Raw genomic sequence first — 72,089 nt, forward strand, 5'->3', positions numbered from 1 at the left:
GGGTTCTCCACAAAATCTTTATTTCAAATCTGTATCCGTGTTCTGGTAATAAAAAAAAGCTAACATCCTTTATGGTTCTGGTTTTCCACTTTATCATCTCTAGTACTAAAGTTTGTCTTCCTTCTTTGATATGTCATTCCATCATTCAATTTTGTCTACATCCAGGTCATAATGATATTTTGTTTTCCTATCTTATAACTGTTTTAACTACTAATATACAAGTTGCTATGCCTGTTGGAGAAGCTCCTATCCATCATCTTATTTTTAATAACTCAAATATTAACAAGATGAAATTGGAATTGGCTCCTGGCCAAGTGGATGTGGGTGGTGGTGGAGCTGAAGCAGGGAATGAAGAAGAAGTTGGTGATCTTCCTCCTGATGATATAAATATGGATGATATTTTTGATGAAATTAAATCTGATTCTGCTAATGATCCTAACTATGAGCCATCTGATTTTTATGCTCATCTTCGTGCTCTAGAGGAGAAGGTAGAGAATATGAATGTGACCAATGATTTATAGTTTAAATATATGCGCAAGTATCTTAGGCGCTTAAATAAGGGCCTTCATCAACTTGATCCTACCATTCCTGCACCTTCTTCAGGATTTGATTAAGTACTTTACTCTTTGGTCTGTAATAAGTTTAATTCTACTTGTGTTGGTTTGTGAACTTTATTTGGTTTACTGACTTTTATTTAAACTAATTAATGGTATGTGGACTTTAATTTGCTTATATCTTGTCTATTTAATCTTTTATTACTCATGTTTCTTATCCTTTTCCATTTTTCTTCTTTTTTCTTTGTCACATTGTGCCAAAAAAGGGGAGAAATATTTGGATTGATTGCTTATGGCATGGATATGGATTGTGGGTAGCATATAATTTTTTTTGGATAAATGTGTGCTACTCAGGGGGAGTATGTGAGGAGATGTTTTTCCTATGTTGTGCCTAGTTTACAATGTTATGTGCTAGTTGATGATAACTGGTGCATGATTCTTTAACCAGGTTGTAACTGGTTTTCTCTTATAACTAGTGCATACATGATTCTTTGAATGTGTATTGGTGATATTATTGTTGAGTATGTTTTGTCACAAATTTGACAAAGGGGGAGATTGTAAGTGATATGGTTTTGTGCTCCTTTGGTTGTCAAATTTTGTGGTGCCAAAACATCAATCTATGTCTTGTGTAGCTCATTGGTATATATGATCAAGACATTGCATCACCTCTCTGAACACGTTGCTTCAAGTCAAGAACGAAGATTTACTTCAAACCATTTCAAGAAATGCAAGTACAAGCTACAACGAAAGAAGTGATCTTGTTCAAAGACTCAAGTTAGTGTACAACTCGAAATTAAGTATAATTCAAGCTCTAGAAGATCTCAAGTTCAATACTACATCAAGTATAGAGATCCCAAGTTTTACAATCTTCAAAGGTCAACTATAATATGAAGTCTTGATATTTATATCTCACTTTCTAGGTATGATGGACCTTAGATTGACCGTAGGGTAGGTCATTTTGTATTCATAATTCATATTGAATCTTTTTATATAAATTTGGTCTATTCTAAGACTAGTCCTGGACCCTGTTCGACTAGTCCTAGAACTAACTCAACCTGTCCAAGAAATTTCAGGACCTGTCCTAAGTTGTTACAATTTTTTAAAATTTTTTGGTTGAGCTACAACCAGTCTTGGAGTCTTCTCGACTGGTCATCTGAACAGTGTTCGACTTGTTCACGACCTGTCGTGCACCTTCGACTAAAACTCCAGCAACAAAACTTTATGTCTCACGACCAGTCGTGGAGGGCTCATGACCAGTCGTGGACGACATTCGACCATTCGTATAACGGTTTTATCCGATCGCGCTTAAAATTTCAAAAATCTGTTTCTTCTACGACCAGTCGTACAATCCTCAGGACTAGTCATAAATGAGTTTCTACAACTATAAATAGACGACGAATTTCAGAGTTTGATAATCTAGTTCAAGTAAAATCATGGCATCACTCTGAGATAAGTTTGCATTCATTATAAGGTAATTTGTGCATATTTAATATTCTCTTTTATTTGCTTTATTAATTTGATTTTGTTTCTATATTCCAATCTGAATTGAAAAGAGGAATTGTGATATTCCTTCCTCTTGGAATCAAAATCAAATATAGTTAGCCCAACTGGTTTAATTTAAAATCAATCTAGAACGTAGAACTATTTCTTAAGTGAGTATTGGACATTGAACTTCTATTTGAACTTCTACTCCGACTTGATTCTTCCGAGCTACAACAAAAGGAGAAATCCAGGTATTTTACTTTATTGTAAATTTCATTCTTTTGGTTTTATATGAGATTAAGCCAGAAAAATCTCAATCTGTTGGTTATCTGAGGAGAGCCAGAAAACTCAGAAGTGGGGTTTTTTGAATTGTGTAAGCCCACTTGAAAGACACAATTGTGAAGGTTTTAGGTGAACCTAAGAAATCTATTTTCATAGTGAACGCTAATATCCATTGAGTGAGGATATTAGGAGTGGAGTAGCAAGCTATGTGGCTGTTGTTTAACAGTTGGTGAACACACAGGCAAAACACTATAACTCTTTATGTTTTGTGGATGTGTGATTTATTTCTATCTTTTATCATTCAAAGTTTGCGGGATGTATGTGTGGATGTGAATGTTGTAATATTTACATTTCAAGCATTATGGGGAATGTTGTAATAGTTTAATATTTCTATTCCTTGCTATTTATTTATTCATCTTTAGTTTGAGTTTTTTATACAAAGAACTTTCTAGAAATAAGGTTGTCCTGCTATAAACCCTTGGTTTTTATGGTGTAAGGTTGTCCTTAGAACAACATTTTTATTTATCTCTCAATACTTGATTATTGAAGCTGCTTTTCATTTCTGCATTATGAATTAATTTTCTTTATTTGGCTATCATATTCTTTTATTCCGCTGTTAAAGCTTAAATTTGGCATAGTCCTATTCCCCCCCTCCCCTTTTAGGACATATAAGTAGATTAATTGCTGGGTTGGTCATATTGCATTTTAGGTGAACCTGAGAAACCTACTTTCATAGTGAACACTAATATCCACTGAGTGAGGATATTAGTAGTGGAGTAGCAAGCTCTGTGGCTGTTGTTTAATGGTTGGTGAACACACAGGCGAACCACTATAGCTCTTTGTGTTTTGTGGATGTGTGATTCATTTTCTATCTTTTATCATTCAAAGTTTGTGGGATGTATGTGTGGATGTGAATGTTGTAATATTTACATTTCAAGCATTGTGGGTAATGTTGTAATAGTTTAATATTTTTATTCCTTACTATTTACGATATGCACGACTGTTTAAAGAATATCCCAAAAAGATTCTTTCATCACTTTTAGTGTCAAACTATCCCAGATTTTCACGGTCATATAAAATATGGTACTTGCTGCCAAAAACTTAAAAGTATTTGACAGTAGGCTTCTTATCAAACCATATTTTATAAGCTATTTTATTATTAGATTTACTTGTATAAACCCGGTTAATTATATAACATGCAGTATTTACGGCTTCAGCCCAAAGATTTTTAGATAGCTTCATACTATCAACATCACATTAGCCATTTCTTGAAGCACTCTATTTTTCCTTTCTACAATTCCATTTTATTGTGGATTTTATTGTGGTGTTTTAGGTGTTAAAAAATCTTGAAATATTCTCTAATCGTTATAGAATTTCTCAAAACCGCTATTCTTAAATTCAGATCCATGATCACTACGAATCTATAGACTTGAGAACCTTTTTCCGTTTGAATCCATTTGAGAACTCTTTTTACTTCATCAAGGATTTCTGATTTATCCCCTAAGAACGCTACCCAAGTGAATCTGGTAAAATCATCCACAATTACCAAAATGTATTTTTTGTCATTTCGACTCTCCGTCCTGGTGGGTCTCATAAGATCCATATGGAGAAGCTCGAGTGGTCTTGATGTGGCATTGGAATTCACCTTCTTGTGAGAGCTCCTTGATTGTTTGCTAATCTGGCATTCGCCACATATTTTGCCTATTTTTTGTAATGTAGGTAGACCTCTTATTAGTTCTCTTTTGCTGAGTCTATACAAATTACGGTAATGTACATGTCCAAGACGTTTATGCCACAAATTAGTCTCATCGGTATGGACTATGTAACACGATTGACTAGATGAGCTGGATTCACTAATAATATAGCAGTTTTCAGAAGTTCTGCGACTAGTTAATATTACTGAACCCTTATTATTTAGAATTTCACAACCTTGGTTAGAAAATTTTACACTATAATTGTTATCGCATATTTAAGATATGCTTAACAGATTGTGCTTTAACCCTTCAACGTATAAGACATTTTTAAACAAAGGGAGGTTATAGAGTTGAACAATACCTTGGCCAATAATTTTGCAATTGCTACCATCACCGAATGTGACTGACCCATCTGCCATGTCTTTGAGATCGGTGAATAGACCTTTATCACCAGTCATATGCCTTGAGCATCCACTGTCTAGGTACCACTTTGAATAGCTTGTAGCTTTGAAAGCAGTATGAGCAACCAAGCAAGTAACCTTAGGAACCCATTTCATAACTATTTTGGGTTTAGGCGTATAGTGGGTCTTCTTTTGTTTGTAGTTGTTGTAAGAGTGACGTACTGGGTTAGATTTTAAAAGCTCCTTAAGTAAATCAACTATTTTTTTCAGCTAAAGGGTTTCGGTTTTGATTTTTATAGTTGATATAGTTGCTCTTGGGTTTTTTAAAATTTTTAGTATTTTTATAAAAATTTTGATTAGTACTTGTCCCTTTTGAGTTTGAAGTCTCTCCTTTCACAAACTTGGAAGGAGTATTCTTTTGTTTAGGAGGAATATTTTTATCATAGCCCAAACTGGATCGATCGCCACATTTTCTTGATTCGGATAAAAGTTTTTCTAACTTTGGATCACCTTGGGCATATCTCCATATGTCCTTTAAACTCAAAAGAGAAGAGACTTCAAGTTTAAGTTTATCATTTTTCAGATTTAAGATTTTCAATCTGGGAGGTTTTGAATTCTAAATCGCATTTGCATTTTTCAAAATAATCTGAAATATGAGATTTTTCTAAGAGAAGAGAATCAAAGTTTTCTTTAAGTTTTAAATACTTTTCTTTTTAAAGTTTTAGTTTTACAACAATTTTACAACTTTCCTTGTATAGGGCATTATAAGCATCTTGAAGATCTTCTTCATTTTCATGATCACTATTCAGATTTTCTTCACTAGTTAAATCATCGTGATCTAAAAAAATGAACTTGGCCAGAGTCAAAAGGGCTTTAGCTTCATTGCCCGACTCAGTTTCAGAGTCTACTGATTTAGAAGAGGCTTCATAGCCAAAAGATTCATCCCAAGTAGCCAACATACTCTTCTTTTTGGGTTTATCCTTTTTAGGACACTTGTTTGCTAAATGTCCATATTCTTGGCAGTTGTAACATTGACTATCTTTTAAAGATTTCCAAGTTTTAGATTTAGATTTAGATCTCTTCTTATCATTTGATTTTTGAAAATCAACCCTTTTTTTACTTTTGAAAATCTTGTAAAACTTTTTTGCTAAAAGAGCCATATCATCTTCAGAATTTTTTAAATCAGAATTGCTATTGTTTTCTTGAGAAACATTTTTAGAAGACTTAAGGGCAATAGATTTACCTTTAGGAGCTTTAAAATTTAACTCGTAGGTTTGTAAAGACCTAACTAATTCTTCTACCCTCATAGAAGAATTTTGTGTTAATTTTAGGCTAATTTGTGCATATTTAATATTCTCTTTTGTTAGCTTTATTGATTTGCTTTAGTTTCTATATTGCAATCTGAATTGAAAAGAGGAATTGAGATATTCCTTCTTCTTGGAATCAAAATCAAATATATCTAGCCCAACTGGTTTAATTTAAAATCAATCTAGAACCTAGAACCATTTCTTAAGTGAGTATCAGACATTGAACTTCTATTCGAACTTCTACTCCTACTTGGTTCTTCCGGGCTACATCAAAATGAGAAATCCAGGTATTTTTATTATAAATTTCATTCTTTTGGTTTTATTTGAGATTAAGCCAGAAAAATCTCAATCTGTTGGTTATCTAGAAAGTTCTTTGTATCAATAGATTGAGATTTTTCTAGCTTAATCTCAAATAAAACCAAAAGAATAAAATTTAGAATAAAGTAAAATACCTTGATTTCTCCTTTTGTTGTAGCCCGGAAGAACCAAGTTGGAGTAGAAGTTCGAATAGAAGTTCACTGTCCAATACTCACTTAAGAAATGGTTTTAGGTTCTAGATTGATTTTAAATTAAACCAGTTGGGCTAACTATATTTGATTTTGATTCCAAGAAGAAGGAATATCACAATTCCTCTTTTCAATTCAGATTGGAATATAGATATAAAATCAAATCAATAAAGCTAACAAAAGAGAATATTAAATATGCACAAATTAGCTTAAAAAGAACACAAACTTATCTCAGAGTGATGCCTCGATTTGTCTTGAATTGGATTATCAAACTCTGAAATTCTTCATCTATTTATAGTTATAGAAACTCGTCTACGACTGGTCCTGAGGACAGTATGACTGGCCATAGGAGAAATGGATTTTTGAAATTTTAAGCGCGATCAGATAAAACCATTCTACGACTGGTCGAAGGTCGTCCATAACCGGTCGTGAGCCCTCCACGACTCGTCATGAGGCACCAAGTTTAGTTGCTGGAGTTTGAGTCGAAGGTGCACGACAAGTCGTGAACAAGTCGAGCACTGTTCACACGACCGGTTGAGAATACTCCAGGGCTAGTCGTCGCTCAACTAAAAAATTCTAAAAAATTACAACAACCTAGGACTGGTCCTAAAATTTCTTGGTTTGGTCGAGCTGGTTCTAGGACTAGTCAGATAGGGTCCTGGACTAGTCTTAGAACAGACCAAATTCATATAAAAATATTCAATATAAATTATGTATACAAAATGACCTACCCTATGGTTAATCTAAGGTCAATCATACTTAGAAAGTGAGATATGAACATCAAGAGTTCATATGATAGTTGACCTTGGAAGATTGTAAAACTTGGGATCTCTATACTTGATGTAACATTGAACTTGAGATCTTTTAGAGCTTGAATTACACTTCATTTCGAGTTGTACACTAACTTGAGTCTTTGAACACGATCACTTCTTTCGTTGTAGCATGTCCTTGCTTTCCTAAAAATGGTTTGAAGTAAATCTTCGTTCTTGACTTGAAGCAACGTGTTTAGAGAGGTGATGCAATATCTTGATCATATATACCAATGAGCTACACAAGACATAGATTGATGTTTTGGCACCACAAAAATTGACAACCAATGGAGCATAAAATCGTAGCACTTACAATCTTCCAAGGAGTAAAGAATCATGCACCAGTTATCATCAATAGCACTTCAAATTTGTGACAAAACATACTCAACAATAATATCACCAATACACATTCAAAGAATCATGTATGCACTAGTTATAAGTGAAAATCAGCTACAACTTGGTTAAAGAATCATGCACCAGTTATCATCAACTAGCACATAACATTATGAACTAGGTACAACATAGGCAAAACATCTCCTCACATACTCCCCCTGAGTAGCACACATATATCCATATATATATATATATACATATATATATATATATATATATATATATATATATATATATATATATATATATATGCTACCCACAATCCATATCCATGCAATAAGCAATCAATCCAAATATATCCATGCCATAAGCAATCAATCCAAATATTTGTCCCCCTTTTTGGCACAATATGACAAAGGAAGAAGAAGAAAAATGGAAAATGATAAGAAACAGGAGTAATAAAGGATTAACTACTCAAGATATAATCAAATCAAAGTCTACATACTATTAACTAGTTTAAACAAAAGTCAGTAAACCAAATAAAGTTCACAAACCAACACAAGTAGACTTAAAGTTATTACAGACCAAAGACTAAAGCACTTAATCAGATCCTGAAGATGGCGCAGGAATGATAGGATCAAGTTGATGACGGCCCTTGTTTAAGCGCCCAAGATACTTGTGCATATATTTAAACTGTAAATCTTGGGCCACATTCATATTCTCTACCTTCTCCTCTAGAGCACGAAGACGAGTATCCAAATCAGATGGCTCATAGTCAGGATCATTAGTAGAATCAGATTCAATTTCATCAAAAATATCATCCATATTTATATCATCAGGAGGAAGATCACTAGCTTCCTCTTCATTCCCTACTTCAGCTCCACCACCACCCCCATCCACTTGGCCAGGAGCTAATTCCAATTTCATCTTTTTAATATTCGAATTGTTAAAAATAAGATGATGGATAGGAGCCTCTCCAACAAGTATAGCAACTAGCATGTGAGTAGCTAAAATAGTCATAAGATAGGCAAACGGAATATCACTATGACCTGGATGGAGACGAAACTGAATGATGGAATGACATATCAAAGAAGGAAGACAAACTTTAGTATCAGCAATGACAGAGTGCAAAACCCGAACCATAAAGGATGTCAGCTCTATTTTATTACTAGAACACGGATACAGATTTGAAATAAAGATTCTGTGGAGAAACCTGTATCTGGGTAATAAGTACTTTGAGGGGTGCGCATTCCCTTTATGAGTCCATTGCACATTCATATTACATAGATATCTAGTGAGCATGCGTTTTTCTGATTCTGAGGGTTTCTCAGCTAGAGTATGAATAGGAATACCCTTCTCATTAACAGGTATGTCCATTAGCCCTGAAATCAGATGGCAGTCAATTTCAAATGGACCTTCTCTAACATCAATTTTAAACGTTAAATTCTCAATTGAAAAATTAGAGATACATGCAAACATGAACTGAGCAATAGATTGGTATACAGGGCCACCCCAATGTAAGAGTTAGCCCATCCTACAGCTTGAAGAAGTGGGAGAATACCAAAAGGAGCAATGTGTTCAAGATCGACAGATCGCTCAACAATAACATTGCGCAAATGCAAATCCCACACATTTGAGGTATTATCTTTGGGTGACTGAAGGTGGCGCCGTGCTATTAGAGTAGATCTAGAAGAAGATAGACCACAAGAAGTTTTCTTTTTCCCTCTAGCATCCATTGGCAACAAGAAAATCAATGTACTAGGGAGTTGCAAAAGATAAGGAATGAGTTTTCTCAAAAATAGAAATTTGAGAAGAAAACCCCAAATAACTCACCAAAGCTTGAAATCAAGCACTCCAATGAAGAAATTGAAGAAAATAGACCATGAATCTTCAAGTAAGACTGAAAAAATGCACTAACCTTGACAAATCAAACGGTAAGGTTCGACTAGTCGTGTCACGACTTGTTGGGGAGAAAAGAAGAAATGAGGAAGATGATAGTTTTTCCCAAATTAAAGAGACCAGCGCGCTACACGACTAGTCTTGGAACGTCCTCGACCGGTCGTACCACAAACTTTGATTGATTTTATTCTGTTGTTAAAGCTTAAATTTGGCATAATCCTATTCCCCCCCCGCTCTAGGACATATAGCTTAGCCTTTTCAACATTCCCTCTAACATGAAACGGTAGTTGGGGGCAATTTTCACCCATAGATCAAGCCATCGATCCCTCATCTTTCAAGATGGACCATCACACCTCCAGATGGACCTACTTTTGGGGATTTAATCTCCTTGGTGGACAAATTTAAACCATCCATTGTCAACATATCATAAGATCCACTGTTCATCGTGTTCTTAACAACCTACGACCAAACCACACCTAAACCACTTGATCTAGTTTAAGTTTGACAACTTAAAGAATGTGAACCAATATATCCAAGCATACATCACTAGTTTCAGGACCCAAATTAATAGATCCACTGATCATCGAGTCTAGGTAATTTGATTGGGCGAGTCAGCCCATTGGAACATCTGCGTATAAATATAACCAGTGGATTTCAGTTAAACAATCTATAGGACCCTTTAAGGTCGAGTTTAGTCACATTTAATAACGATCCGACTATTAAATCATTCAAGATAACCACTTGGACATGTGAATGGGTGGATATGGTTAGCCTTCCACTTATACAGTCTTAGGTATATCTAAAATTAGTGAAAAATGAATCTAGAACATTTGTGTCGTCAGATCTCAAGAAATTGAGGATCAATGGTTAGATATAAGGTCAATCATTAGATTAGGACCTCTCATCATCTATATGGGGTTCTGATCATCCAAGTGACCATTAGATTTCACCTAGACGTTTCAATTAACTCTTAGGAACGTGGATTACCTGTTCTGGAGTGATAAAGGTGACGAGATTCACAATAGTGAGAGCAATCGACGTGTAAGACCATTTAAGTATGTAAATGGCTATCAAATCTACCCTAAATCTGATTATAAACCATTAGGTCTGCTGACAAACAGATCAACGAGAACCCACTATTAAAGTTCAAGATTTTAAAGTATGGCCCACCTGAGTTTTTGGATCAGCATGGTCTTTGGTCAGGGGTCATATTTCGACCCATGGAAATTGATGGACGGGCCAGATTTCACTTAACATTACCATAGGCCGCACAAACCAGTAATTAAACATGAACTTGGCGTGTATGGCCCACCTAAGCCATGGATCCACCTCATTCTTTGGACTAGGCCTTAATATGGGCTAACAAAATAGATGAACGGAGTAGATTAGTTGAAATCCTCATGGTGGACCCCACTTCATGTGGTGCATGTGCACAGCGAGTGCACACTCATTATGCACTGGACCGAAGGTGCTGGTCAAACCCAGTTGACCCGCCAGCTACTAAAGAGGAAGTAATTTTCCTTCTTTTTAAAAAAAAATTCTTCTCCTGCCCGCAAGTAGCTTCCAGACAACGTCCATTTTTGTCATGAGATGGCCCACCATTGGCCTTTGATTAGATGATCTAGACCATCCATCTTAGAGAATGGGAGATTTAGACCGAACCCCTAGAGTTTCACACGTGGTATCGCACGTACAGATGCACAATCCCTGGTGCAAACAGGCTGAGTGCAACCAATCTCTTTCCAAATATAAAAAGTTTCTATTTTTCTTGTCTTTACACATTGGCGATCCGTGTGAAACCTCTTCATGTGATCCCAGCCCTCCACGTCAGCAAATCCTAGCCCTTCAAAGTAGGGCTTCCTCAACCATTGCTCGAATTTTCCACCTGCCACCGCTATTGAAGCCAAACGATTAAGAGATATTAATGGCTGTCCATTTTGTGGGCCCCACAAGTTCCTAGGGACCAATCCAGTCCGTCCAAAAGGAGTGGATTGAAAGATGAACCTTCCGATCACATTCTGCCATGAATACTCGGGTCACCTTCGCCGTTCATGTGAAAAACTCACCCACTTGTAATGTGGCCCACTTGCTGATCTAAGATGACCTTATAATGTTAGGATTACATTCGTAACTAAGGATTGCACCCATGCAACCAGGTTCATGAATAAATCAGCAACAAACCAAACTCTTGATCTGGTTAGAATTGCAAAATCGAGACTAATCCTAAGATTAGTGGCCTATGTTTTCAGATTTTCTAGGGCCTATAAAGGATCCTTTATGGCAGCCTTCGTCCACACGAAAGAAAAAGAAAAGAGAATAAAGAGTAGAGAGGAGTGGAGCCCCGCCCGCCATTGTCGCACTGAGCAGGGCTGATTCGGTAACTAAGTTCAGGCTGGGTCTCACATTGAGCCCAACCTCTGCTAGAAACAGCAGGGATAAAAGGAGAAAGGAAGGAGGAGAAGAACGAGAAAGTAGGGAGAGACAGAGGTGCGGTGCTACACTTTCGTTGAGTGCAAGTGTGGTCGTGCAGGCTGTTGTTTAAGAAACAGACCTGCTAACTCTCTATGTCTAGTCCAGGTGTTCCTGGAACTTCAATAAAAAAAAAAGAGAAGAAGATGGAAGAAAGAGGAGAGATGCTAACACCTTCCTCAGGTGGCTGCCAGATCGGGTGGGAGTGACCCAAGCTGATTTGCTACCCCAACGTCCAGTAGAACTCTGTCTGAGTTCAAGCGTTATTGGACGTTCCAACAGTAGGAGGTAGAGATAGAGAGAGAGAGAGAGAGAGCAAGTTGGGAGTCAAGTCAATTCGCTACTAGATTGTGGCTGTCGAGTTCAAATCGAGTTAGGCCTGGTCTACTTGGGGTTCTAACAAGAAAGGTGAGGTGAGGAGAAAGATAGAGGGTGTAAGGAAGAGGAGAGAGTGAAAGGAAGAGAGAAGAAAGGGAAACAAAGAAAAAAAAGGAAAAGGAAGAGGGAGGTCGACTCTTAGGTTTCTACCGAGTCAACTCGGTCGAAATTGAGTCTGACTAGGTCGAGTCGGACTTGGGCCTGGTCCTGGTCTAGCTAGATATTCCAGCAAAAGGTGAGTGTGAGGGAGTAAAAGAAAGATTAAAAGAAAGAAAGGAGGAAGGAAGGAAGGAAGGAAGGAGAGTTCCAAGTTGACTCAGTTTAAAACTGAGTCAAACTCGAATCGAGCTTGCAAGATGAGATTTACTCTTGAGATTGGATTTTGGAAATTGGCTAAGACGAGTTAGAACCAAATCATTTGGGTATGTGCCTCTAAAAAATTCCATCGTTATTTTAACTGAAATTTAAGTATTGTCATTAATATCCTTATTTGAATATAGGAGTTCGTCCTCTCCAATTCCAATTCCAATCTCACTGTGACTCTACACTAGATCGAGTGTAGGTGATTCAATCAAGGTGAGGACTCACCCTTTGAGCATCCTACTTAAATTCATTAATAATAGATGATCCCTTAATCCTTCCCATTTAGTATCTCCTAAGTGACTTGATTGAGTTACTTAACTTATTATGTGAACATGTTAATATGTTGCGCACCTGATTCCTGTTTAGATAATGAACATATCTCTTTAATTATAGGAAGTATAGATGGTTGATGATAACATGCTATCTTTAGTTGTACATTGTTAATTAACTATATGCTTACCGTTTGTGATTAAGTGATGTAATGAATGAAAGCTGTCATGAACTCACCATCTTACAGCCCACATTTGACTTACGCAACTTGGATAGCACATCTACCTTACATGGCTTGGATCGCATTTTGCCTTACATGCTTGGACCGCATAATTGCCCTACATAGCTTCGATCATTTATTTGCCCTTTGTGGCCTTGATGGAACATTGGTGCCCTTTTGTGGCTAGTGATTCTACCTCCGTCTTGCGGTGTTCACGTGTGATATGGTTTTCGGGTGGAGTGGAGTTTTGCATGTTGGTTTTATACCCATCTTATGGTGTTCTGTTGTATTATGATTTTCGGGTGGAGTGGGTGTTCGCTTAGCGATTTGCTAGCCATCTTGTGGTGTTCACTTAAGATATGATTTCCGGGTGGTCTAGAGTTTGTATGTTGCTTATCTCTTCATCTTGCGATGTTCAGTCGTATTGGAAATTATTGTAATGACCGCAGTAGTAGAAGTTGGAATAGGTCAAAGTGTCCTAGAGGGGGGTGAATAGGACTTTATAGAGTTTTAAGCAAATTTAAAATCCTATTAACCTAATCTTGATTTAATGTACAATTATCAAGATATACTCATTGTAACTCTAATGGCTTCCAAGACAAGTAGAGGATCCAATCATATGACTACTCAATATTTAAACAAGATATAACAATTAGTCTATGATGGATGAACTATGTGAAAGTGTGTGGGATGTGATTCTTTTCAGTTCTAGATATTCATGTTATCATGCTTTAAATGAACATTCAAGATAAAAATAGTAAAAGAATATGCAAATAGCAATCCCAAAAATAGTCGTTTATAGTGGTTTGGCTATGTGCCTACTCCACTCCCAGCGAACACACTCAACCCTTGAGTGTACCGAATTTCACTAACGAAGGTTTCAAATCAGGTTTACCTCTAACCTTTACAACCTACATGAGGTCGACTTTAGAACCTACACAAGGTACCTATACATGCCTACACAAGACAAACGTTTATGCCCTATACAAGAGCAAAGGTCCTACACAAAGCACTTATGTTTTATGCCCTACACAAGAGCAAAGGATCCATACAAAGAACTTAAGTTTTATGCCCAACATAAGAGCAAAGGATCCATACAAGGAACCTAAGTTTTAGGCCACACAAGGCAAGGATCCACACAAGTACCCTAGTTTAGACCACACAGGTCAAGGACCTATACAAAGATCCTAATTTAGGCCACACAGGCCAACGATCTGCACAAGGACCCTAGCTTAGGCCACACAGGCCAAGGACCTACACAAAGGACCTAAGTTTATGCCCTACATAAGAGCAAAGGTCCTACACTAAGAACCTAAACATACTCTCCCATCAAAGGCCTCCTATGAGGGCTTGTAAGGGGTGAGATATACATGTGACCTAATCCTACACAAGGAATGATGAACAGGGTCTCTAGACTCTAATGACTTATAAATAAGTAGATGAAGCCCGTTCTGCATGTTGATGAAGATGATTGTCACGCCCCAGACTCGGTAACCGGATTCACAAGGAACCCGATGGCCGGTTCTGGCCGCAACAGCCTCCGTAGTACCCCATTCTCGGCTCCTGAAGCAGGTTCCGATCCTGGGATCCTACAAGGAGGATTTCCATAACAATATAACCATTTCCAATACGAGCATACCCAAGATCACAACAAGTAAATCTGAGAATAAAAAAGGCACTTATCACAAAATCCACTAAGAATTTGAACTTTTACAAGCTTACATGAGGTCCAAAAGGACATACATAAGATAATAGAAGAAAGAAAGGAAGGATGCAATACTGGGTCCTCAAGCTCAGCTCTAATCCAAACTCTGCCACTGCAACACCTGCCTAGGATCTCCTGCACTCATCAATCGTGCATAAGCTTATAGAAGCTTAGAGGGTGGTGTAAGTGTGTGATAATAGTGCACAGAAGAATAATAGGAGATACAGGAAGGAGACATGCTCAATGAGAATATCACTAGCCTTACCAAGGCTTATCATGAATATGATGCAATGAGTACTGGACGCCATACCAAGGCAATGCATGAAGGGGCTTACATAACCAATACTAATGCGATGCAGGTAATGCTAGTGCTCATAACCAAACCATATGTCAAGTATATTTCCAATCATAAGGAAGTCACCGGGGTCCGTTACACTGCTGGATGACTGCCGCTCTACAGACCCCGCACAGTCAAACGAGCGTAAAAGACCTCACTACCCGCCTGTGGACAACCAATCACCAGCAAGGCCTGACGGTAGCGGACCCATTCACGAGCTGGTCAGACTCAGCCTAGCAATGCCCTCTTACATCAGGCGAGTAAGGCCACACCCCTATCCAACCGACTACACGACAGTGGGAGTCGCGGCCTAATAGTATAAGGCCCTCGTGCGCTCATATATTCCACTCGGTCACGGCGTTGGAGCAGATCCTTGGTACCATGGAAGTTTTGGGAATTTCACCCATGGGCATCCTATGCACCCAGTATGCTCAAGTAACATTTCCGGTGTCCAAACATGGCCATCCACGATGTATCTGTGGAGGCTACAACCCTGATGAAGCAAGGGTGATAATGCTCATATATTATGCAATGCCAGATGCATGAATCACACAATCAACTATGCATCAATTCCAAGCATCTAACATGCTCAAGAGGGAATATTACGTCCCTCAGGAAGACAGCATGCAATGCCCAATGGCACAATCATAACCACACACACAGTGTCATCCAAGCATACAATGATGCACATGGGTCATGAAGATGGGTCTAGGCGCATCATGCGATGATATACAAAGTAAATTACATTCCTCCTATCCAAGAAGGAACCAAGACTAGGTACTTAGACAATATCCATAAGGAATCCCACCTCTAGTGGGGGCCCATTTACCTGGGGTAGCCCACAAGACTAAGCATACAACTACGGGTCTAAGTAATATAAAAATGAGCCTAGCAACTGTCTAAGATAAGTATCCAATCACTTTTAAATACAACCAGACCTAGAGGGGTCCATAATGGGGACATTTAACCACCATTCCCCAAAAAGGCATATCTACCATGAACTATATGGATAAAAGGCCCAAGGCCTACATTTAAGATAAAAATAAAAGTAATTACATACATATATTCCTCATAATAGGCAATAAAAAGATATAATACCACTTTTAACAACATGGCTCTAAGAGGGGAATTAAGGCCCAAGGCCCAATTCCCAATGGCCATAGAATCCATGCATTAAGTTGGACTTGGTGGGCAGCCCGCGTACACAATATACGGCCCAAAAATAGGTTTAAGTTTGGATGAAATGGGCCCCACTACATCAGCCCAATAATTAGTAATTTAAGTAGGCAACCGAGGGCCCAATACTATCCTTACCTCAGCCCACAAGTCCATCAAAATGGTGGAAGTCGGCCCAATGTATGGTTGGGCCAAGCTGGGATGTCCCTGCCCAATCTGGGCTCACTAGATGTCCCAAAATTCTGATCTTAAGATGGGGTCCTCATAAGATCACTAAAAGTGACCCAAAGAATGCACTGATTAAGCCCAAGGATTATAAGAAAGCATAAGCATGTAACACGTACACAAGTTCTCAATATGGTGAGCCCCACAGCCAAATAAAGTTGTAACCATAAAATTGTACATTGAAGGCCCTTTGATAAACTTTTTGGCCCGTTTGACTTCCTGGGCCTGCTAAGGTCCAGAAATTAGTTGAGTATGTGGAAATAATCTCATGAAGGCCAACTATACTCACTGGGGAACCGCACCAGATGGAGAGTGTGTATATATCATGAAAAGATCAAGTAGGCCTACTACTGGATTGTGAGTCCAGCAGCAACCCAAGGCAGAGAGTGCTTCCACAATCGGGCGATCCAAGGCTTGGACGGCCTGGACCAAACATGCATTAAGGTAGGTTCTACATACATGCATATTGAGCCTTAAATAAATAGCCTAAGGTCTATGGTGGGCCTTTAACCACCCATAGAGAAACCTATGAGCTTACCTTAGGATCACCCAGGAGGACATCCAACCTCAACTGGTTTCCAAGAGGTAGCTCACCACTACCCATATAATTAAAGATCTAAGGCCTAAGCAATGTGTGGACTAGTAGGCCATACACCAAGCCCAAATCATAAGCCATATAGTGGGCCCTTAAGTAAGGTTTGGGCCCAACCACAAAGGTCATAATTCCACATATTGTGGTGGGCTTCATGGGCAGCCCAGTAATTCATTTACATGGGCAAGTTTCACATTTAACACAAGTGAGTTGGGCCTCACTTTTGGCCTAAGTACAGGGTCAGTTTAATGGGCAGCCAAGGGCCCGACTTCTTGTGTATCATTGCCCCTAAGCCCCTCACAATAGATAGGAGAGTATAGGCTCAAGATCAGTGGGCCTATCCAAAAGAACTGAGTCCACGAGGCCTACTTGCTAACACAAACATGCATATACTATATCACATAATGGGCCCTAAAGAAATAGCCCAAAACAAAAGTCATCCAATTCATACATTATGGTGGGCTTGAGGGCAGCCCATAAACCCAAGAATACACATAGGCAAGGCCTATACTGACAGTGTGGGCCTTGCCACATCAGCCCAAAGACTTAGCAAGGCCCTCCACACTATACATTTATGTGGGCCCCGCAAGTTAGCCCATAATTAAGCATTTCATGAGGGCATCACGGCTAATAAATACACACGGTCAGCCTGTAGACGGCTCGTTGGGCCCGTGAAACAATAAGGTCAGGCCCTACACGATCTTGGGCTCAAGAAATAGGTTTCCAGCCCATTGGGCCTACAAACTACCAAAAATCTGGTTAAGGCTAAACCCCAACATCACCACAAAGGTGAGCCTTAAGAGCCACTAATTACGGCCAAAAATATCTAAGGAAATAAGGCAAGGAGTGTGTGCAATACTCCCTTAAATCTGGTGGGCCACAACAACTCCAAAACAATCCACTATGGAGCAAATTTGGGCCCCTTGTTGGAATTCCAGCCCACCCACTTCCTGGGCCTGCTGGAATCCAGAAATTTATTTAATTCAGATGGGTTACTGGCCCATGGTGACCCACACATATCACAGTGGGTCCCACCAGATGAGAGGGGAATACACAACACACATTAGAAGTGGGCCATGCCGCTGGAATACAGGCCCAGCAACAGCCCAAGGTAGGGGCGTCCCGTGATGGGTAGTCCTACGGGCCTGAGTATCTGGCCCAAAACTGACCCAAGTTTGCAGCCACACCACGATCAGTACAGGGGCCCGATGGCCATGAAATTTTACAAGATGGTTCTCCCATAGGTGGACCACGAATTCTCAAAATTTTGTAATTTTTGGACGATCAGAAGTATTTTAATTAATTTAAATAAATCAGACCATTAAGAAAATCTGGTGAATCGGGACACCTGGACGTGGTGAGCCATTCCAGCACTTGTCACGGTGTACACAGGGCTCCATTGGCACCAAAAATTTGTAGGTGAGTCCCACCATGGGTGGACCACCTCTCTGTAAATTTTCATGATTTTAGGATACTCAGAAGTATTTAAATTAATTTAAAGAATACAACCTATCCAGGGTGAAATATTGCTGGAATATAACTGTCCTGAATTTGGGCCATCCAATGGGTGGGTTCTGGGCCTCCAAAATTCCTGAAATTTGGACCCAAGGTCCCTCATCAAGCCTAAAACAAGTTGGCATCCAGAAATATGGCCCACCTTCTTAGAAATTATTTTTTTTAATATTATTTTTATGGGACTATGCTGCTGGACTGCACAACAGAAATTTCTGGCAGTCCAGTATGTTGGCCCACCCTTTTGGATGCCCAAATAGGATTCCTTGGCCCTGAAATTTTGTGGATAGGTCCTACTATGGGTGGGACACCTCCCTACAAAAATTTAGGATTTTTGGGATAGTAAAAATATTTTATTTAACTCATGCAATTTATGGACAGCAAGGTCCAGATTTTTATTTTCCTGCTGCAGCAATGCTGCTGTCCCTGACTTTAGCACCCCATTTGAGTGGGCCCAGGTCTATGTAAGTTTGGAAAAATACAAGGTCAACCTTCCTATACAAGTATACATTAAGGTGGGGTCCACAAAGGTGGCCCAGCATTTCAAAATCAGGCTGATATTTATGAGTTTCCAGCAAACAGTGTAGCTGGACAGTCCAGAAAAATCTGGACCGTCCACCCTCCTTGGCCCACCCTTTTGGGTGATCAAATAGGGACATTTGAAGCTGAGGTTTAGCATACTTTTAGGTGGGGTCCATACCTCAAAGAGAAGTCTAAGAAATCAGGAAAAATGAGACCACAAACAAGGCCTACAACACATACATTACAGCATAAAAAATTTCCAGCAATCTGGACAGCAACATGTTGCTGTCTAGATCAGCCCCAAAATTTAATAAATGGGAAATAAATCATAGATTCCATAAGGTGAGTTCCACCCTGATGTGTCACACAACTCCTAGGCCCAGCACCTCCCCAAGAAAATCCATAAAATCAGGCCCAATGGCTTTCCAAATCAAGCAGCAAAAACTAGGCAGCACAGTTGGGCCTGGGTGTCCAACAACTTGGGCCTGGATGTCCCAAAATTTAAAAATTCTGGTTGCATGGCACATCAGGTGGGCCACATAATCATTACATCCAAACCATAGAAAGTGGAGAAGAGAGGAATAAAGGAAATCTCATCAAGATGGGGTCCATGGAGAATGGCCCCATCAAGATCACATGCATGCAAGTGATGGCTAAAAAGACCTTATCCAAGGAGTGGTGGACCTTCACCATTGATGTGGTGAGTCCTACACTCTCCATATGAAGCAACAAAAGATCTATGACAATAAGAATCATGCAATCTATCCTACATGCTCACCCACTTGTTGGATCTTCAAGATTCTTCAACCACCATGCTCCTTAAGCTACAAGGAAGGAGGTTCAATGGTGATGATGGATCTTTGATGGTTAGATCTAGGGGAGAAGAAGAGGATAGAGGGCTGGAAAAATTCAGCAATGGAGGACATTTGCAAAGAGGAGAAGAGAGAAATGAAGAAAGAGAGAGGGAGATGAGAGAGTTTCTAAGGTTGAAATGATTGCTTTCTTAGAAAAAGATGAATTTTTGAAAAGAGAAATAATCATTGCTCATGGGATAAGGTGGCTCATCATTGCCTAGAGAAGCTAATCTCATCATGGTTTTCTTGAGAAAAGAAGCCATCATTGCTAGGCTAAAGGTGGCTTACATTGGGAATAGTGCACATGGGGAAATGTGTAATCAGGTGGGTCCCACCAAAAATGCAATCAACAGTCCAAATAATGCACGGCCCATAACTTTTGATGGACATGCCGGATTTACGCATGAGACGCGGCACTGGAATCGCGGCGACGATGCGGTCGGAATGGCATAGGTCTTGGGTCAATCCGAGTTGGGTCTACATGACCAAACTCGAGGGTGACCGCAATCACTATCCGAAGGTCGCGGGTCGTTGAAATTTGACCGGTAGGACCGCGGGACCAAAATACATGAGATGCATACTCACACACACAAATGCACACATGCGAACTCGGGTCAGGTCTCACAATGATCTCCCTTGATGATGGAGATTCTTCAGTTTCCTTGATCCGCAACACTGATGATGCTCCAATATAAGGCAATGGGTTGGGTTAAGGTTATGTGAATCTACTCTAATGAATACTACTCATTTGGGAGATGGAGACAAGTTCTTATGCATTCAAGAGATCCCAGCTCAATGATTTGGCATTAAGATAGTAGTTGGATGATCATTGAATGAGGAAGTTCATTTACCAATCCACTCTATTGAATGTCAATTATGAGGGTGGATTGAAGGATGAACTCACTTGAGAAAAAGGGCTTAGGGTAGGTGATATGCAATTACTCTCTCAAAGCTCTCTCTCTTTTTCTCAATGCAGCAACCAAGAACAAGCTCTCCTTATAAAGGCAAAAAGCTCCAATGGAAATAAAACTGTTGATTTCTGACAGAGTTTGATGTCATCGAACATATACTTTCGATGCCATCGAATATCAGTTCGATGATACGAACTCAACTATAAAACATTCATGGAACTTTTTGATAGATGATCGATGTCATCGAACTTGATTCGATGTCATCGAATCACAATTCGATTCCTCGACATTATCAATACAAGAGCTTGCTGGACAAATTAAATGCTAACTACGATGTCATCAAACCTGATTGGATGTTGAATCCTAGTTCAATTCATCGATCTTTTCAGAAGATATTCCTTGAAAGCTTGCTGGATACTTCTTTGTCCTTTTCGATGTCATCGAAACTTCCTCAATGTCATCCCATGATTGTTCGATGTCATTGAACTAAGTAGAAAACTTAGAATTTTTTCTTGTTTAAAAACTGGTTTTCTCACTTTTTACTCCTTTGTTGTTCTAAGGCTTTTAAGGGTTTATTCACCTAGGTGTTTTGGGACATGGGATGCGAGGCTTAATTTACCTTTGACCGATTCAGAACACAGATCCGGTTAAGGCAATCTCTTGAACGATCTTCATATGACGCTCACCCAACTCAATGACTCAACCCTCATGCTAATTGACAAATCAAGGCATTTTCAATCTCCCCCTTTGTCAATTACGTGACAAAACACCTAGAACAGTACCTAGAACAACATCCTAAATTATGTGTACTTGAACTTTACACAATTTTACAAATAATCTATTGAGTTCATACACACATTCTTCATGTAGCTACTCCCCCTATCTTGCAATTGCTCCCCTTATCACCTGTACCACCATGCACATAAACACATACAACAAGGTGTTCTCATGGTGGGATTTGTTCTTCCCCTTTTTGTCAGTCATTGGCAAATGCTAGTATATACTTATAGCAGATCGATTGACTGAAGTTGAAATTGAAGAAACAAAGAGACATAAGATAATAGGAGGGCTGTGATCCCTCATTTAAAAACATGTAAGCATATCAAAAAAATAGGGCAATTAACCTTTCATAGAAGATATTATAAATAGATATGCATTTAAGCTCAGAAAGATCATCATTAGTAAAGAAGAGCAATCAACCTCACTGCCCAAGCTTGGCAGTGATTACCTATTTAAATTATCCAAAAATAAATCATCGAGCCCATCCATGGGCATATTCTTCCAAAAAAAAATTTAGCCATTCTTCCCATCCGTGGGCTCCAACAAAAATGTCTCCACAGATGGACCAACCTAATGAAAACACACCAACTACGGTGCTCGAGTCTCACCATTTGTTAGCAAGTCAATAACATGCTATGTAGTTTGCTGCAATGCAGCGATATTCCCCTCGATCCCGGTTAGGTGCATCTCATAGTTTCGAAGACGTTCGTCAATGTCAGCTTGGCCATTCAGCAAATGTTGGCCAAGCTCATGCTGATGGGAACGCCGGTGATTACTGACTGACTCTGGACTGTTGAGTGACATACGATTAGAGCCCTATGGCGTCGGCGGATTTGGGCATTAACTGTCCTCTGCGCCACGAGTCGGAGCAGAGGGACTGTCCGGTTGATAGGAGGTGGTCAAGTACAAGTGTTGAAGTGTATCATCATTGAACCATTCCTCTAGTTACATTGTATCAGACGTGGGTAGCAATCCCATAAAGCGTGCTAGCTTGCATATGAGAGACGGGAATGGGAGTGTATCAAGGTTCTCCCCTTTGACTATACGAGTTAGCTGCCCTAGGATTAGGGTTAGCAAGCACACGGGGACTTCTTAGTAGATGTCGTATAAGACATTCAGCATGAAAGGAGAGAGATCCTTTCCCGTTGCATCACAGGGATACACGCTTGTACTAAAAATATCATTGATAATCTTGAATGTGGTCTCAAGACATCTAACAAGAAGTACATTCCCTTCATTCTGAGTAATAGTGGCCCCTTTGCACAGTGCGTGTGTCACTTCCCCCTGTACTCCTAGAGCATTTAGATGTTACTCAGTGACTGGTATCCGTGTAACCCCCACACCCAGGAGACGTCCAAGCAACACTAGAGTGATGAGTTTGGTTTAATGGATAACCTCCACGCTAATACACAGTGGATCTTCACGGATGGTGTGACAACAATTGAAGAACTGGTGAATCAAATCATTTGGTATGAACCACCAAGATTGAGTATATTTTTCCATCCGATTGTCTCCAACATGAGGTCCACCCTATATGGTTCAACAACACTGTTGAGGACAACACGATCAGCTATTATGACTTGCTCCCAATCTGGGTGTTTGGGAGGAAAGGCACATGCCACCGGTTTGTCACCTCTGGATTTCTTAGATTTAAAAGTTTTAACACAAGCTAGTTCCTTACCTTTACCCTTCACCATGCTTCCTTCCTTAGATGAAAAGTATCCTTAAGATAGAGGAATTGAAGGAAGACAGAATCCAGAGAAGATGGAAGAAACAGTTATTGATTTTCGCGCTCTCGCTGTCTTTTTATAACAGAGATCATCGATGACATCAAATCTGATTTGATGTCATCGAATACAGACTCATAATGGCCTTGAAGTTTGTTTCGATGACCGCTGGTAAGAACCAACAAACATTCCCTGGATACAGTGTTTCATATTCCTAAGATTCTTCGATGACATCGAGTGGTTTCGATGTCATCAAAGCGTGTGTCTGAACGTTTCGTTTTCCATAGGGACTGTTCACATTCTAGACGACTTCGATAACATCGATGTTAACTCGATGTCATCGAATATGTCAAATTTTCAAAAAAGAAAATTGAATTTTGATCTTCTTTGACATATCAAGTGGACATCGGTTAGTACATGAAAATATGCCTATTTTGCATATGTACATTTGACCAAGACCAGGGCAACTTCTATGTTCCCCTTTTTCAAAAAGGAGGACCTTAGTCCTCAGATGTGCCTATTTGCCTCACTTTAACTGTGCATTTTATCAAATTTCACATAATCCGATGGATTTTTGGAGATCACCAAATCTATTCGCATCAAGAGGTTTTGTAAGGATATCGACAAGTTGTCTTTCTGTAGACACATAATCCAGTACAATGATTTTGTCTTCAACAAGCTCTTGAATAAAATGGTGTCAGATGTCAATGTGCTTAGTCCTTAAATGTTGAACTGGATTTTTTGAAATATTGATAGCACTTGTATTATCACAAAAAAGAGCCTTCGTGGATTACTTTATCCCGTAATCTAGCAACATTTGTTTCATCCAGAGAAGTTGTGCACAACAACTACTTGTTGCGATGTATTCGGCCTTGGCAGTGGATAGGGATATCGAGTTTTGTTTCTTATTCTACTAAGATACCAAACAATTTCTGATATAAAAATAGCCGCCACTGGTTGATTTGCAATCATCTATATTTCCAGCCCAGTCGGCATCAGAGTATCCGGCAATGATGGTAGATGTTTCAAATGGGTACTTATGAGTGCTATGTTATAGATCTAGCACCCTGTATTGTCAACTTTTGTAGTACCAAACCACTTTGGAGTGATTGATTTGTTTTCATAGATGCAAAGTTCACCTTCATTCGAAGATGCGTTTCAAGTAATCTACATCAACATCAAGATCTATGACAAATTCAAGTTAGTGTGCATGTTCAACTACTAGAACAAGTTCAAATTCACCTAGTACAAGTGTGACTTCGAGTCCAAATGCCTAAGTACTCAAGTCTCAAGTACACAAGCTCAAGCTCAAGTATACGAGGTCAAGCTTCATATTCTTCAAAGTTAACTATCTACCAAAGCGACCAATGTTACAAGTTCTATGCTCACATTTAAGGTATACGTGACCCTAGAAAGACCTTAGGCTTAGGTCATTAATGTTGCATATTTATATCAGGTCATAGTATTTATTTTAGGCTTTGCTTCGACTAGTCCTAATCATTGTTTGACTAGTTCAGGCACTGACTCAACCAGTCCAGGGTTTTTCTCAACCAATCTAGAGTTTAACTCAAAATTTCAGCTATGTCTAGTAGGTCTTCAACCAGTCGAGCAGGGCTCAACTCGAACTCCAACAAGGAGATTTTTACCCACTCGACCAGTCGAGTGCTATGCTCGACCAGTCGAGAGTCTATTTTATCCAATCATCTTTAAAAAATTGAAAATTTGTTCTACTAGGACCAGTCGAATAGGACCTTAGACCAGTCGTGGGAACTGAATTACAGCCTATAAATGAAGGGCATTTCTCAGATTTTGTCATCAATTCCAAGCCAATTCAAGCCACCACTCTGAGAGATTAGTCCTCACAATCGTGAAGCTATTGCAAGGTATTTAAAATTATTTTATATAGCTTTTCAGTTTCTTAATTTCTTGATATCTTGTTATTCCATTCTACTAGATATAAAGGGGATTTTGCTTTAATCCTTTTTTAGATCCAAGAAATTGAATCCAAGTAGCCAAAGGTTAGATTTAATTTAAAATACATCTAGACTTAGAACCCTTTCATTTGTGAGATTGAACATTAAACATCTACATCTACAAAGAAGTAGTTCTATCGGTTACATCGAAGAATATTCTTCAGATAAGTATTGTTTTTAGTTTTCTATAATTGGTTTGAGAGATTCAGTCAAAAAAATCTCCATTTGTGGTTTCGACTAAGATCAGCCAGGAAAATCTCATCCTGGGGTTTTTAATTGTGTAAGCCCAATTGAAAAACACATCTGTAAAGGTTTTAAGGTGAACCTTGGAAAACCTTCTTTCTTACTGAAAGCCAATATCACGTGGGTTGTGGATATTTGGAGTGGAGTAGGTGTAGCTGTTTGCGAATAGTTGGTGTACACATCGAACCACTATAATTCTTGGTGTTGTGGTGGATGTTGTATCTGGTTTATGTGTGTGAATGCTTGTATCTGTTTAATGCATTTGTGGTGATTGTTGTAATAGCCATATTTATTTCTTTTACCTCTATATCGGTTTGAGTTTTTGATACTTACCAAAGTTCTAGAAATCAGGTTGTCCTACCATAAACCTTGGTTTTTGGTGTAAGGTTGTCCTTAGAACAATGTTTGTATCAACCTCTCAAGACTAGTGCATTTGAGGTTGCTATTTATTTATGCTATTTGCATTTTATTTTTCTTTGGCATAGTCCTACCCCCCCCCCCTCTACGACTTAGAGCTCGCCCTTTTCAAGTGGTATCAAAGCCTAATAGCTTATTCCATTGGATTTATTTCCTGAGCTAAGCGATCTCGAACTCTCAATATGTCAAAATTTGGTACACTTTTTATCACTAGGCCACCACCATTTGATGGCTCCAATTATGCTTATTGGAAAGCTAGGATGAGGATCTTTTTTAGGTCCATTGATGAAAGCGTGTGGCAAGCCACAGTGACTAGATGGAACACACTTACGTCTGAAGTTCTAGGCACTAATGGAACCAAGTCCCTTAAAGAAACATCGTATTATATGTGGACTACTCTTCAGAAAAATGAAAGCAGTGCAAATGCTAAAGCTTTAAATGCAATCACTTGTGCACTGTCACCAGATGAGTTCAAAAGAATTATATCTTGTGATACTACAAAACAAGCCTGGGATATCCTAGAAATGACACACGAGGGTACAACTATTGTAAAAAAGTCAAAAGTGCAGATCCTCACCACTAGGTTCGAGGAAATACATATGGAAGAAAATGAATCATTCATGGATACGAAACTGAATGATATAGTCAACTCATTGTGCGATCTTGGAGATAGCATCCTAAAAAGCAAATTTTTGCAAAAATACTACGATCACTTCCTGAGAGATTCAATTCCAAGGTGACAGCCATTCAGGAACTGAGAGACACTGATAATATGAGGGTGGAAGAACTTCTTAGTTCTCTTCAAACCTACGAGTTGAATTTCAAAACTCCAAAAGGTAAGTCTATAGCCCTTAAATCATCCAAATGTATTTTTCAAGAAAGTAATAATTCTGATTGTGAAAACTTAGAGGATGATATGGCCTTATTAGCTAAAAAGTTTTATAAGATTTTTAAATGTAAAAAGAGAGTTGATTTTCAAAAACCCTCTGAGAAGAAATAGGGTAAAACCAAAAACTAAAAATCTCTAAAAGACAGTCAGTGCTTCAATTGCCATGAATATGGGCATCTAGAAAGTAAGTGTCCAAAAAAGGGACAAGCCAAAGGGAAAATGCATGTTAGCCACATGGGATGAATCGTCCTACTCTGAAGCCTCTTCTGAGTTGGATGATTCAGAACTCGAATCTACAAGTGCAGTCAAGGCCTCAATGACTTTAGCTAGAGTCAATTCCACAGATAGTTGTGATACTTCTGAATATGAAAATCTGAGTGACCTTGAAAATGAAGATGATCTTTAGGATGCCTATAATGCCCTATACAGGGAGAGTTGTAAGATTGTTATCAAGCTTAAACTTTAAAAAGAAAAATTCCTAAAATTAAAAGAGGATTTTGAAAACTTAGTTTTAGAAAAGTTGCATATTTCTGATTATTTTGAAAAGGCTAAATGTGACTTGAATTTCAAAACATCTGAACTTAAAAAATTAAGATCAGAGAATGAGAAACTAAAATTTGAAGTTTCGTCCCTCTTGAGTTCAAAGGATACATGGAGGTATGCCCAGGGAGACCCTAAACTTGAAAAGTTACTAACCACATTTAGAAAATGTGGAGATAGATAGGGTCTAGGCTATGATAAAAACATGCCTCTGAAAAATGAGAGTGTATCTCCTAGGTTTGTTAAAGGAGAATCCTCTAACTCAAAAGGAAATTGCTTAAATCAAAATAGCTTTAAAAATTCAAAAACTTTTCAAGTGCCCAAAGTTGATACTAATAATATCAGCTTTAAAAATAAAAATTATAACCCTTTAGCTGAAAAGATTGTGGACTTACTCAAGGAGCTTCTGAAATCTAACTTGAATGTGAGAGTTAATAATAATAATAAGCGAAGGAAAACCAACAGTGCTCCAAAACCCAAAATGATAATGAAATGGGTCCCTAAGGTTACATGTCTGGTAGCCCACTCTGCATTTAAGGCTTCGAGTCAATCAAAGTGGTACCTAGATAGTGGTTCCTCTAGACACATGACAGGTGACAAAGATTTGTTCACCAACTTCAAAGAAATGACTGACGGTTGAATCACATTTGGTGATGGAAGCAACTACAAAATAATTGGCCGGTACGGTTCAACTTTTCAATCTTCTGCCTTTTGAAAATGTTTTATTCATAGAAGGTCTTAAGAACAATCTTTTGAGTATTTCTCAAATCTGCGATAATAAGCATAGTGTTAAATTCACTAATCAAGGATGCGAGATCTCAAATGAGAAAGGTTGTGTTATATTGAATGGTCGAAGAACATCTGAGAATTGCTATATTGTAAGTAATTTTAGCTCATCTAAATTATCTTGTTACATGGTCCAAACCAATGAGACCAAGTTATGGCACAAATGCCTTGGACATGTAAACTACCAGAATTTATATAGACTGAGCAAGGTCGATCTAATAAGAGGTCTACCCAAATTGAAGAAAATGGATAAAATTTGTGGTGAATGTCAAATCGGGAAACAAACAAGTAGTCACAAGAAAGTGAACTCCTTGCCACATCTAAACCCCTTGAACTCCTCCACGTGGATCTTATAGGACCAACTAGAACAGAGAGTCGAGGTGGAAAGAAATACTTTATGGTAATTGTGGATGATTTTACCAGATTTACATGGGTAGCTTTCATGAGAGAAAAGTCTGAAACTCTCGATGAAGTGAAAAGGATAGTTAAGCGTATCCAAACTGAAAAAGAAACGAATATTTCTAAGATTTGAAGTGACCATGGATCGGAGTATGAAAATAGCAATTTTCAGAAGTTCTATAGCAATCACGAAATATCGCATGAGTTTTCTGCACCTAAGACACCTTAACAAAATGGGTTTATTAAAAGGAAAAACCGTGTGCTTCAAGAAATGGCTAATGTTACGTTGAATAGCATGAAGTACCTAAAAATCTATGGGCTGAAGCTGTTAACACTACATGTTATATAATAAACCGAGTTTATATCAAAAAATCAAAAGATAAAACAGCTTATGAATTATGGTTTAACAAGAAGCCCGCAGTCAAATACTTTCGAGTTTTTGGAAGTAAGTGTTATATTTTGCATGACCGCAAAAATTTAGCGAAGTTCGACACTAAAAGTGACGAAGGGATCTTCCTAGGGTATGCTCTAAATAGTGAGGCGTATCGAGTTCTCAACAAGAGAACTGGTGTCATTCAGGAATCCACAAATGTGGTTATTGATGATCACCTGAATACACCAACTACCAGTTCAGAAGATGATGAAGTCAATATAATAGAAAAACCCGACTCCTCATCTAGTCAAATCAACACTGAACTTCGGTTAGTTAAAGACCATCTTACTAATCAAATTTTAGGTAACCCTCTCACTACTGTGCCTACTAAAAAATAATTAGAAAACAAATGTAATTATGTGTGTTTTACTTCCCAAATTGAACCAGCCAATGTAAAAGAAGCACTTACTGATGAATACTGGATAATTTCCATACAAGATGAACTGAATCAATTCATTCGAAATGATGTATGGTATTTGGTTCTAAGACCATATGATAAACATATCATTGGAACCAAGTGGATCTTTAAAAATAAATCTGATGAGTTAGGGAATATAATAAGAAACAAGGCAAGACTGGTTCTACAAGGGTACACTCGGATATAAGGAATCGATTATGATGAAACCTTTGCCCTAGTAGCTCGTCTTGAATCCATCAGATTATTCATATCCATTGCATATTTTAAAAAGTTTAAAATTTATCAAATGGATGTCAAGAGTGCTTTCTTGAACGGTGATTTACATGAAGAGGTTTATGTTGAACAACTTAAGGGTTTTGAAGACCCTAAACACTCTGATCATATGTATCGCCTCAAAAAGGCACTTTATGGTTTGAAACAAGCTCCCAGGGCATGGTACAAGAAACTGACTAAGTTTTTACTAAGTCATGACTTCGCTATGGGGAGTGTTGATAAAACACTATTTGTTAAGAAAAATAATGAACACATACTTATAGTACAGATATATGTTGATGATATTATCTATGGCTCTACATGTTTTAACCCATCTACTGAGTTTGCAGAATTGATGAAATCTAAGTTTGAAATGAGCATGGTGGGAGAACTGAATTACTTCCTAAGTCTACAAGTGAAACAACTTAAAGATGGTACTTTCATTTCTCAAACTAAGTATGCCGTAAACTTGGTCAAGAAGTTTGGATTTGAGAGTGGTAAAAACTTTAATACTCCTATGAGTACATTTGAGGTTTCTATTTTATGCATTTGTGGTGATTGTTGTAATAGCCAAATTTATTTCTTTTGCCTCTGTATCGGTTTGAGTTTTTGATACTTACCGAAGTTCTAAAAATCAGGTTGTACTACCATAAACCTTGGTTTTGGTGTAAGGTTGTCCTTAGAACAATGATTGTATTAACCTCTCAAGACTAGTGCATTTGAGGTTACTTTTTATTTCTGCTATTTGCATTTTCTTTTGCATTTAATTTTATTTGACATAGTCCTATTCACCCCCCCCCCCCTCCCCCTCCCCTCTAGGACTGAGAACTCGTCCTTTTCAGTACCATAACCCAAAGGTGGTTGTTTCAGCCACATATTTAATGATTCTCTTGACTGTTGATAGGTGTGATTCCTTTGGATCTGCCTAATATCATGCACATGCACCCATGCTAAACGATATATCTGGATGACAAGCAGTGAAATATAGTAGGCTCCCTATCATACTTCAGTACAGATGTTGATCCACACTTTGCCATTTATATGTTTGGAAAGTTTGACTGTAGTACTCATGGGGGTATGATAGGTACGGCCCGATTCAAGTCCAAATCTCTTTACTAAATCTTTTGCATACTTGGAATGACATATAAATGTTCCATTGTGCATTTATTTTAGTTGTAGTCCCCAAAAAGAAATTCAATTCACTGACCATACTAATTTCAAATTCAAATTTCATTAGTTCGGAAAAACTATGAGCAATACTTCGCATGTAGATCCAAAGACTATATCATCCACATAGATCTGAGCAATAAGCAATGAATTCACTATTTTTTGTATGAATAGTGTTTTATCGACACTACCCCTACAAAATTTATGGTCCAAAAGAAATTGCGTTAAACATTCATACCAAGTACAATGTTCTTGTTTGAGGTCATAAAGTGCTTTGCTTAACCGATAGACATGCTGAGGATACTTGGGGTCTGAAAATACCTTAGGTTGTTCTACATATACTTCTTCCTCAAAAACCCCGTTGAGAAATGCACTTTTGACATCCATTTGAAATAGTTTAAAATTTAAAGCACGTGCAATAGACATGAGAATCCTGATTGACTCGAGGTGAGCTATCTGACATTGAGTTCTTACACCATCATTAAGATCTCCAATGATTTGATTGAGGGGAAGATCCTTAATGATGGGTATGTTAGTCGACAGTTGAGGCTAATTAGAGAGGAGAATTTTGTTATCTGATTTACCTAGAATACATGAATCCACATCATCCTCTAATTCATTCAAAGGACTTTCTTCTTTATGAGGTTGGTCATCAACAACCACATTAACAGATTCTTGAATGGTGAGTCCTTAGATTGTATACTCTATAAGCACGACTATTCAGGGCATACCCTAGAAAAATGTCGTCGTCACTTTTAGATTCAAATTTTCCTAGATGTTCTCTGTCTTTCAAGATATAACATTTACTGCCAAAGACACATAAGTATTTCACACTAGGTTGTTTTCAGTACCATAGCTCATATGGCGTCTTGTTTAACCCTGCTCTCAGATATACTCTATTTATTATACAGTAGGCAGTATTGACTACTTCGACCCAAAAGCTTTTGGCCATATCTTTTCCATTCAGCATAACTGAGCCCATTTCCTGCAGTACTCAATTCTTTCTTTCAACAACTCCATTTTGATGTGGAGTTTTTGGGGCTGAGAATTCATGTCAAATTCCCTTCTCATCACAGTATCTTTGAAACCGATCATTTTCAAACTCACGACCATGGTCGCTCCTGATACGATTTATGCAGTATCCTTTCTCATTTTGGAGTCATTTTGCTATAACTACAAATTCATCAAAAGCATCAGATTTTTCTCAAAGGAACAGAACCCACGTAAATCTGAAGTAATCATCTACTACCACCAAGAAATATCCTTTTCTACCATGGCTTTCCACTTTGGTGGGGCCCACTAAGTCTATGTTAGCAAATCCAATGGTTTAGATGTTGCTATGGTGGTTGTCTTTTTATGTCCAACTTTTATCTATTTGCCCTTTAGACAGTCACCACACACAATCTTCTCTTCCTTTCTAATCTTGGGAAGTCCTCTTACCAAATTCCTTGAACTTAGCTTGGCTAAGTTTTGATAGTGGACATGTCCCAGCCTTTGGTGCCAAAGTTTGGACTCGCTCTTCATAGCCATATGACATTTTGGGGATAATACAGTCTCCCTACTACTCTCAATAACATAGCAGTTGTCACTCATGTGTAGACCTTTCATAATAGGTTTTCCTGTATAGTCTAAGATTCGACACACATCTTTTGAAAAAGTGACCAGGTGTTCTTTGTCACAAATTTGAGAGATACTGAGAAGGTTATGTCTTAACCCTTCTACACAAAGGACATTTTTTTATTGTGGGAAGGCCTGGGCTGACTATTGTTCCATGCCCAATTATTTTGGCGGAGCTCCCATCTCCAAATGTGACTGACCCACCATCAAACTCTGAATACTCACAAAAGTGAGTTTGGTCACCAGTCATGTGTCTGGAGCATCCACTGTTAAGACACCACTTCGAACTATTGATAGCCTTAAATGCAGTATGAATCACTAGGCAATTGTTTTGACTGATTCTACTTTTGATACTACCTAGTAGTTTAAGAGTTCCTATGTACAGTTGATTTTGGGTATTTGTAGTGTTATCTTTTGCAACCTCTAGTCCCACATTGTTGCCCATAGTTTCACAACTTCAGTCAAGATCACTTTCTAGGCAGTTAAACCCTTAAGAGAAACCTGCTCTGATACCAATCGAAATTGCGATAAGGGTCGCAGTAGTAGAAGTTGGAATAGGTCAAAGTGTCCTAGAGGGGGGTGAATAGGACTTTATAGAATTTTAAGCCAATTTAAAATCCTATTAACTTAATCTTGATTTAATGTGCAATTTTAAGATATACTCATTGTAACTCTAATGGCTTCCAAGCCAAGTAGAGGATCCAATCATATGACTACTCAATATTTAAACAAGATATAACAATTAGTCTATGATGGATGAACTATGTGAAAGTGTGTGGGATGTGATTCTTGTCAGTTCTAGACATTCCTGTTATCATGCTTTAAATTAACATTCAATATAAACACAATAAAAGAATACGCAAATAACAATCCCAAACATAGTCGTTTATAGTGATTTGGCTATGTGCCTACGCCACTCCCGGCGGACGCACTCAACCCTTGAGTGTACCAGATTTCACTAATGGAGGTTTCAAATCAGGTTCACCTCTAACCTTTACAACTTACACAAGGTCGAATCTAGAACTACATAAGGCACCTAAATATGCCTACACAAGGCAAACGTTTATGCCCTACACAAGAGCAAAGGTCCTACACAAAGCACCTTGGTTTTATGCCCTACACAAGAGCAAAGGATCCACATAAGGAACTTAAGTTTTATGCCCTACACAAGAGCAAAGGATCCACACAAGGACCCTAGTTTAGATGACACAAGTCAAGGACTTACACAAAGACCCTAATTTAGGTCACACAGGCCAAGGATCCACACAAGAACTCTAGTTTAGGCCACATAGGACAAGGACCTACACAAAGGACCTGAGTTTATGCCATATACAAGAGCAAAGGTCTTACACTAAGAACCTAAACATACTCTCCCGTCGAAGGCCTTCTATGAGGGCTTGTAAGGGGTGAGATGTACCTGTGACCCAATCCTACACAAGGAATGATGAACAGGGTCTCTGGACTCTAATGACTTACAGATAAGTAGAGGAGCCCCGTTCTGCACATTGATGAAGATGATCTCTCTTGTTGACAGAGATTCTTTAACTTCCTTGATCCGCAACATTGATGATGCTCCAATATAAGGCAATGGGTTGGGTCAAGGTTATATTAGAATCTACTCTAATGAGTATTACTCATTTGAGAGACGGAGAGATTCCAAGTTCTTATGCATTCGAGAGACCCTAGCTCAATGGTTTGTCATTAAGATAGTAGTTAGATAATCCTTGAATGAGGAAGTTCATTCACCAATCCACTCTATTGAATGTCAATGATGAGGTGGATTGAAGGATGAACTCCCATGAGAAAAAGGGCTTGATATGCAATTACTCTCTCAAAGCTCTCTCTCTTTTTCTAAATGCAGCAACCAAGAACAACCTCTCCTCATAAAGGCAAAAAGCTCCAACGAAAATAAAACTGTCAATTTCTGACTGAGTTCGATGTCATCGAACCTGATTCGATGTCATCGAACGTATACTTTCGATGTCATCAAATATCGATTCGATGATACGAACTCAACTGTAAAATATTCCTGAAACTTTCTGATAGATGATCAATGTCATTGAACTTGATTCAATGTCATCGAGATTTGAACTTGTCCAAATTCGATGTTATCAAACCTTGCTCGATGTCATCAAAATTTAAATTTCGATGACATCGAAGCTCGTTTGATTCTTTGAGCAATGTCAGAATATTTTACAAGAAGATTTGCTGGATAATGCTCTAAGTCCTTCGATATCATCGACACATCCTCGGTGTTATCGATAACAATGTTCTATGTCATTGAGAGTATGTTCAATTCATCGAATATTCTATCCAAAATACTTTGTGGTTTCCAGACATAAAAGGTCTCATTTTGATGTCATCAATTCCAGTTCGATGTCATCGAACATGAGTGTTCGATGTTATCGACTCCAACTCGATGTCATCGAACTAAGTAGAAAACTTAGAAAATTTTCCTGTTTAAAAACAAGTTTTCTCACTTTTTACTCCTTTGTTGTTCTAAGACTTTTAAGGGTTTATTCACCTAGGTGTTTTAGGACATTGAAAAGGGTAAACTCTCAGTCCTAGAGAGGGGGGGTGTAAGGCCCGTATCCTAGACCATACCTTTCTGTAGGCTTTCGTGGACCTCCCAGTCAAATTTCGATGACCCTCGACCTGTATCCGATGTTTGCGCATGATTCTAAGCCGATTCCTGCATATTAGAGTTGGCTCAACTCAAAACTTGTATCATTCGACCGTGCCATCGTTGCGGTTCCGATGCCGCGCCTCATGTGCTGAGGCGATACCCAGGCCAAGAGATGTAGGCCCGCGTTCAGTTCGAGGAAAATGCCGCGCATTGCAAATCCCTAGAGAATGTCCCATCAATCAATCCCATCAATCACCTTACATGTCAAGTGCAACATCCCATCCTCAAGTACCAACACCCATCCCTCTCTCACCTAAAGTCAACTCTCCCTTACAACCAAGTACACCCATCCATCACTCACCATCCCTCTCTCCCATCACTCCTCTTACATCACCCTCTCTCTCTCATCTCTCTCTCTCTCTCTCTCTCTCTCTCTCTTATTCCCCAAGCAACTCCAACGTCCAATCCTTCTAAGAGAGAGCTAGGTGTGGCCCACTCCCTACCCCCCTCAATCCTCACCATCCAACCCTTAGATCATCATCTCCACCATTGAAGGAGCTTCTTAAGAGCCTTTGAGCACTAGGGAGGAAGAAGAAGGAAAGGTGGGTGATTTTATACCATTATTTTTATGATTTGAGGGCCCACATATGGTGGGACCCATCTTGATGTATGTGATTGTAAGCTAGAGGGGCCCATAGTGGCGGGGTCCCTCTTACTCCCTCCGATCTCTCTCTTTTTCTCTATTTCTCTCTCTTTATTTCTTTTAGTATGTTTGGTCCACCCTGATGCAATCTCATCATGATGTATGTATTAGACCCATGCCATCCAACTAGTGGGCCACCTTGATCTCGGTTGGGACCTACATGATCGGATGGTTACATTGGCCCAGATGAGAGGGAGAGTCGAATATCTGCTTGACCGAAATCCCATGACCCACTACGTGAGACCACCATGATGAAGTGCATCATCCAGCCAACGCTGGATACTAACCTGATATAAATATGTATGTACATATGTAGTATATATATATATTATATAATATTATATTATATTATAATATCATGTAATATTATATTACATATATATATATATATATACTATATCTATTCATGCATATGGACGTACGTCCGTACGTGTGGGCCCCATGTGGGACCCACCTGTTTTGGAAAGCACCAGCAGCTAGCCACACGGCTGCTGTATGCAGCAGTTGCAGTGGGCCTGGTGCATGCGCCTCATCCCAGCCGCCCATTCATTCTGACGGTGGGACCACCTGGTGACACGCTGAGATCCACCGTCCATGGCACCATCCAGCAAGGGACAGTGCTGGATCACCAAGATGTATCTGTTTCATCCCACCTGCCAGATGGGACGGTGGGGCCCCTACTTTGATGAATGCGTTGAATCATCACCGTTCATTGCTTGGATGGTGGGACCCACCCTGCACGTGGGCACGTGTGAGGTGTGAGGCCTGCCATGATGGATGTGTTTGTACCCTCACTGTCCAGGGAAAGGACGGTGAAAAGCAGATTGGTTGGTGTAGTTCACACCAGTAGAATAGCTGGCGTATTGACGTCACTAAGTTATATGAGACCCACCTTGCTGTGTATCCACACCATCCATTTGGACGGTGTGCTGTGAGCCACACCGTGCTCTGTAGCCACACAGTCCATCTGACATGTGCTGGGTGGGCCTTCATGATTGTGGGTTTGATCCGCACCGTCCAGTTTATTGGATGGTGGGACCCACCTTTGATGTACATGTCTTACATCCAACCGTCCATTTGGACGTGGGCCACCTCAATGTATATCTCCACCGCCCACTGCTGTATAGAGTCCAGCATGATACATTTGTTTCAGCTAGATCATCCCTCCTGGGCCCTGCACGTGTTGCAATTCGCACTGTCCACTGTATGGGACGGTGGGACCCATTGTAGTGCGTGTTTTATCCTCACTATCCGTCCAGACAGTGGGACTCCACCATGATGGTTGTGTTGCATAGCGTCCATCTATGGGGCCAGCTGTGATGTATTTATTATACATGTCATCCAACTATGTGGACCCCACCGGCAATTCAGTTGCTTTGTCAACGTCAACAAGTTATGTGGGCCTGATCATGGGTATGTGTTATGTCCTAACCTTCCAGCCCATTGGATATGGACCCCGCCTTGACGTGGTGTTCTATCCACCGTCCAGTCCATTGGACATGGACCCCACCTTAATGAGATGTGTTTATGGCCCATGGGCAAGGCCTTTGTGGTGTAATTGGGGACCATTTGGTGCAACCCATTAATGCGGCCAATTGGATGTATATGAGACCAATTGATGTGGCCGACTTGATGTGTATGAGGCCCATTGGTGCGGCCCGTTGATACGGCCTACTTATTGTATTTGAAGCTCATGTGATACAGCCCATTGTGATATGTGAGGCCCATGGGCAAGGCCCATTGTAATGTATTCCTGACCCATTTGGTAAGGCCCAATGAGATGTATTTTCAGCCCATATGGCGTGGTCATTGTGATGTTCCTATAGCCCACTTAATGAGGTCCATTATGATGTGCATTAGGCCCATGGGTTGTGGCCCGTGTGATGTATCTGTAGCCCACGTGTAGGGCCCACCTGTTATGTATATGTGGCCCACAAGTGAGGCCCGATGTGATGTATTTATGGTCCATGTACCGAGGCCCGTAGTAACGTGTATTAGGTCCTTGTGTGAGGCTATGGGCCCACTCCTTGGGAGCAATCTTGGTTAAATGGCCACATTGATGGATAATGATGGTTAGACCTCCTCATCATGACCTTCCCTTAGGCCTTGTTAGGCCCATTCTCATCATTCTCTTAATGGGTTAACCCAAATATGTGGGCCCCATTCGCCGTAGAAGGATGGCTCCATGCTATCAGATTTGATATAACCATGGTCGAGTACCGATCTTTATACTATAGTTGATCGACTGATCATCTATGGATCCCGCTTTGTTTATATACTGATCATCGGTATCGATTATCGAGGTCGGCACCGATTATCGACCTTGATTATCAGTGCAGATTATCGATGCTGAGTATCAATTTCGATTGTTGTGACCGATTGCCGATTCCAATTGACAAGACCGATTTGCCGATTCTGATTATCGATCAATTATAATTGTCGTGACCGATTGCCGATTCTAATTATCGTGACCGATTTGTCGAGTCTGATTATCGATCGATTTCGAATGTCATGACCGATTGCCGATTGACGTGACTGATTTGCTAATTCTGATTATCGATCGATTTCGATTGACCGATTGCCGATCCCGATCGACGTGATCGATTTCGATTGACCAATTGCCGATCCCGATCGACGTAATCGATTTACCAATTCTGACTATCGATCGATTCTGATTGTCGTGACCAATTGCCAATTTTGATTGATGAGGCCGATTTGTCAATTTTGATTATCGATCAATTTCAATTGTCGTGACCGATTGACGAGACCGATTTGTCGATTTCGATGGTCATGACCGATTGCTGATTCTGATTGACGAGACCGATTTGTCGATTCTGATTATCGATCAATTTTGATTGTCATGATTGATTGCCGATTCCGATTGACGAGACCGATTTGCCGATTCTGATTATCGACCGATTTCGATTGTCGTGACCGATTGCCGATTGACATGACCGATTTGCCGATTTCGATTATCGATCGATTCTGATTGTTGAGGCTAAGTATCGAGGCTGATTTCAATTTGTCGAGACCGATTGTATAAGACGATTCCGATTGTATAGGCCGATTCTGATTGTCGAGGCCTATGTGATGAGGCCCACTATGATGCATTTGACGATCAGGCGATGGAGCCATTGTGATCTATGTTGAGCCCATGTGAAAGGCCCATCGTGATGTGTATTAAACCTTTATGTGAGGCAGTGGAGCCATTTGATCTATGTTTGAGCTCTCATGTGACATAGCCCATACGTGACAATGTTGATTAAATGTCCACATTGGTAAGGCCGATTGTGTTGTATATTAGTACCTTATGGTGTGAGTGCCACATGAGACGCATCATTCAGTATGTTATGAGATGTGATGTGACCATTCCTATGGTGACATGTCATAGGTCCCTAAATGGAGTGCCCACATGTGAGTGCATAGTTGATGCGATTGATTGATACCGATCTATGAGTTATGTGATAGCATAGCATCATAATACATGCCCATACGCATCTAGCTCTACAGTTTTCGTTATGAGATGGATGGACATTGCATATGCATAAGGCGGAGTTGTATCATTAGGAGTTCCCTAACTCTAGGTTGGAGGTTGCTCCAACATGAGAGCGAGTGGCATGCAGATTGATGCATGATTGGGTTGTACTCATAGCATCTCCCACTATTTGTGTGAAGCTAGACCACCATATGCCCAGGAGCATCAGCGGTTTGCCGTGATGGGCGCATCCTACGGGATTTGTGATGGATAGATGGGACACCGAAAATCTATTCTACATGGGGTGCTTAGATATCCTTGGGTGAAAGTTCCAGAACCCTCTTAGTTCTAGAGGTTGCTCCAACATTTAGACCGAGTGGATGCATGAGCGCATGAGGGTCGTATACTATTAGGCCGTATCTCCCACTATGTCGTGGTCGGTTGGAAGGGGCTACGGCCTTACCTAACCGAGAGGAGGGGGCAATGCTAGGCTGAGTTTGACCAGGTCGAGGAATGGGTCCGCTATCGACGAGTCGGGCCCAATATTGGTACGTGGATAGTGAGGTATTTTTCACTCATCTTGTTGTGCGTGATGGGGCGGCAATCTGGTTTGGAGTATAATAGACCCTGGTGATTTCCCAGAGAGAGGAACTGTACTGATATGTGGATTTATTGAGTAGGAGTTGCATGCTCATTCATTCATTCATTCACTATCTACTCGAGCTAGTGGTGCACAACTAATTGTTGTGTACCTTCGTTATGGCAAGGATTTCGGTTGGGCGCGCGGCTAACCTGAAATCAGGAGTCTACTACATTGAGTCTGGATATCCAAATTTAGGTATGGGACTGGTTTGGATAGAAGCCCTTTGTGATGGACCCCATAGCCTGCGATATTATGTACATCATCCCGACTTCACTCCAGCTTAGTCATTTCATTCGCATCGCATATTGCATTGCATTATCGGCATCTGATATTTGGCTTACTATCTCTGCATTGCATAATTAATCTACTTTGCTTCTTTAGTACATGATATTGTTTTTATTATATTGTTGCATTGCATCATTTAGATAAGGCTGATGGTATTTATGGGCCTATCAGCATGTTTTCGCATTTCTCTGATATTGTATAATTTAAGGGCTTGTTGGTATTTTTCGCTTACTCTGATTACTCTAATATTACTTACTTGGCACTTACCTTGTACACACACTTTCACCACCCTGTAAGCTTTCTATAAGCTTATGCACGATAAATGCGTGCAGGTGGCATTAGGTTGCAGCAGTAGCGTTGAGCTTGGAGCGTGCAACGGACTTCTGGAGCCCTAATTTTTTATATATGTATTTCCCTTTCAGCATTGTATTCAAATGCTTATATTAGTGGATACGTGATGATGATGTTGCCTTTATGATTTGGGTAAACTTATGGTTATGCTTTTTACGAGATAAATGTACATTGGAAAATCCTCCTTGTAGGATCCCAGGATCGAAATTTGGCGTATGGACGCTGGGAACCGAGAATGGGGTACTACGGAGGCTGTCGGCACCGAATTCGGCGATCGGGATTCCTGTGAGTCTGATCTTCAGATTTGGGGCATGACAGGGGGCGTGAATAGGACTATGTCAAATAAAAATTAAAAGCGGAATATAAATATAGATAGCTGAAATAAATAACAACTTCAAATACACTAGTCTTGAGAGGTTGATACAAACTTTGTTCAAAGGATAACCTTATACCAAAAACTAAGGTTTATAGTAGGACAACTTGATTTCTTGAACTTAGTAAGGATAAAAAACTCAAACTAATACAAAGGCAAATGAAACAGATCTAGATATTCCAACATTCACCACAAGTACATGAAAATAAATACAAGCATTCACCACATCACATACATCATCATCATCATCCAAACTCCAAGAATTTTAGTGGTTCGGTGTGTACACCAACTGTTCTCAAACAGCCACACCTACTCCACTCCCAATATCCACAACCCACGTGATATTGGTTTTCAAAGGTTCACCTTAAAACCTTTACAACTGTGTTTTCAAAGGGCTATCACAATTAAAAACCCCGTGCTAAGATTTTCTTTCTTATCTCAGTCAAAACCACAATGAAGATTTTCTACCTTATCTCACAAACCAAAAATAAATTGAATAACAATACTTATCTCAAGATTCTTCTTCGATGTAGCTCGGTAGAACCGCTTCTTTGAAGACGTAGATGTTCAATGTTCAATCTCACAAATGAAAGGGTTCTAGATCTAAGTGAATTTTAAATTAAATTTAACCTTCGGCTACTTTGATTCAATTTCTTGGATCTCAAAAAGGAATAAACAGAATTCCCTTTTATCAAGATTAAATAGCAAGAGATCAAGAAATTAAAAACCAAAAAGCTATATTAAAGAATCTTAATTACCATACAATAGCTTCACAATAACGGGGACTTATCTCTCAGAGTGGTGGCTTGAATTGGCTTAGAATGAATGAAAAAAGCTGAGAAAAGTCCTCTATTTATAGGCTGAAATTTGGTTCCCTCGACTGGTCTAAGGTCTGCCTAGACTGGTTCTGAAAACAACTAAATTTCAAAAATTCTGGCGTGATCGGATAAAATAGACTCTCGACTGGTTCGCTCGATTGGTCGAGTGGCCTTCTTTACTGGTCAAGCATGGTACTCGACTAGTCGAGTGGGGCTCAAAATGCTTGCTGGAGTTTAAGTCGAGCCCTGCTCGACTCGTCAAGCCAGTCTTCATGACCAGTCGAGCAGGGTGCTCGACTGGTCAAGGACCTACCAAAAATATCAAAAATTTTGAGTTGATTTCTAGACTGGTCGAAAAAAAAACCATGGATTGGTCGAGCTAGTGCCTGGACTAATTGAATAATGACTAGGACTAGTCGAAGCAAAGCCTAAAATAAGTATTATGACCCAAATTTAATATGCAATATGAATGACCTAAGCCTAAGGACTTTCTAGGGTCACAAATATCTTAAATGTGAACATTGAACTTGTAACCTCAGTCGTTTCAGTAGATAGTATACTTGAAGTACTTGAAGCTTGAAAAAACTTGAACTTGTATACTAGAAACTTGAACTTGTAATGCACTTGGACTTGAAGTAGCACTTGCACTCGGTCTAGTACGTGAACTTGATCTTGTTCTTGCAGTTGAACATGCATTTTTATGTTGATGTAGATGACTTGAAACTCATCTTTGTATGAAGGTGAACTTTCCATCTATTAAACAAGTCAATCACTCCAAGTTTATCACTACAAAATTTGACAATACATGGTGTTAGATCTACAACATAGCACTTATAGACATAGGATGTGAGGCTTAATTTACCTTTGATGGGATCGGAACACACATCCGATTGAGGGAATGTCTTGAACGATCTTCATATAGAGCTCACTTGACTCACTGACTCAACCCTCACGCTAATTGACAAACCAGGGCACTTTCAGTATTGTGATTTTCAGGTGAAGTAGACGTTTGTATGTTGCTCTCGCTTCATCTTGCGGTGTTCAGTTGTATTGTGATTTCCAGGTGGAGCGGGTGTTCGCTTAGTAATTTCCTGGTCATCTTGCTGTTTTCACGTGCGATATGATTTTTGGGTGAAGTAGAGGTTTAAAGCTTGATTTTTTTAGTCATTTTGTGGAGTTGTAAGATTGATTATTTAACTATCTGCACACATCCCCTTTCATTGCAATTTCTATTGCATTTCCTTAATGTTGAAATTATGTTGACTAGCTTATTTTTGAATATATGATCATGATTTTGAAGTGTGTCGTTTAATGTTTCTTCTCATACATTATGATTTATGTTGGATTATGAATGATGAGTGTGTAATCTTAGAGAGTGCTCCTCACTGTGATAGCCGTTAACGTTATCAAACAGTAACAGTTGATGCAGGTGTAGAGTGAACCAATGTCGTTCACTAGGTCACTAGAGCAAATTGGGTAGCTGAGGAGCTAGACAGGGTCCTTGCGACCCATGTTGAGTTCTAAAATTAGACGATAGATTCCTATTTTTATTTAACAAACTTTGTTATTTGGGATTGTACAAGTCCTGTATGGGTGCTACATTTGGATATTTATGGTAATTTAAATGTTTTTATACAATGCGTGGCTTGCTCTAGCTATGTTTGCTGCTAACTCTGATTAATGATAAGCGGTTCAAATTTACATTGAATTTTAGAGGCTAACACTCGAGTTTTTGGAGAATAAGTCATATACTCGGGTTCCGAAAACCAGGGCGTTAGAAAGTGATATCAGAGCGAGTCTAGATAAACCAGGCCTTAGGAAAAAAATATGACTTATACAAATTCAAATGCTTAAAAGTTGAATTGATGAAATTAGAGACTTGAAAACTAGGTTTAATTCCCTTAGCATTAGGGTATCTTGTGAATATAGAAATCCAAAATTTTAAGCTCCCATGAAAATATCTAAGGTAGTCATTGAACTTAGAAACAAAATTTAGGTGTTGTAAAAAGTCTAATTAAATTCAAGAACTCACCAGTTTAGACCGCCTATAATCCATCTCAAGACATAAATACAACCCTAAGATAATCGTAGGACCTTAGTTGTAGGTCGAAGATTAGAAGTCGTGGGTATAAGGATGCTTAGATGGTCATCTTAGGATCTTTGGAGTCTTGCTGCACCTAATCGCAAAGGATAGGAAGTTGTCAAGCACCCATCGATTTGAACAATACTCCATTTGTATGATTCATATAAGCCACCTTACGATCTTAGTTTAAGACTTGTAAAGTTTATGAGGATATGACCATGATGAATCCTTTCTTTAAACAGGATTATGGCCCCAAAATCCCATCGCCCGAGACCGTAGACTGCTCATTTGTTAACTTCACTGACAAACAAGGTTGTTAGGGAAGAGGGTCCTGAGAGCTCTCATGTATCTCCAGTTAGGCCAAGTAGTCCTGAAAGAGAGTCAGCATCAGGAACTATCCCATCTCAACCGCCTGGTGATATTATTAGTCAACTGTCTACCATCATACAACAACAACAGGCTTCAATCACCACACTGTTAAAAGCTCTCCAACATAATATGCATGCATCGGCCTTGAAGACTGAAGAAGTTAGTAGGGCAGATCTGTTTGAAAGGTTTCAAAGGCTGAGGCCATCGTCCTTCTCAGGAGCACCAAATCTAGCTCTAGCAAAACACTGGCTGAATAGAATGGTCAAGATGATGAAACCGCTAGGTTGTTTGGATGCCCAAAAGGTTATTCTCACCACTTATGCCCTGGAAGGCAAGGTTGATATATGGTGGGAAAGCGTGCTAAGAAGAGTCTCATCTGATTATGAGTGTACCTGGATTGAGTTTAAGAAGAGGTTCAACAAAAAATACTTTCCTCCGTACTATCATCACGAGAAAATATCTAAGTTTCTCAAGTTGGAGCAAGGAAGTATGTCGGTGTCTTGATATGAAGCGCACCTTGATGAATTGTCATGATATACACCAAAGGCCATTGAGGACGAGGAATATAAACTGCAGAAGTTTAGGGAAGGTCTTCGACCTGAAATTCAGTCGAGATTGTGCACTTTCGATTTTGCTGACTTCGCTGATATCATGGACAAAGCCATGTGGATAAAAAAGGACTTCGAGCGTATGGCCAAAACACGTGCTCTTATTCAAGGTTTAGCAAGTAAAGTTAGGTTGGCGCCATCTGCATCTCTCATGCCTGAGAAAACGATGAAATTCACATCTCACCCAATTTATTCTTCGAGTAAGATAAACTCTGTAGCTATTATGGCAAACTGGGTCATATCTTAAGGTGGTTTTTCAAGAAACAGAGATGAGAGGACTTATTTGAATCTTGCTCAAGCCTCACGACCTTAAGCTTGAGAACGAAGAACTCATTGCATGTACGCCTTGAATACACCGAACCCTGAACAAGCCCACCAAGACATGATCTTTATAAATCTTCCTTAGTAGTTATAAGATAGTTCGTAAGGATTATAATTTTTTAAGAATGCATAGGAATATTATTAAAATAATTAGAAATAATTAAATTATAGATTTTAAGATAGCATCCTAGGTAGCTAAATTGCAATGTTGAAGCATAATGAATCATTTCGGCTTATTCTTTGGGGAAGTAGGAAATTACATAACCTATCACAAAAGACTAAAATGGTTAGGAACGTGAATCGACAGAACCATGTTTAAGCAAAGTATGCGCAGTTTGACGTGAATTCTAAATCCTAATGATTATAATGATCTCAATGCCTAGATCAAGGATAAGATCGATACTCACTGGGATTAAGAAAGATACTAATAAACTCACTGCCCGATGTCTGTTCGTGTTAACCCAAACATTGAGAGCATAAACTACTATTTTTATTCTAAATTATGTGAAATGGTCATTGTGAATTTCAAACTCATATATATATATATATATATAGGATAATCATAATAATACTCTTCTTTACGTCATGTGAGTAAACCTTTAATCCTAATCGACACTAAAGGAAATTGGGGTGAGCATAATCGAACCTCACAGGCAAGATTCTTCTTTAAGGGGGGTAGATTGAAATAACCTAAGTCATAGTAGATAGTCCTGAACACTTGTGCATAGAAATATATTTCACAGGGAAGGTAGTGAATGAGGAAAAATACATTGACCTCATCCCATTTAAGGTAAAAGTACTGAATCTTAGGGACAAAATTCTCTTTAAGGGTGGTAGATTGTAACACCCCTTACTTTTCGGTACTCGGGTGTTACCATGAGGGCCTAGCTTAGAATAAACGCAAACTCAATTTGTCTAAATTCTCACCTTCGCCCTAGCATGAATCGGTAGTTGGGGGTAATTTTCACCCATAGATCAAGCCATCGATCCATCATCTTTCAAGATGGACCATCACACCACCAGATAGACCTACTTTTGGGGATTTAATCTCCTCGATGGACAAATTAAAACCATCCATTGTCAACATATCATAAGATGCACCATTCATCATGTTCTTAACAACCTATGACCAAACCACACCTAAACCACACAATCCAGTTTAAGTCTGACCACTTGAAGAATGTGAACCAATATATCGAAGCATACATCACTAGTTTCGGGACCCAAATCAATAGATCCACCGATCATTGAGTCTAGGTAATTTGATTGAGTCAGCTAATAGATTACACAATTGGAACATCTGCGCATAAATGTAACCAATGGATTTCAATTAAACAATCCATAGGACCCTTTAAGGTTGGGTTTAGTCACGTTTGATAGCGATCCGACTGTTAAATTATTCAAGATAACCACTTGGACATGTGAATGGGTAGATATGGTTAGCCTTCCACTTATACAGTCTCAGGGATATCTAAAACTAGCGAAAATTGAATCTAGAACATCTGTGTCATCAGATCTCAATAAATTGAGGATCAATGGTTAGATATAAGGTCGATCATTAGATTATGACCTCTCATCATCTGTCTGGGGTTCTGATCATCCAAGTGACCATTAGATTTCACCTAAACATTTCAATTGACTCTTGGGACCGTGGATAACTAGTTCTGGAGCGATAAAGGTGACGAGATTCACAATCGTGAGAGCAATCGAAGTGTAAGACCATTTAAGTATGTAAATGGCTATTAAATCTACCCTAAATCTGATTATAAACCATCAGGTCTGCTTGCGAACAGATTTGGAAGGATCTGACCATCAGATCAGCGAGACCCCACGATTAAAGTTCAAGATTTTAAAGTATGGCCCACCTAAGTTTTTGGATCAGCTTGATCTTTGGTTAGCGGTCATATTTAGACCCATGGGATTTGATGGATGGGCCAGATTTCACTTGACGTTACCATGGGCTACCCAAACCACTGATCAAACACGAACTTGGCGTGTATGGCCCACTTAAGCCATGGATTTGCCTCATTCTTTGGACTGGGCCCTAATATGGGTTGACAAAACAGATGAACAGAGTGGATTAGTTGAAATCCTCATGGTGGACCCTACTTCACATGGTGCATGTGCACAACAAGTGCACACTCGCTATGCACTGGACCGAACGTGCTGGTCAAACCCGGTTGACCGGTCAACTACAAAAGAGGAAGTAATTTTCCTTCTTTTTTTTTTAAAAAAAAAACTTCTTCTCTCACTCCCAAGCAGCTTGCGGACAACGTCCGTTTTTGTCACGAGATGGCCCACCACTGGCCATTGATTAGATGATCTAGACCGTCCATCTTAGAGAACGGGAGATTCGGACCAAAGCCCCAGAGTTTCACATGTGGTATTGCACATACAGATGCATAATCCCAGGCGCAAGCGGGCTGAGTGCAACCAATCTCTTTCCAAAGAACAAAAAGTTTCTATTTTTCTTGCCTTTACACATTGGCAATCCGCGTGAAACCTCTTCATGCGATCCAAGCCCTCCACCTCAGCAAATCCCAGCCATTCAAAGCAGGGCTTCTTCAACCATTGCTCAAGTTTTCCACCCGCCACCGCTATTGAAGCCAAATGATTAAGAGATGTTAATGGTCGTCCATTTTGTGGGCCCCATAATTCCCTAAGGACCAATTCGGTCCGTCCAAAAGGAATGGATCAAAAGATGAACCGTCCGATCACATTCTACCATGAACGCTCGGGTCACCTTCTCTGTTCATGTGGAAAACTCACCCACTTGTAATGTGGCCCACTTGCTGATCTAAGATGACCATTTAGTGGATTATAATGTTAGGATTACATCCGTAATTAAGGATTGCACCCATGCAACCAGGTTCATGAATAAATCAGCGACAGATCGAACTCTTGTTCTGGTTAGAATCGCAAAACCGTGACTAATCGTAAGATTAGTAGCCTATGTTTTTGGATTTTCTAGGGCCTATAAAGGCTCCTTTAGGGTAGCCCTTGTCCACACGAAAGAAAAAGAAAAGAGAAGAAAGAGTAGAGAGGAGTGGAGCCTCGCCCACCATTGCAGCACTAAGCAGGGCTAATTTGGTAACTAAGTTCGGGCTGGGTCTCACATTGAACCCAACCTCTTCTAGAAATAGCAAGGATAGAAGGAGAAAGGAGGGAGGAGAAGAATGAGAAAGTAGGGAGAGATAGAGGTGCAACACTACACTTTCGTTGAGTGCAAGTGCGGTCGTGCGGGCTGTTGTCCGAGTAATAGACCTGCTAACTCTCTATGTCTAGTCCAGGTGTTCATGGAACTTCAATAAATAAATAAATAAAGAGAAGTAGAAGATGGAAGAAGGAGGAGAAATGCTGACGCCTTCCTCAGGTGGCTGTCACATCGGGTGGGAGTGACCCGAGCCGATTTGCTGCCCCAATGCCATCCAACTAAACTCTGTTTGAGTGAAAGTGTTGTTGGATGTTCTGTAGGAGGTAGAGAGAGTGAGAGAGCGAGTTGGGAGTCAAGTAAACTCGCTGTCAGGTTGTAGTTGCGAGTTCGTGTCGAGTTAGGCCTGGTCCAGCTAGGGTTCCAGCAAGAAAGGTGAGGTGAGGAGAAAGAGAGAGGGAGTAAGGAAGAGGAGAGAAGGAGAGGAAGAGAGAAGAAAGGGAAAAAAAGAAAAGAAAAGGAAGAGGGAGGTTGACTCCTAGGTTGCTGCTGAGTCAACTCGTTCAAAACCGAGTCTGACTGGGTCAAGTCAGACTTAGGCGTGGTCTAGGTCTAGCTTGATATTCCAACAAAAGGTCAGTGTGATGGAGTAAAAGAAAGAATAAAAGAAAGGAAAGAAGAAGGAAGGAAGGAAGGAAGGAAGGAAGGAAGGAGATTTCTGAGTTGACTCAGTTTAAAACTAAGTCAAGCATGAATCAAGCTTGCAAGACGAGATTTACTATTGAGAATGAATTAGAAGCTTTCCAACATCTTAATTGGATTTTGGAAATTGGCTAAGACAAGTTAGAACCAAATCATTTGGGTATGTGTCTCTCCAAAAACTTCCATCGTTATTCTAACTGAAATTTAATTATTGTCATTGATATTCTTATTTGAATATATGAGTTCGTCCTCTTCAATTCCACTTCTAATCTCACCACGACTCTACACTAGATCGAGTGTAGGTGATTTATTCATAAGGTGAAGACTCACCCTTTGAGCTTCCCACTTGAATTCATTAATCATATATGATGCCTTAATCCTTCCCATTTACAATCTCCTAAGTCACTTGATTGAGTTACTTAACTCATTATGTGAACATGTTAATATGTTGCGCACCTGATTCCTGTGTTAGATAATGAATATATCACTTTAATTATAGCAAGCATAGATGATTGATGATAACATGCTATCTTTATACGTATATTGTTAATTAACTATATGATTGCCGTTTGTGATTGAGTGGTGTAATGAATGAAACCTGTCATGAACTCACCATCTTGCGATCCATATTTGACTTACGCAACTTGGATCGCACATCTATCTTAGATGGCTTAGATCACATTTTGCCTTACATGGCTTGGACCTCATATTTGCCCTACGTGGTTTGGATTGTTTATTTGCCCTTTATGGCCTTGATGGAACATTGGTGCCCTTTTATGGCAGTGATTCTCTCTTCATCTTGCGGTGTTCACGTACGATATAATTTTCGGGTGGAGTAGAGTTTTATTTGTTGGTTTTCTAGGCATCTTGCATTGTTCTGTTGTGATTTTTGGGTGGAGCGGGCATTCGCTTAGCGATTTCTAGCTATCTTGCGGTGTTCACGTATGATATGATTTTTAGGTAGTCTAAAGTTTGTATGTTGCTTGTCTCTTCATCTTGCAATGTTTAGTCGTATTGTGATTTCTAGGTGGAACGGGTGTTCGCTTAGCGATTTCCTAGCCATCTTGTGGTGTTCACATACGATATGATTTCTAGGTGAAGTAGATGTTTGTATGTTGTTCTCTCTTCATTTTACGATGTTCAGTCATATTATGATTTCCGGGTGGAGCGGGTGTTCGCTTAACGATTTCCTAGCCATCTTACGGTGTTCACGTGCGATATAATTTTCGGGTGAAGTAGAGGTTTAAAGCTTGATTTTCTAGTCATTTTATGGAGTTTGTAAGATTAATTATTTGACTATCTGGACACGTCCCCTTTCATTGTGATTTTTATTGTATTTCCTTAATATTGAGATTATGTTGACTAGCTTATTTCTAAATATAGGATCATGATTTCGAGTTGCGTCGTTTAATGTCTCTTCTCATACATTGTGATTTATGTTGGATTATGAATGTGAGTGCGTAATCTTAGAGGGTGCTCCTCATTACGATAGCCATTGACACTATCAAACCATAACAGTTGATGCAGGTGTAGAGCGAGTCGATGTCGTTCACTGGGTCGCTAGAGCAAATCGGGTAGTTGAGGAGCTAGACGGGGTCCCTACGGCCCATGTTGAGTTCTAAAATTAGGCAATATATTCCTATTTTTATTTAACAACTTTGTTATTTGAAATTATATAAGTCCTGTATGGGCACTACATTTGGATATTTATGGTAATTTAAATATTTTTATACAATGCATGGCTTGCTCTAGCTATGTTTGTTGCTAACTCCTAACTCTGATTAATGATAAGCTGAATTTTATAGGCTAACACTCGGGTTTTTGGAGAACGAGCCATATACTCGGGTTCCAAAAACTGGGGCATTACAACCCTCACCATAAGCCTAGCAAGAGAATGCACATATCCCCTAAATAGATTTCAGGCACAGAGTCGTAGGAGTAGGGTTCTGATTTAAGACCTTTAGTCATCTCTTATTTATAGGAGTGATAATGTTCTTCCTTCTTAGCTTATATTTCTGACAGGGCCCTTCATTTTATAATCTAGATCTCATAAGATAGAGTCAAAGATCTAAGAGTTCCAATCATGTTCTCCATCATAGGAGTGTTGAATTTACTTCTTTCTCCATTCACATCTCTAGCACCCTTAGTCAATCCAAGCATTCCTTTTACTGCTTTCATCTGCATTGCTTTACATTTATTATGTTGCTACATCTCCCTTCTCATACACTCTCCTAATTGTTCTTCTTCTTAATTTCTTATTTTATTTCTTTATTTCCTTTCAAACCATCATTAAGAGCTAGAGTCCCAAATCCTATAAAGTAAAGGTCAATCTATGGATGTACACTATGCAATGTCCTAAAATTTTGGTACAGCTAATTACCTTAGCTAATAGGTTACAATTTTAATTTTCTAAATTTTAAACAAAACAAATCACTTAGCATGTTGGCAGAGACATACTTGGTTAAGCAAGAGGTTGGAGGATCGACTCATCTCGTCGTGACTTTCAGTTGTGGGTGAGGTTGAAGGATTGATTCTAGATAGAAAAGAGGAAGACATTATAGAAATTCTGATCAATATGACCATCAAATGCATCGGATCCGATTGATTTTATTATGAATTGATTTGTGATGAGATGATATATTCTTAAAATCATGAAAATTGGAAATACCTCTCATATGAAGAGATTTACATGGTGATTTATATCTATGTTGATGCACTAGACATTCATTCCTTGCATTGAATAGTGCTCTTGTACAAATTGCCTAAGGAACAACCCTTTTTTACCATTAGATGCCCATTATATGTAAAAGCCTGCTAATGGGGGGATGCGGGCCTTGCCCATCCTACCAATGGTAGAATCCTACCAAGTGCATATGTGGGTCGACGATATCCAACCCAAGTAAGTAGATGATTTCTATTTATACCCGCTTAATGCATCATCAACATCATTTACAACATTTGCATTATTTACATTAGATGCATTGTAAGACCCGTATCGTAGACCGTATTGTTTCGTAGGCTTCCATGGTCATCTCGGTCGAATTCTGGCGACCCGCGATCTGTAACTGGTGTCTACACGTGATCTTAGGTCGCATCCTGTTGATATGAGTCGGGTCGACCCGAGTCTTGTACCAGTACGACTACGCCGTCGCCGCGTCTCGCGTGTCGAGGCAACATTTAGTTCGAGGAAAAACGTCGCGTGTGTGAATTCTGAGAGAATCTCTACCAAACATCACGTCAATCCATCAATTAAGTACAAGCAATCCAACCCATCCCTTTCTTACACCACTTTAACCAAAGTCAACTCTCTCTCTCCACCCATCCCTCTCTCACCCAAAATTAAACCCAACCGATCCCTCTTCTTACACACCCATCTCTCCCTCCTTACATCACCCCTCTCTCTCTCATTTCTCTCTCATTCCAAGTAACCCAAGGAGAGATCCAACATCCATGGCTTCCATGGAGAAGCTTGGTGTGGCCCACCTTCCTACACCCAAGCCCACCATCCAAAGTCCATCTCCACCGTTGAAATGCATCCCTTAGAGCTCTAGGTGACGTTGATTGAAGGAGTCCAAGAAGATCAGAGGTGGGTGTTTTCTTTTATTTTGTTTGTGTGGATTTGATCATTTGTGGGCCTACAATCGATAGGACCTACTTGATGTATGCATTGTAATAAAGGGAGGGCCCATACTAGCAGGGTCCCTCCCCTCCATCTCGTCTCTCTCTCTCTTTCTCTCCCTCTCTTCTTCTTTTTTTTCTTGTGGTGATGATGAAGCCATGTAACCCATCCGAATGGACCCCACCCATGAAGTATGTATCATATCCATGCCATCCATGCGCGGACCACACACGTGGAACCCACCATGTGAAAGCTGATTGGCTGGCGTCTTTACAACAACTATATTGCTGTTGTATTAACGTTACCAGGTTTGTAGGCCTGACGAGGTATGTGTTATTCAACCCATCCATCCATTTTGCCTGAAGCGGGACCCCACCTAGATGTATGTTATATCTTCACCGTCCACCCTACTTCCCAGTTCATTTTAGGCGTTGAGCCGAAAAATGAAGGTAATCTAAAACTCTGGTAGGCTGCACCATCTAAAACTTTATTTTAATAGTGAAAATTATTAAGGCCCTCTACGATGTTTTCTATGCATCAAAACATACCCAATATTGGGCTTCTTAAACCCGTCACGACCTAGGAATTTAGCCGATGGGCTAGATCCCCTTGATTTGGGCCCCACCTATGAAAACCTTCAGAATTAAAAAAAAAAAAATACAACAATAGACGCTATTGCTGTCAGCGTCCGCTGCTTAGGTTTGCATAGGGTCAATGGGCCACACCTTAGGTCCCACCATGATGTGAGTTAAACATCAACACCGTGCATTTGATGGGTCCCCTTTAACTATGGGGATATCCCAAAAATCAGTTGTACATGGGAATTCAGGTGGTCCACACCACCTAGCAGTAGGGTATTGAACGTCTACCATTAAAGCCCTTTTTTTTTGGGTAACAGAAGTTTTGGATCTGTATGAAATTTTTTTCTTTCCTCTTAATTCAAGTCTTTATGACCTTATGAAGTGATTGGATGGAAAATAAGCATTATGGTGAGCCCCACGTGGAACCCACCTCTTTCTAGAGGATTGGCTGGTGTACGCCACACACCAGCTATATTGCTGCTGTAAAAGACGTCAGCAAGTTCCCTGGGTCTATGATATCCACACCGTCCATTGACGGTGTGACCCACCTTAATGTACATGTCTTAGCCATGCTACCCACCTTGACGTTGTGTTGTAGAGCCCATCTTGATGTACATACCATCCAATCATCCAGGATGGTGGGGCCCTGATCTGATGTAGCTGATCCCACACCGTCCACTGTCTGGACAGTGGAAAACCCACCTGACATGTTGACATCCAGCACCGTCTAAGCAATGGGACCCCTTAGACATATGGGTTTTATCCCTGCCGTCCAAATGGCCCACATGGCATATGTATTTTATTTTATAACCATCGATCTATTGAACGATGTGGGCCAGCATACCAGCCCGTAGCTGCTGTATTTACGTCAGACCATGGGTCTAACCATGGGCTTATGTTTCATCCAGATCGTCAATCCGTTGGATGCTGGATTATATTATAATATATATATATATATATATATATATATATATATATATATATATATATATATATATATATATATATATATATATATATATATAATAGTATGATATATATACTTATATGTATATTATGGTGGGCCCCACGTGGGAACCCACCTACTGTGTGAAGTAGATTGGCTGGAGCATCTTCCACCAGTAGTAACATCAGCAATTGCTGTGGGCCACCATGATGTATGTGGTTTATTCGCACATGTGGAGCCCACGTGTGATGTAAGTGTTTCATCCTAGCCGTCCATCTATTCAAATCAAAGGACACCACCATAATAAATGTGTTTCAACCATGCTACCGTCCATTTTTAGGCATGGACCCACCCCACATGTGTTGCACGTGTGAGGGTGGGGCCCACCTTGAGATGTGTGTAAATCCACACCGTCCACATGTCTGGATGATGCTGGACAATGTTTGGATGGTGTTGTCCAATGTTTGGATGGTGCAGATCAACACCAACCATGATAAACATTTTTTTATCCTTGTCATCCATCATTTTTCGGGCCCATGGGATGTATATGAGGCCCGTTGGTGCGACCCGTGTGATGTGACCCATTATGATGTGTTGGAGACCCATGGGTCGTGACCCATTGTGATGTATTCAAGGCCTAGACACGCAGCCCATTTGATGTATATGAGGTCTAAGTAGTGCGGCCCACATATTGTATTTGCAGCCCATTGGTGCGGCTCATTGATGCGGCCCACTTGATGTATATGAGGCCAATTGTGATATGTATTAAGGCCCATATGCGTGGCCCATTTGATGCATATGAGGCCCATGAGCAGGGCCCACTTGTTGTGTATGAGGCCCATGAGTGAGGCCCATTGTGATGTATTCGAGGTCCATGTGATGCGGCCCATAGTGATGTGTATGTAACCCTTGTATGCGGCCCATTGTGATATATATTAGGCGATTGTGTGAGGCCATGGGCCCACGATATGTTTGGCTCTATGTGGGCCACTCCTTGGAAGCAATGTTGGTTAAATGTCCACATTGATGGGCAATGATGGTTGAATGTCCACATTGTGACCTTCCCTTAGGTTGATTGTTGAGGCCGATTCTGATTTCGATTGTCAAGGCCAATTATCGAGGCTGATTTCGATTGTCGAGACCGATTATCGAGGCCGATTTCGATTATCGAGGCCGATGGTTGAGGCCGATTCCGATTCCGATTGTCGAGGCTGATGTTTCAGGCCGATTTTGATTCTAATTATTAAGGCTGAATATTGAGGCCGATTATCAAGACCCAATGTGATTTATATGCGATCCATATTTGAGGTCCATTGTGATGTGCAATCGGCCCATGTTTGAGGCCCAATGTGATTTATGTGGCCTGTATTTAAGGCCCATTGTGATGTGCATTTGACCCGTGTTTGAGGCCCAAATTGATGTATATGCGGCCCGTATTTGAGGCCCATTGTGATGTGCATTCAATCTGCATTTGAGGCCCAATGTGATATATATGCAGCCCATATTTGAGGCCCATTGTGATGTGTATTCAGCCCGTGTTTAAGGTCCAATGAGATGTATATGAGGCCTATGTGATGAGGTCCATTGTGATGTATTTGAGGGCCAGGCGATGGAGCCATTGTGATGTATGTTAGGCCCATGTGAAAGGCCCATCGTGATGTGTATTAAACCCTTGAGTGAGGCCCATGGTGTTATATATTTGGCCCTTGTGTGAGGCCATGGGTCCACTATATATTAGGCTCTATGTGGGTCATTCCTTGGGGGCAATGTTGGTTAAATGTCCACATTAACGAGGTCGATTGTCGATACCGGTTATTGATACCGATTTATGAGTATGTGACAGCATAGCCTCATGTACATGCCTATATGCATCATCTGCATGTTTATTATGAGATATAGTTGACCATTGCATATGTCATTGGGCAGGTTGTTATGAGACTCCCTGATAGGCGGAGATTGTCTCGCACAGGCGCACAGTATGCGCAGGACTGATGCATGACTGGATTGTATGACTCATGCATTTTGCATTGCGTGTTGTGATTACTGTATGCCCTAGTGACATTAGGGCCATAGCCTCCACAGGCATGTCGTAGATGGTTAGATGGGACACCGAAAATATTTAGTTTGAGCATTTGGGTACTTTGAATGTCCGTGGGTGAAAGTCCCTGAACCTCAGAGGCCAGGAGACGCCCCAATGTCGAGACCGAGTAGATACATGAGCGTCCGATTGCCGAATAATAGGAGGCTGCGTCTCCCACTTATCGTGGTCAGTTCTGAGGGGGTGTGGCCTTACCTGCCCGAGCGTATGGGGCATAGCTAGGCTGAATTTGACCAGCTAGTGAATAGGTCTGCTATCGACGTGCTAGGTAGATATTGACTGACTACTGGCCAGGAAGATAGTGAGGTCTCTTCCACTTGCATGGTCGCGCGTCAGTGGGCAGCATTTGCATGTAGAGTGTACTAGACCTCGGTGACAATTTCAGAGATGAACAGTACTGATATGTGGATTTATTGAGCAGGAGTTATATACTCATTCATTCATTCATTCACTATCCACTCGGGCTCGTGGTGCGCAACTGTTTGTTACGTGTACATTCGCAATGGCCAGGATTTTAGTTGGGGTGTGCGACTAATCTGAGATCAAGAGTTTACCACATTGAGTCTGACTATCCAAATTAGGTATGAGACTAGTTTGGATAGAAGTCCATTGTGATAAACCCCATAGCCTGTGATACTATGTACTATCACCCCAAATTCACACTCCAGCATAGTTACTCCATTTGCACCGCATATTGCATTACATCTGCGGCATATGGCATTTTAAGTCACTGTGTTTCTGCATTTATATGGTCTAGGTATGGCTGACGTTATTCGTGAACTCATCAGGAATTGTATACTGCATTGCATCCTCGGCTTCTAATATTTAGCTCTTTATAACTTCTCATTTGCATAGCTGATTTGTATTGCGTAATCTGATATTGATTGACCTTGTCAATATTTCCGCTATATTGATTGACTCATGGACTTGTCAGTATTTTCGCTTACTCTAATTTAGTATGATTCATAATATTGTCAGTATTTTCGATATTGTATGATTTTGACATTGTATTAAATACTTGGCATTTGCCTTGTGCATACACTTACAACACCCTCTAAGCTTTCTATAAGCTTATGCATGATAGATGCGTGCAGGTAATGTTAGGTTGCAGCAAAGTGGAGCTTAGAACATGTAGCTGACTTTTGAAGCTTTGATTTTTGACATATGTATTTCCCTTTTAACATTGTACTCAAATATTATATTAGTGGATATGTGATGATGATGTTACCTTTGTGATTTAGGTATACTTGTAGTTATGCTTATTACGAGTTAAATGTACATTGAAAAACCCTCATCGTATGATTCCAGGATCAAAATTTGGCGTATGGACGCTAGGAGCCGAGAATGGGGTACTATGGAGGCTGTCGGCACCGGATTCGACGATCGGAAATTTTGTGAGCCCGGTTTCCGAGTTTGGGGCGTGACATGCATTATATTTCTGTTTATATGCTTAAGCAATATGTTGTACTTTTATGTACTATTTTAATTATATCGTGTACAAACCATGATAGGTTCACTCACTGGGCATGGCCAACTGACGGTGTATTGATGGAAAAACTATATAGATGGAAGTGAAACTGAAACAATGACTCAATGACTAAGACATGAGGTGGAGCCAATAGATAATCCACAAGAGTAGTGACTCCATCTAGAGGAAGATGAGCTCGCTGCATTGGAGCAATAGAATGATTAGATGGATTTGTGTTACTTATGATTTTCTCGCTTATGCTTAGAATTTAAAATTTTGAGTGTCTATAGAGCACCTTGCATGATATCGATTACAAATGATGATTTAATAACCATTCCAAATGGGTGTACAATAATGCTTTACTTAATATTTTTGATTTTTAGGAATGTATGATGGTGAATGTCTGTGAGTGAAAGTTGGTTGATGTAAATGGATGATGGATGCTAACGAGAACTTAGATCAACTATAAAAATATGCTTCCCAAGTGCTGAATGACTTATTGACTTATTAAGTACACACTAGTCATGTGCTATAATTTGGGCATAAGGGTACACACTCTGAATCTGAATTTGGGAGCATGACATACTGTATGTGAATTCATTTAAGCCTAAACTATTCGTTTTTACCTCTTGGTCACCGCAGTCCTACAGTGTGTAGCCTACCGTTGGATTTTGGCTAGCAGCAAGTCTAAGACACATCACATCACCTGTAGCAACATTTCACAATCGTCATACAACACGCCCCACCTAGTCTGTTCCACGCTATAATCTCAAAATTTTATAAGATAGTTGAGTTGATTTTAATTTTTATTTCTAAATGAAAGGCTGTGATTTTCTCCGTGAATTTTTTGGAGCGTGGCTGAAGGAACACATCGTAACCTATTTTGTGTTGTTGAAGGACCGTACTTGTTCGTTCGTGATTACCTGAAACTTTACCGCGCGGGTGCGCATTATTCTCACGCACTTGAGGTTTTTGCCCATCCATCACTGACCCAATTGCCTGATTTTGAAGCTGGTTTATTCCAAATTACTTCCGGTCTACAGTTGCACCTCTACACTCTGTAGTTAGTTACTACGGTGGATGAGCATGTGTCAGCGCCTTCAATAATGAGTCGACCATAGACAAAAATATTACTATTTGGATTCTCCTAGCCCCTGATTAGTGGGGTACAAATGTACACAAAAAGACAAATAAACAACCATTCATGAGCAGTGAAATGTTCATTTACTAGATGGCTATGGTTGTGCAGTCAAGGTATTTTCTTTGGGCCAGTAACCTATCAATGGCAGAGCCGACGGGGTGCATGGTTCCGAACATCGTACATATGTTCCATGTGTACAATGCATTACCTGTTCTGTAAAGATAACCGATTACCTACAACCGTTGTTATGGCTTGACCCATCTATTAAGTTCTTCAATTGTTGTTTCCAACTTTTCCTTTGTAATTATTGTATATTTTCAAGGACAACGTGCTTGTAAAAACTGGTGGTGAGTTAAGTTAGTGTACAACCGGTTGTAAGTGAACTATTATGTTATGTAGTTACTGCAAGTTTAGGAAGAAGAAAATTGGACAATTGTCTAATAGAAATTACCATAATACGATCGTGTGTTAAATCACCAATAAAATGCACATGGAGAATAAATGTATCACCCGGAGAGAAAATATCCTTCTAAAGTGCATGTGAATTTTTTTGATACATTCCCAAGGATAAAATACCTTGCGATATTATTGACCTAGGAATGATCATAAACACTACGTGTAGTGTAACGATATGTGGGCTTGCATTAATGGAGTTCCCTACCAAAGCAATTTCAAAATAAACTGGTATTGCAATACAAATACTTGTACATTCGCAATATGATATATTATAATTTTTGGAACTTGATAATTAGCATGAGACCAGTAATTTGCAATCCTGTTGATACCTTATAAAAAAGGGTACAAAACACTGCATTAATTCTATCATATATAATCGGTAGTTTAAAATTTCAAGTAATTTGTATAGATCTAGGAAATATAATGGATAAAATTAGCAAAGAAAAAAAAAAAAGTAGGAATGTTTTCATAAGCTTTAAAAAAAAAAAGAAAAAAAAAGAAAATGGTATAATTTTATTGGATGCCAGATCCAATACAAAGCTTTGTATGTTATGATTAACATACAAAAGTGCATCAAAGTGCACCTAAGTACATATAAGTGTTTCTAAGTACAAAGTACAGTTTGTTTAAGTTCATCAAAAAGCAGTGTAGACGCACTAAACTCAACATAGACACGTTTAGAAACACATTTTACATTAGTTTAGCGTACAAAGCTTTGTATTGGATTTGGGTTCATTTTTCTTGCATGAGCATGTAATCAAATTTCAAAAAAGAACTGAAAGGAGTGTGTTTATAAATTTTGGACTTTTGATTTTATTTTTTTATCAGGGTTAAAAATTAATCATTCACCATATACTAAATTTACACATAAATCTCTCCTTGAGAAGGTACTATTAATGTGTGGAAACATTTACATTCAGTAGATATCATGTCACGAGTCCTTAATTACATCTTATTAAGAAAAAAACTTCGATTGAAAGGAAAGATCAAGTAAACAATGTAAAAGTGTGAAGTAAGGATAGTGAAGTGTGTGCAATGAACAGTATGAATACTCCTCCGTAATAGTGCACATTGGGGAGCGTTCATGTAGAATCTTAAGCCATGATAGCATAGTATTCAGTGTCGTCTCTGCAACCATTAAGCACCAAGGATACTTATTTAGTTATTGGATATTAGCTGTCTGTGCTGTCTATTGGACATTAAGCATCTCTTCTAGTTGTTGATGCTGGAGTTTGAAAGTATAGACTGTAGAACCATCCATTTCGCCACTAAGGGCCGTTTGGATCACAAGTTACTTATGCCTTGAGTAGCTTATCCTGATTTATACTTATTAAACTGAAATGATGAAGTAAATTTAAATAAAAAGTGACTTATAATTAATCATAAACCAAATTTATCTCAAATAAGTTACTTACCTACTGCTGTAAGTAGAAAAGGTAATTTATTTGGTAGTATCCAAAGGGGCCCTAAGCACTAGATAGTCATTATCTACTAAACATTAGATAGCTATTTTCACAAAGCATATAAATTCCTTGTAGCTGTTAGCTGTAGAACTATCCGCTAGATGGTCACATTAAACGTAGCCTGGTTGGGCCAATAGGAAAGGTGTAGTGCCTGGCACCAATAGCAAATTGCATAGTGGTAGGGTACCGATTGCAAATTGATCTGACGCCAACTTTAGACACCAACTGCTAAAAGTCACATTATGCCCACTGTAGTGGTCTTGCGCCAACTGCAGAGTGGTACATCACCAACTATAGATGGGTTTGGCACCAACTACAAAGTAGGCATGGCGCCATAACACAGTCGTCTGGTGTTGGCTACAGCGTCGGGATGTACTTTTTATGGTTACAAATGAGGTTACCATGGGTTCCGAGACCCTTCAGAAATTCCACAGGACGATGTCCAGAAGAGCTAGCACAGGCACGGGAAGGAGATGGCATTTTAAAGTGATTATTGGAAAGGCTGTGGTGGACCGTGTGCTCCCGTTTTCACAGCCTACAAGGTTCCAGTTAAAAGTTTGAAAAGTCATACAGGGTTTTGTTAGGTAACTTTTGATCCCTTGCCCTTCTAGAACTATGCATGTTATTGTTCACCATTGTTTCCTGCTTTAGGTATGTCGGGCGTGCTAGAAATGGAATCGCGGATCTAATTTGAACTGAACAACAATGACCACGAGTGTCGACGTAGGCAGACCTATAGTGTATGACCGAGATTTGGAGAGATCGGTTGCTTTTTCAACCACTCACTCAATGTGTAAATTGGATAGGCGATGGTCAGAGGGTGGGGTTCGTCCTCCGATGATGGGTCACTCCTTTGCCTTTTCGTACAAAATGACTTTTTAATATAGATTAAATGACAAGAGAAAAAAATTCTATAGTCAGTCGCATAGAGCAGTTGAAGAATGTCTCTCCGATGGATGAATTAAGTCCAGCGTGCGAGCGCAGACTCAAATTACAGCTAAGATTACTTGCTACTTGATTAATGCTATGGATTACACTAAGGAATATAAATCGGCAAGCTTAGAAAGTAAAGATTACGCTAAGAAATGTAATTTTCTTAACATGGAAAGTAAATGATTACACTAAGGAATGTAAATCGACAGGATAATTTGAACGATAACTGAAAGGATAATTGAATTGGTTTGTTTGGTTTGGTGTGAGACCCTCTTTCTTGCTGAATTATTTTTCTATTTATAGTTTTGATCCATTTGTTCTGGATCCTTCCTACGTACTGACAGTTATCATAACCGCTCTCCACTACTTGACTTCTAGATGCTTCCCAAGTTCTACTTCATTTTCTTCTTCTTGCAACACCTATCATGCGATCGATCGAACTTGACCACTCTCCTCTCGGTCGCTTCAGTGATACATGACACTGCCTGATATGTCATGGCTCCACTCACCAAGAGATCTCTATACATATCAGCAGATCTTTGAGCGTGCCATGCGCATCCATACAAATCACATGTCCTCCCTTTTAATTGGTCGTTGCGAGGTACAATCATAATGGGGATGAACATTGCCCCCCACGTCGTTGTACCTCTGACAAAGAGGTGATAGTGATGTAAGACCCCTCATTAATGTTGCACTAAATGTGCACACGTGTTGCTTGGGCGATAACCTCCTTCGGCCATCTTCACGTAACGTGTTAGCGTCAATTGTGTTTAAACGAAGCATCAGAAGAACCCTGTGTTGACACGTGTATTTTTCATCAGTCCTATCAAAACTGTAATGATGGCGTAATAAACGCTTTCACTCGGTCGATATAAGCACCGTTTCAAAACTTCTCATTCTTAGGCCTTTATTTCTCTTCCTAATCTTGATTTCCTTTTCTAAAAAGCTTCGTCTTCCTATTTCAATCTACAATGGCTGCTTCTTCCTTATCCACCCCTTCTTTCGATCAAGTGGACATCATGGTTATGAAGGACATCCTTGCGGGGAAGTGCAATGAGAAGACGGTGTTCGAATCGCCCTTAGGCAATGAATACCTTTGCTTAGGGCCTGCATTCTCTCTTGAGATAGATCGCGGAGGAAGTCAGGCCACTAGATCAGTTTTTTCCCATTTTCCCTAGAGAAAATTTTTCGATTCGATCTGAATCCATCCCTAATCCTACAAATGCTCTAAAAACTCCCAAAACCTGGCCAAAGGCGCTTTAATATTGGGAATCTTAGTTTGTTCAGGTATCCTCATAGCACAAGGAATTATAGAGAACGACTGACATCTATGAATACATCAAACTCTCCGTAAGAGAGTATCCGGCTAATCAAGCCCTTCTTCTTGCAATGTCAACATTCTAAAGCACGTCGACGAACTCTTTCTTATTTGGTTGTGATTCGATGAGCCCAACCATAAAAGACATCTCCCATCTAACCAAGTTGCCGCCCTTTGGCATGACGTTCTTTCCAAGTGTTGTTTCTAGGTAGTGAATGGACTTCCCTAACAAATCTAGCAAGGCCTACCGCAAACTCATTGGCTCGGTCGAGGTGGATGAGCATATGGCATTTCTTCTTCTTTGGGTCTGTCTTTGGGTCTGCTGCCACCTTTCTGTGTGTGAACGCTCGATAAGTCACCATAGAGTATGTTGCTCTGGCCGAGCAACTTTCTCAGGGCTTAAGGGTCACTCTGGCGCTTTTCATACTCGGCCACCTATATCTGGGTATCTATGAGATAAACCACAAAAGCCTATATTCTGCAGGAGGACCACTGCGGCTCTTGTAAATGTTGTTCTACGCTTACTTCCGCCCCTCTTTATTTCGTCATGATATGAATGAAGGGAAACCTTACTCTTCTTTTGGTGATCAGATTCTCCACTCCCTCCAGGAGAATATCTCGTACAAGCTCTATCTTCAGGCTTTCTTCATCTTGGACAAGACTAAGAAGAATATGACTTTCATGCCCTTATCCGATGGAGAGAAACATATGGGCTAGGCTGGCTCACTAGTCAATTTGAGCCAGATGATGAATATTTAGCCGGTCGGTCACATCATGAATGGGGAAGTTATCTCCTCGGCCATGACCTTTCCTATGGAGGCACAATCGAGCAAGGTAAGAATGCCAACGTTGGGATCGAGCAATATTACCCTTCACTATTCGCTCGGTAGTTTGTCCTCGTCTCGTGTATCCCTTGCCCTCTCACTCAAAAGTCTTGTAACCAGCCACCCTACAGTCGACTTGTGGTGACCGATGTGGGTCTTTACACCTCTCTCAATGTTTCATATCACCAAGAGACGAACACTCTTGTACTTTCCAGTTATCCCAACCTACCACATACCATGGAGAGTTTCTTCGATTGGTGGAGCATCACTATGAAAAATTGTTGAACAACAAGGATTATGCCAAACTCATTAGCCAATTAGTCTCACAGTTAGACACAAAGGAGAAGAAGAAGACGGTTGCGCCCCCATCTACCCCACCTGCCAAGAAGACAGTAAGAAAGTCAAAGACTAGATCGGTCGCTTCCCCTCCTCCTCACGTTCCAATGATTGAGGCTGTTATCCCAGCGAGCCAAGAGGTTGTGATGAAGGATTGTGATACTCCCGTGCTTGCTCCACAGTGTTCACTCCCCAAGTATAGGGTTGTGATGTAGTAATAAACTCGGTAAGACCGAGGTCGAATCCACAGGGACTGAAACTTGTACGTTTTCTGAAACTAGGTAGAAATAGAACTAGACTAAGATGTGATCTAAACCAAATAGAATTTAGCAAATAATTGTGGAATAATTATCTAAAACTTTAAGGAATTCAGAGGAAGAAAACTAGGGATTCAGAGGATCCACTTGTAGAGATCAGGAAGATCTTATGCTTGCATCAATGTTTATGGAATTCAAACTGAACTTACTTGATCTGGTTTTCAAGAGATGAAAGGTATATGAATTAGAATGGATTCCATCATCTAACCATGCCCAGGAGACAAAGCAAACAACAGGATTAAACTAATTACCAACCAATCAACAATGTATGAGGATCAGGAAGGGTACTGTCATCCTACCATGCCCATGGAGCAATGATGAACAACAGGGCTTCCTGACTTCATAAACATAAAAAAAAAAGGAAAGAAATATTCAAAGCCCTTACAATCCCATTGTAATTTCAGTCACAACAGACCATTAAAGGCTAGGAAAAATATTCCTATAAAATTAAATCAAAAATCTCTTCAATCTAATCAAAAGGCACAAGCAACATCTCTCCCATCAGGCTACAAGCTTCACCTCTTAGCCCTAGCTAAGAGGTTCAGCCGGACATGGATGGCTGGAAAAAATAAATAAATTAAAATATAAATAAGAAGAAAAGAAAACAAGAAGAAAAAGAAACCTCTGCCTTTGCTGACGCCCACCTCAAGCTTCCTTGCCAAACTCCCACGTTGAAACCTTCCTGTTGCCTGTCTCCTTCCAGATTCACCGTCCAATACTTTATCCAGCCAACGTCCAGCAGCAAAGCTTCTACTCCCCTTTTTTTTTTTTCTTTTATCCTCTGCCGTGCACAGTAGCAGCAGCCCCTCCCGACTGCACTCTCTTCTTCACGTCCTCCTTTCTTCCCCCAAACCGAGACCTCCTCCAGCCTCCTTTCTTCCGTCCTCTTATACAGGACTGTCGTCTGGGAGTCCTACCCGGAATAGGGTGCGAAGACACTCCTCTTTACGTAGCCAGGTGCGGCAGCAGCGTGCGCAGCAGCAGAAACGCAAAAGGCACTTGCGTTTGGATTGAAATTTTGGGACGACTGATCGTCCAAACTCGGAATCTGACTTCTTGGTGGGGGTCAGGACCACCTGATCGAGCATGCGGACGGTCCGGATCATGGATCCGACCGTGCCCTTGATCATAGAACAGCCCACAGCATCCGGTTTTCACGGACGCAGGGCCTGCGAAAAGCTTTCGCTGTGTCTTGGTGGGGCTCAATACTGACAGCGATGGAGAAATCCACGCCGTCCATCGGTTTCCGCCCGAAATTCTGGTCGGGAACGGATGGTTTCTGCCTTCCGTTGGTGCGACCCACTTGATCAGTCTTACAACCGTTCGACCTGTGTTAGAATGTTTAAGATGCCATTGTCGCTGGTATTTTGAAGTTCATCCACCTAGGCATTGGTAATGTGGACCAATATGATCTAATGGACGGTTTAGATTGGTCTTTGGAACCGTGATGGCGGCCCACTACAGCGAACCGCGATCCCTGTTTCTTCCGCAGAAGAAAAATTCGAATTGGAGAGGGAGACTCGGTCAAACGTGTTGCCGTGCACGGCTAGTGCACCTATGCTGTACATGTGCAATGCACATGTGGGTCCCACGATGATGTATATGAGAGATCAGCTCCGACCAACCTGGTTGCCACATAATTTAAACGGTTGACACCAATCTTGAAGTATTTCGAGATAGCAGGCGGGCCCCAGATTGATAATTTGTGGGCTGATCTGTCTGTTGAGACATTTCCACAAAGATCCAATGGCTGATTTTTGACGTGTACGGTTAATTTATGGTCTTCAGGCCATGTATGAAGTTTTGAACCAAGCAGATGGCGGAAACCCAATGATCTTGCATTTTGGCTGACTTTCAGGCCGCTTGAGCTTCAGTTTCTCAATTTTCGCGGACCCCAGGAGTGTAATTCCGTTGATCCTGGTCCCCTGGAGTCCGTCCCTTGCTCTGATGACTTCGGAGTGTCAAATTCATGCTTTTGATACTATTTTTCAGTCCATGCTCCTGATTCCACCTTACAATGTAAACATGATTAAAATGAGATATTAAATGGTACCATGTTCATAAATCTAGGCAACAACTGGGTCCGATATGCAATATTTGACCCTCAACACAACCCCCAACCAGCATTTTGCTAGTCCCGAGCAAAATATGCGAAAAGTAAGTTGAGAAATTCAGACCAATTTCTACAAACTCGAGAGATTTATGAAAAACAATTCAGATATTCGAATTCTAAGATTCATGAATGTTGGCAGTGCTTTCTCTTAGACTCAAACTCACGGTACTTCATAATCAAGCTCAAATATTAATCCATTAATTAGAACGATTCTAAATATTGAATTCCATGGATGTATAGTCTAATCTCGACTTGTTAATACTAAGATTCACCTCAATATTTAAGGATATCATTGGTGACAACTAAGAGAATTCACGATAACTCAAATTGGCTTAAACATTATCTTTTTATTCTTTTAGTTTTTGATTTTTTTTTTTTTTTCATTAGAAGTAACGCCAAGGAGAGGGATCAGATCCTCACCTATAGGGAGCAAACCTAAGGTACAGACTGTACACCCAACTTTTTCACATATCATTCATGGGGAATCAAATCCTCACCTATAGGGAGCAAACCTATGGTGAAAACCATTCGCCCAATCTCTTGCACATATCATTCAAGTTGGTTCCTTCAAGCTTAGTGATCACCAAATTAATCCTTCAATGTCGAATGAAACCTTAACGTGTAAGCAAGATGTGACATGTAAAATTATGATTCACTCAATGTTTAAAACTTCTAATAATGGATTAATAGTTCTAACTTAACTGTAAGATCTAACAAATAGTTGAATCCAAGAGTCATCAATTCCAACATCACTTCTCTTGTCATTCTAAATCCAAGATGGCCGTCAAAATCGCTTCGAATTCATACGAAATTCTAGAAAATTTTTTAAAAATTTTCACAATTTCTGCTCAAGACTTAAGAAGATACTGATTAGGAAACCTAATCTCCCACCCCCAACCTAAAAATCTATATTGTCCTCAATGTAAAAGAAATAAGCATGCAATGCACATGGGACAAAATGAGTAAATGAGAAGTGATGGGAAGATAGTACCTGGATGATGCATAGAGAGACACTTTCCAAGAGATCTCAGCATGGGCGTCAGTCAGCACGAGAGAAAAGGCAGCAAAAATAACACAAAATAAAATCCTACCTATACCACTTTCGTAGGTGCTCTCGATTGCATTTAGCATATGCAACAAGCCTTTAAACCCCTAGGTTACCCCTAGTGGACGAGTTGTAGTCTCGTGAGGGTTTGCAGTAATGTTACCCACAAACATTGAACTAACTAATGAAATGAAGAGCTGGGTTGCCTCCCAGGAGCGCTAAGTTTACCGTCTTCAGCCAGACAAATAAAGCAACTACTCTAGTCCTAAGAAAACAGGAAACCTACCTAGATCAATCCTGGTAAACAGGATCAGTCAGAGGTATGGACATGTCATCTGAATCAAATTTCTCGACAAATGGTTTCAATCGATGGCCATTGACTTTAAACTCCTTGCCATTGTTGGGATCTCTTATCTCAACGGCCCCATGAGGAAAAACAGTAACAACAATGTAAGGGCCGGTCCAACGAGATCGAAGCTTACCCGGAAAGAGATGTAATCGAGAATTGTACAAAAGGACCTTCTGACGTGAATGATTTTCGCAAAATGTGTTGGTCATGAAATGCTTTCATCTTGTTCTTGTAAATTCTCGCATTATCGTACGCATCATTCCGGATTTCCTCAAGTTCATTCAATTGAAGTTTGCGTAGCGAGCCAGCGTTGTCAAGATTGAAATTAAGATTTTTGATCGCCCAGTACGCTTTATGTTCCAGCTCCACAGGCAAGTGACAAGCCTTCCCATAGACAAGTCTAAAGGGAGACATTCCAATAGGAGTTTTAAATGCAGTACGGTATGCCCATAAGGCATCGGTCAATCGGATTGACCAATCCTTACGATCTGGGTTAACCGTTTTCTCCAAAATGTGTTTGATCTCCCTATTGGAAATCTCAGCTTGTCCACTTGTCTGTGGATGGTATGGGGTGCTCACCTTATGAGAGATACCGTATTTCTTCATTAAGCTCTCGAATGGTCTATTACAAAAGTGTGAGCCCCCATCACTAATGATGGCTCGAGGCGTTCCGAATCGAGAAAGGATGTTTTCTTTTAGGAATTTAATGACCGTGCGATGGTCATTCTTTCGACACGGAATCGCTTCGACCCATTTAGTGACATAATCCACGGCGAGCAAAATATACAAATTCCCAAACGATTGGGGGAATGGTCCCATGAAATCGATACCCCAGCAATCAAATGCTTCAATGATAAGGATGGGATTCAAAGGCATCATATTTCGGCGGGACAATGCTCCCAATTTCTGACAACCCTCACAAGCTTTGCAAAACTCATGAGTGTCCCTAAACATAGTGGGCCAAGAAAGCCACATCAGAATCTTGGCCGTGGTCTTTTTAGCAGAAAAGTGACCACCACAGGCCTCTGAGTGACAGAAGGAGATGACGCTCTGATGCTCATCGTCTGGTACACATCTCCTTAGAATTTGATCTGGGCAATATTTAAATAAATAAGGATCATCCCAGAAAAAGTTGCGCACCTCGGTGAAAAATTTCTTCTTATCTTGCGCAGTCCACTGTGTCGGTATGGCACCTGTAGCAAGATAATTAGCAATATCAGCGAACCAAGGTGAATGGGAGACTCTGAACAGTTGTTCATCAGGGAACATATCATTGATATGGGTCGCCCCAAGGGAATCAGAGGTATTAAGGCAAGAAAGGTGATCGGCCACTACGTTTTCTACTCCCTTTTTATCTTTAATTTATAAATCAAATTCTTGGAGTAGAAGGATCCATCGTATCAAACGGGGCTTAGAATCATTCTTCGAAAGAAGATACTTAAGTGCCGCATGATCTGTGTAGATAATGATCTTGGATCCGATCAAGTAGGACCTAAATTTGTCCAAGGCGAACACTACAGCTAAGAGTTCCTTTTCCGTAGTCGAGTAGTTCACCTGGGCAGAATTTAAAGTTCTACTTGCGTAATAAATGACGTAGGGCCGCTTATCTTTTCTCTGGCCTATGACCGCTCCAAGAGCATAATCAGAAGCGTCGCACATAAGCTCAAAAGGAAGGCTCCAGTCGGGTGGCTGCATGATAGGTGCAGTGGTTAACGTGCCCTTAAGCTTGGTGAAAGCTTCCTGGCATTGCTCAGTCCACTCGTACGGAGCATCCTTTTGAAGAAGATTACATAAAGGACGAGAGAGGAGACTAAAGTCCTTTATGAATCGCCTGTAAAATCCTGCGTGTCCTAAGAAGGATCGCACATCTCTGATGTTCTTGGGTGGAGGTAGGTTAGAGATAAGATCGATTTTTGCCTTATCTACCTCGATTCCCTTGGACGAGATGATATGCCCAAGGACAATTCCCTTCTGAACCATGAAATGGCACTTCTCCCAATTAAGTACCAAGTTCTTTTCTTCACATCTTTTCAGCACACATTTAAGACTTTCCAAGCACTTGCTGAAAGATGGACCGTAAACAGAGAAATCGTCCATGAAGACCTCTAGATATTGCCCCACCATATCAGAAAAGATACTAAGCATACATCGCTGAAAGGTGGCAGGGGCATTACATAGTCCGAATGACATCCTTCGTTAAGCAAAGGTGTCGTAGGGACATGTAAATGTGGTCTTTTCCTGGTCTTCAGGGGCTATCTCTATCTGGTTGTAGCCCTAATACCCGTCAAGAAAACTGTAATAGGAATGACCAGCTAACCTTTCCAGGATCTGATCAATGAATGGTAAAGGAAAGTGGTCTTTCCTTGTGACGGTATTCAACTTCCTGTAGTCAATGCACATTCTCCAACCAGTAGTGACTCTAGTTGGCACGAGTTCATTATTAGCATTGGCTACGATGGTGATTCCGGACTTCTTAGGGACCACTTGAGTTGGACTCACCCACTGACTATCAGATATAGGGTATATAATACCCACGTCCAGTAGTTTAAGAACCTCGGCTTTAACCACTTCCTTCATGTTTGGATTTAGTCTACGTTGTGGTTGCCGAGCGATTTTTGCATTATCCTCAAGATATATGTGGTGAGTACAAATCGAGGGATCGATTCCTTTGAGGTCCGCTATCGTCCATCTCAGGGCTCCTTTATGCTCAATGAAAGTAGATATAAGCATACTCTCCTGTTCTTTCTCCAGGTGGGCAGAGATCACCACCGGGTATGTCTCATCTTGACCCAAATATGCATATTTCAAATCAGAGGGCAAAGGTTTTAGGTCAAGCTTCGGCGGCTTGAGGTTAGACGGTAGAGGCACTACATCAGTTTGTGGTAATTCTTCAAATTGTGGCCTCCATCGGTTAACTTTAAGTACCGGTGTAGTATCAAGCACGGCGCACGTCTCCCTAATCATGTCATCATCAAAATCACGGGAGTGGGCCAGGCACGTCTCTAGATGGTCGGAGGATAAGGTCAGAGGTGTCGTATCTTCCACGAAAGAGTCAATCATGTTAATGTTGTGGAACTCGTCATCATCCTCTGAGTTGCTGCCGTTATTGAAAAAAATGTTTGACTCCAATGTCAAATTTCCAAAAGACATAGTCATGATACCATTCCTGCAATTGATAATTGCATTTGACGTGGCAAGGAATGGGCGACCAAGAATGACAGGAATCTGAGTGCTCATGTTATTGATGGGTTCAGTGTCCAGGATGATAAAATCTACAGGGTAGTAAAATCTATCAACTTGGACCAACACATCCTCGATTATCCCTCTTGGTACACGAACAGAGCGATCAGCAAGTTGTAGTGTGGTTAGGGTGGGTTTTAATTCACCCAAACCTAACTGTTTGTATACCGAGTAGGGAATCAGATTGACGCTCGCTCCTAAGTCAAGAAGTGTATGATCAATTCGATGGTTCCCGATTACACATAATATGGTTGGGCTACAGGGATCCTTGAATTTCTGCGGCACGTCTTACTTCAGGATGGCACTCACTTTCTCAGTCAAGAAGATTTTCTTTTGAATAATTTTCCGTCTTTTGGTCGTGCATAAGTCTTTCAGGAATTTGGCATATGAAGGTATCTGTTTAACGACATCAAGTAGAGGAATGTTGACTTTCACTTGTTTCAACACCTCCAGGATATCCTGAGAGTTAGAGAGAGGTTTTGGTGAAACCAACCGTTGGGGGAATGGAGCAACTGGCTTCTCTAGAAGTTCTGGTTCTACTTTTTGTGGGGCATCACTGGATCCATCATTGTTGTCCTCTTTTGGTTCTTGGGGCTTTTCGGGCCTAACCGGAAGAGTTTTATCAATGATCTTCCCACTCCTAAGAGTGGTGATGGATTTAGCATGCCCCATCTGATTTGGAGAGCTGGGATCATTATTCTCGTACTGCGGTTTAGGATTGGGGAGAGGTTGTGCAGGAAGCATCCCCTTTTCTATAACCGTCATACGAGAATCTATCTTTTGCATAAATTCTGTGATTCCTCGCATTGCCTGAGCCAGCTCTTGTATGGGATTTTGAACCGGTTCCTCTTGAGGTTTCACTTGATTTGGATTTTGATTGAAGAAACCTGGA

This window comes from Magnolia sinica, chromosome 1 (assembly GCF_029962835.1).
Source record: "Magnolia sinica isolate HGM2019 chromosome 1, MsV1, whole genome shotgun sequence".
Lineage (NCBI taxonomy): Eukaryota > Viridiplantae > Streptophyta > Magnoliopsida > Magnoliales > Magnoliaceae > Magnolia > Magnolia sinica.